General features: G+C 41.9%; 4 protein-coding genes across 5 annotated transcripts; 3 read left to right on the plus strand and 1 right to left on the minus strand.

Moving 5' to 3' along the window:
- The first annotated feature begins 12,761 nt into the window (after positions 1 to 12,761).
- LOC131013920 (uncharacterized) lies at positions 12,762 to 13,486 on the plus strand. Its single transcript, XM_057941845.1, is given in 2 exon segments — positions 12,762 to 13,078; positions 13,080 to 13,486. Coding segments are annotated over 2 exon segments (579 nt in total). The 5' UTR covers positions 12,762 to 12,784; the 3' UTR covers positions 13,365 to 13,486.
- A 6,802-nt stretch (positions 13,487 to 20,288) lies between these two features.
- Positions 20,289 to 21,829, plus strand: LOC131018580 (uncharacterized). The gene is made up of 5 exons (XM_057947293.1): positions 20,289 to 20,292; positions 20,334 to 20,599; positions 20,705 to 20,982; positions 21,166 to 21,651; positions 21,718 to 21,829. The coding sequence occupies exons 1-5, from the start codon at positions 20,289 to 20,291 to the stop codon at positions 21,827 to 21,829; spliced, it is 1,146 nt and encodes a 381-aa protein (XP_057803276.1).
- Positions 21,830 to 21,907: 78 nt separating this feature from the next.
- On the plus strand, positions 21,908 to 22,879 carry LOC131018581 (uncharacterized). The gene has a single exon (XM_057947295.1). The coding sequence runs from the start codon at positions 21,908 to 21,910 to the stop codon at positions 22,877 to 22,879; it is 972 nt and encodes a 323-aa protein (XP_057803278.1).
- A 10,896-nt stretch (positions 22,880 to 33,775) lies between these two features.
- On the minus strand, positions 33,776 to 38,879 carry LOC131013922 (IRK-interacting protein-like). 2 transcript variants are annotated; one of them, XM_057941846.1, is made up of 3 exons: positions 38,195 to 38,879; positions 35,228 to 35,872; positions 33,776 to 34,636 (listed from the first exon to the last, which is right to left on the minus strand). In XM_057941846.1, exons 1-3 carry the CDS (start codon positions 38,378 to 38,380, stop codon positions 33,845 to 33,847), a joined length of 1,623 nt encoding a protein of 540 aa, XP_057797829.1. In that variant the 5' UTR covers positions 38,381 to 38,879; the 3' UTR covers positions 33,776 to 33,844. The 2 variants fall into 2 exon arrangements, with proteins under 2 accessions (XP_057797829.1, XP_057797830.1); XM_057941847.1 differs by having other exon boundaries at positions 35,228 to 35,847; positions 38,195 to 38,333.
- Between the last annotated feature and the right edge of the window lie 33,210 nt (positions 38,880 to 72,089).

Genomic DNA, 72,089 nt, shown 5'->3' on the forward strand with positions numbered 1-72,089 from the left:
TAATTATCAGACGGAGTTATTATTTTTAGCTTTATGCTTTTGTATCGCGTGAGTAAATCGCGATGAGAATTATCGAGGCATTCAGTAACTATTATTTCCAAGTTATAACTGACTTAGCGAAGTCATGTTATTTATTTAATTGAAAAGCAGATGCAGTTATATTTTATTAGTGCCACTAGAAGTCTTGGAATTATTTCCAAGATTGCAGATTAAATCCACGGATTTAATTTAAGTTATTTTACAGTTTATCGAGATTAGCAGACAAGAAAGCAGATATTAAACGAATACAGAAACGCGATGTTTAGGAACTCGAACCAGTATTTTATTTACAGTTTACAGAGTGCAAATTAGTTCTCAGCTTGGAAATTCATAGGATATTACAAGTTGGGACTTACATGGCCCACTTCTCTAGTTTGGAACACAAAAGTCAAAGAGAGAGAAAGGTAAAAAGAAGAGTGCAGCGGAAACAGCCGACCACCCCTGCACTTCCATCTCATCCACCTTCAGCAAAACTCTTCCAGCCGCCTTCCATGGCTGCCCGGTTCCCTCAAGCTTCTACCTCCAGCCACCCTATGCCTGCTCATCCTCTTAGCATACTCAAGTATGCAGCATCATTTTTTCTATTAGTATCAGCCCAGCCAACAAATGCAGTCTTCACTCTCAACTCATTCACCCAAAAGAAAATCACAGAATAGCCCCAGCTCATTCAGCCGAAACTCTCAAGGTAAGACTTGGCTTCAATAACTTCATTCTCTTTGATTAGTTCACCTGCATTAAAGGAGAACCATCGTTCATTTCAGTTATTTCACACTTCTTTCAACTCCAACAACAAGCAACCAATTCAAACACATTCAAGGTAATTCACTATCTCAAATACCCATTCCAGAAAACATTCATACCAAGCATGATCATGATTAGTTTCACATGATATAAGACCCTCACAAGCATCTTGAACTTAGCAAGCACCAACTATTTACTCTTGTACAAGTGATAGTATTTACGAAGTTTCAAACGAGCATAACATGTTCCATATGCAAAACAAGGAAAGATTGCACCTTATCCAGTTCACGTTTTAGAATCGATAGATAAGGAAGCGAGTTTTGACTTAGCTTAGAGAGGAGTGGGCTGCTGCCCTGCTCTGAATCAGGAAGACAGCGCGACAACGGAGGCGTCGGAGCTGGAGAATCGATGAGGCCGACCGGAACCATGGCCGAGCAGGGACTCGTGCGCAGCAGCAGCGGACGCTCGACAATGGCGTTTTTTCCTTTTCTGAAAGCTAGGGCGTGACATCGAAGGGAAAAATGGAGACGGGAATTGGATGGAACCGCTACCAGGCGGCGGTCGCTCGCCGGAATCAGACAAGGATGCGGTCGCGGCGATGAATTCCAGAGTTAGGGCTCAACTGGGTTCTGCGTGGAGAGAGAGAGAGAGAGAGGACGTCGCCGGGGTTCGACGCGTCGGCAGACGACGGCTGAACAGCCGGAGAAGCGAAACCGGCCAGATTTAGCAGGAGGAGAAGAGGCCGATCGGCTGGTTTGAGAGAGAAGGAGAGCGTCGGCTCCGTGAGAAAGAGAGGGACCGAGAGCTTAGAGAGAGAGAGAGAGAGTTTGGGCTGTGATTTATTCTTTTATTTTGGGCTCCTATTTTATTTGATTTGGGCCTTTCTCTTTTGATTGTGAATTGGGCCTCACCCTTAATTCTTTTGGGCTCAGTTTTTAATTATACTCAGGCCATTTCCTTTATACATTGGTTGGGCCGGACTATTGCTCTATTTGGGCCGAATTATTTATTTATTGAACTAAGATTTATTCTTCCCAGCCCACATTAATTACTATATCTTTGGGACACTTTCGTTATTTTATTTAGACAAGCTGCAATACTTTATTTCAAGCCATTCTTGATTAATTAGTGGGCTACTTTATTGAACCTCTTAATTAATGAGCTTATTTCTTTTCCTCCAAAGTCCAAATGATTTAAAGTGGGTTGTTATGTTTATTTCATTGAGGCCATTTATTTTATTTAATTAATCGGCTACCTTATTTTGAGCCATTAATTAATTGAAGTTACATTAGTAATTATATTCTACTGTCAAGCCCGATAAATTCTTACGGGGTTACTTATGGGATGAACCGAGTTAGTTCCTTCTAATTATCGAATACAAGAACGAGATTATTATTTTACGATTTAGAATGTTCCGATGGGGAAGAAAGAGTTACACATTTATTCGACCGCGATAAACGAGAGTTAGCTAAATCTTTTAGCATTGATTAACAGTAGAAATTCCCGACTATCGCTCAGAGGATTAGTTCATGCATACCAGTTTCATGCATTGTTATTTATGCATTCTCATTCTGAGAATTTTTCCCGAGTAAGTATCTTATGTATTTTCTCGAAATCAAGGTCAAGGTCGGGAATAACCATCAATCAAGGAATCACCGAATCACCAAGATCTCAAATCAGGTGGGTTTATTTTCAGATATATCAAATCAGTTTAATGTTACTTTAAAGCAAGTTATTTCATTACAGAATCTATGAACAGAAAGTTATTTCAGTTATTGTCTTGCCATAAAATGTTTCAGTTTAGTATGATATCTATCTGATGAGGCGATGCCAGTTAAAGTAATCGAATTCGGGTCCTGAGCAGTTGATAGCTATCCTGCCAGGGCTAGTGTACACCCAGGGCCGTGAGTCATCTAACGGGTTGGCCGGTCAGGTGTCCGTGAGAGGTGGCCACCTCTCCGGCACACAAGCTTCAGATATGATAAAATACAAGAAGAACTTAGACTGATCAGTCGATCTTTAAGAATCTCAAAAGAATTTAGTAAGCTTGGGCTTATTTCATGAAAACTCCCTTGCTGTACTGTTAAGATGGCATGACAATTTATGTTTTCACTGCAAGTTTCTATAGGCATATGTATCCACTGAGTACTTTCGTACTCAGCCCTGCATGTATTTCTAAATGTGCAGGTTGAGCAGTAGCTGGTGGTGATGAAGTGACGAGCAGGAAATCCCTTTTGTCTGAAGTTATATGTATTAAAGAACTCTTGAGTACATGTCTTCATACATGTAATCAGAACCTTCTTTCGCTGCGTACTCAAGAGAACTTCATATTATTTTTTTTTGGCTAAGTCGGAGCTATCCGAACTTACTAGTTTGACTAAGTCATCACGACTCTAATTCCGTTGTAAATGTTCCCTTCGTTATTAATATTTTAGTATGTTTCTTCGTTGATTATTAGTTATTCGTTCATCCCCTTTTTATCTCGCTCCTTATCTCCAACCTTGGTCATGGTTTCCCGGCTTAATTATCCTTAATTAAGTCCGGTTGTGACAGAATGGTATCAGAGCAGTTCATTTGCTCTGAACTCAAGAGTTACCCAATTTTCTTAGTATGATCCCTAAAAATGAAAAGTCGGTAGACCAAAAGCTCAACACTTCATCATTGTCACCATGCTCAACAGAAAGAAAGGCAACAGAAAGTTTCAGATGTTAAAGTTTATACTTCACCTTTATGCAAGTGTTTATTTTACTTATGCCTTTTATGGAGAGGTTACTCAATGAACTTAGATGCGCTAAGGATGCATGATCACTTTTGTGAATAGAACAGTAGAAGCAAGTTAGCAAGAACACTTTTGCTTTTCTCTGTAGATTGGGGTGATGAGTAAGTTACAAGGGTTGTGAATCAAACGAGAATTCGACAAACAAGATACAATGTGGAATAAAGAAAGGTGTCACGTACAAGAGAGTGACACGGGCATAGATCTTCGTTCGGATTATTCACGCGAGGCGGAATGCCGAATCAACTATTGCCTTAATTAGTATGTCTTGAACACTTCTCATGACAGTGAGAGTGCTACACATAGTTAGCTAGTACTAAGTGATCATGATAGAGATTACATGATGAAGACTCAAGTCTAGCGTTAAACCTTACTATGTTACGATATGCAGTGGTTGGAATTGCGATGTCCTGAGTAGAATTGTTACCTTACAGCTTTAGATTTGGAACCTTACTGTTCATGCTACTTGTTACGTCATACGTGACTTGATTATACAACCTTTGTGTGTAGATGGCGAGAAGACGTTTCACCAGGCGACGACCATTACGCCGAGATGCGAGTCCGGAGGCTGTTCGGAACTCATATTTCACATACCGCCGATGCTACGGCGACGATTTGGGCCAGTTCTTGGCAGGTTTCCATCGACACTGGGTCGCTGCGAGAGACCACGGGATATCAGACTATGATGGGATTCAACGGTTGACTGAGTTGCTGCCATCGGAATGGCAAGGTTGGGCGAGGATGATCTCGACGCGTTTCGCCACTCGCTCTGGCATGACCTACGACCTACATTATGATTTTCCTGGATTTATGGCTGAGATCCAGACCCGCTTCACTCGTTGGGGAAGAGCCCCTCGAGGACCATACTTGTGCCCAGGGGATTCTGCACCGGTTGGAATACCTTCATCAGATGAGCTATCGGCGACACTTCCACAGCCGACCCCACCAGTAGCCCTCATCCCATGGCACCCTCAGAGGCACGACGCAGAAGCAGGCCCCTCTAGGCCTCAAGCCCAAAGAGATTTTCCTTTTGACATGGACTCAGTACCCTTAGCCCTGGGATCACCACGACCATCGAGGCGGATGAGTGATACAGAGATAACAGCCGCCATGGCTGACATCGAAAGAGTCTTAACCGATGCTAAGAATTATATCAACAAAGGCAAGGCCCCGGCCCAGGATAATCACTCAGCTTTACGTGCCACCTTGGATATGGTTCGCTTGAGATTCTCATCACCTATCGTCCCGCACCAGCCCAGGGACATTATGACCAGGATTCGCACAGGAGACGACCCGAACAGCAGGGTCACAGAGGAGTTAGCACTTGGCTACCATTGCTCAGGCTGTGGGCAGAAGAGACGGGAGTTGCACCCCTCTGGTGGAGGAGCAGAGGGGGATCCGGAGGAAGATCCGGAAGAGGACCCCAAGGAGGACATACCTGCCACACCAACTAGCGACCAGGCCCCGACTCAGGGATCGTACACTTGACCTTCGTAGATAGAACCTTATGTACCTAGTAGGTTGTTATGTAATTATCCCAGAAGCATATGTAGTACTGATGTTTTATATGCCTTATGATGGCGCAGTCTTTGTGTAATAGTAGTACAGAAACGCGAGATGTGGAGACGTTCCGTGAACTAAGTACTTTTGTGATGGCTTAGCCAGTTAGCCAGTACATCATGAGTTGTACTTGGATGAATCTAGATCCTTATGCAGATGTAAAGTCCTCACTGAGGCGATTTTCCTATGTTATAAAGTGACCTTACCGGTCTTTCGCGATGAGTTGCCCACCAATGTTTACTCTATATGTTTTGTCGATGTTTGATCATGAATAAAATATGAGAAGTTGGATAGAACGATAAGAATGATAGTATGCCTTGTGATGTTGCATTAACAACTTGTGTTTTGACTAAATAGAATGCCGCCAAAGCGAGGACGCCCAAGAGGAGGGGGAAGAATTCCCCGAAATGAAGAAAGAGGCCCAGAAGCAGGGCCAGAACCAGAAATAGTCCCACCACTTGTACAGCCGGAACGGCGAATTGAGGAATTATTCCTGCGACATAATCCACCCACCTTTAACGGAACAGGGAACCCGGCAGAAGCCGAGACTTGGATACGCGCTATTGAGCGCATCTTCAACTTTTTGCGTTGCACTGACCAAGAGCGCCTGGCTTGCATGTCTTTTCAGCTGACTGGGTCAGCCGACTTTTGGTGGGAAGCGAGAAAGAAAACGATGACGGAGGAACAATTGGAAAATTTGACTTGGGAGCAATTCAAGATGAGTATATATGACAAGTACATACCCAAGAGCTATCGTAAGAAAAAGGAAGCCGAATTTTACAATCTGAAGCAAGGAAGGATGTCGGTAAAACAATACGATAGAATGTTCTGTGATATGTCTAGGTATGCACCGAATCAGGTTGACACAGATGAGAAGATGGCTGAGAAGTTCTGTGCCGGTCTGAGGCACGAGATTAGGATGACTTTGGCAAGCCACGGAGGATTATCCTATACTGAGTCACTCAGTCGAGCGCTAGACATTGAGGCAGCAATGCCAGGAGAAAGACCAGCAACGGCAACTGCATCCGCACCGCCGCAGAACTAGAGTCATGATCAGAATTTCAAAGGAAAGAGAAAATGGGATAGCAATAACCCTGGCCAAGCCGAGAGGAGGCCATGGCAAGGACAAACCTTCCAGTCACCAGGTTATGGGAACCAAAATGCACAGAAACCGATGGGAGGTAACTAGAAAAGGGCTCCACCATGTCCCAAGTGTAACAAGAATCATGGGGGAGTTTGTAAGGCTGGCAGTGATGGCTGCTATATTTGCCACCAGAAGGGACACTACGCGAAGCAGTGCACGAACAAACAGTATGGAACAAGTTCAAAGTCGAACACACCTATTCAAGCTCCACACCTGCGAGCAATCCAAGCTCAACCCCAACCACACCTTGGGCAACCACAACAGAATCAACAGCCACGGCATTTGCAGCTGCAATACCAACGCCCACAACAGTATCAGCCTCAACAGCAACAACCGTTTCAGCAACAGCCTCGACAACAACAGCAGAGGCAGCATGGGCGACCTCATCATGCTAGAGCTTATGCGATGAGACAGAAACAGCCCGAGAACAACCAGGGAAACCTGGCAGGTATGGGCATGCTGCACAATACTCCTGTTGTACTCCTTTTTGATACGGGCGCATCGCATACTTTCATTGCAAGTGCATGTGTTGATGCATTAAGACTTAAGACGGGAAGAGTCAATCAGGAGTTGAGTATATCGTCACCAATAGGAGGGATGACGACAGTAGATCATGTGTGCTTGAACCTAGAACTGAACATAGGGTCACTCAAGATTGTGGTAAACAACTCGTGTGTTATACCGATGAGAGACGTGGATATAATCCTAGGAATGGATTGGCTAGCTGAGAACTACGCCACCATCTTGTGTAATGAAAGACGGATATCCTTTCGACCCCCAGGGAAGGAACCGACATATTTCCACGGGATCGGCATAGGAAGACGGAAAATGATCATCTCCGCCATACAAGCAACGAAAATGATGAAAAAGGGATACCCAACTTACCTCGTGTACCTACACGGAGAACCTGGAGCGGAGAAGAGCATAGACGATGTAGCAATTGTGCGGGAATTTCCAGACGTATTTCCAGAAATCTTACCTGGACCACCACCGGACAGACAAATCGAGTTCACCATTGATTTGGAGCCCGGGTCAGCTCCCATTTCAAAGGCACCATACCGGATGGCTCCAAAGGAGTTGGAAGAACTCAAGATACAACTTCAAGAACTTTTGGATATGGGATTCATTAGACCAAGTGTGTCACCTTGGGGCGCACCCGTGCTCTTCGTGAAGAAGAAGGATGGCACATTGCGAATGTGCATAGACTACAGGGAATTGAATAAAGTAACACTCAAGAACAAGTACCCCTTGCCAAGGATAGATGACCTCTTTGACCAGCTCAAGGGAGCAAGTGTATTTTCAAAGATTGATTTGCGGTCTGGTTATCATCAGTTGAAGATTCGTCCAGAAGACGTACCTAAGACAGCATTTCGAACTAGGTATGGTCACTATGAGTTTTTGGTGGTACCATTCGGGCTAACCAACGCACCAGCCGTGTTCATGGACCTCATGAATCGAGTTTTCCATCCATACTTAGACAAATTTGTCTTAGTATTCATAGACGACATCTTGATATACTCGAAGAACGAGAAGGACCATGAGGAACATCTGAGAATTGTCCTAGGGACGTTGAGGACGGAGCGCCTGTATGCCAAGTTCAGCAAGTGCGAATTTTGGCTCAGTGAAGTTATGTTCTTAGGACATATTGTGTCATCGGAAGGGATCAAAGTGGACCCTGAAAAAGTACAAGCCGTGAGAGAATGGAGATCGCCAACTAACCCCAATGAGATAAGGAGTTTCTTGGGATTAGCAGGATACTATCGAAGGTTCATAGAAGGATTTTCCAAAATCGCCAGACCGATGACGCAATTGCTCAGGAAGGGGATAAAGTATTCTTGGACAGAGGAGTGCGAGAAGAGTTTCCAAGAACTTAAGGAAAAGTTGACTACTGCACCAGTGTTAGCAGTCCCAACAGCCGATAAGGAATACGTGATCTACACGGACGCGTCCAAGAACGGACTTGGTTGCGTGCTAATGCAAGAAGGGAAGGTAATAGCATACGCATCACGGCAGTTAAGGCCACATGAACTGAATTACCCAACCCATGATCTGGAATTAGCCGCAGTAGTGCATGCACTGAAGATTTGGAGACACCACCTATATGGAGTCAGGTGTGAAATATTCACGGATCACAAAAGCCTGAAGTACTTTTTCGAGCAAAAGGACCTTAACATGAGACAAAGGAGGTGGCTCGAACTAGTGAAGGATTATGACTGCGGTATTAACTACCACCCGGGTAAGGCCAATGTAGTAGCTGATGCATTGAGCTGTAAGACTCAATCTAGGTTGGGATATCTCGTCACCCAAAAGAATGAGCTCGTCAAGGAGTTTGGAAAGATGAGCATAGAAGTGGTTAAACCACCGGGAACTATAGTAAGCGTTGTTGCAACGATACCCAACTTGAGGAAAATGATAATAGAAGCACAAAGAAAGGACGAGAAAATGGAAAAGCTTCGAGAAGCAATAAGGAAAGGAGACCTCAAGAACTATAGGGAAGCATCGGATAATGCTATCTTCTTTGAGGAAAGAATATGTATTCCCCACGACGAGGAGCTTAAAGATAAAATCATGAGTGAAGCTCACGATACCCCTTGTACTGCCCACCCAGGCAGCACTAAGATGTACCAAGATCTGAAGAAGTATTTTTGGTGGGAGGGCATGAAACGAGACATAGCATCATTTGTAGAGAGATGCCTAGCATGCCAGCAAGTGAAGGCTTTACACCAAAGGCCATATGGAAAGTTGCAACCTTTAGAAATTCCGAAATGGAAGTGGGAACACATTGCAATGGATTTTGTGACAGTCTGCCCAGAACAAAGAAAGGAAACACTGCAATTTGGGTAATAGTGGATCGACTCACGAAGTGTGCCCATTTTATACCGATACCGATCACATACGGAGCAGATAAGCTAGCCCAGTTGTATGTCAGGGAGATTGTACGCTTACATGGTGTACCCGTGTCAATCACATCAGATCGAGACTCGAAGTTCACATCTAGATTTTGGATGAGCTTACAGAAGGAGTTAGGCACGAGACTGAATTTTAGCACCGCCTTCCACCTACAGACAGACGGGCAGTCTGAAAGGACAATTCAGACCCTCGAAGATATGTTGATGACAGTGGTGTTAGACAGGGGTGGAAGTTGGGAAGCAGTACTGCCGTTGATTGAATTTGCCTATAATAACAGTTACCAGGCGACCATCGATATGGCACCATATGAGGCATTGTATGGAAGAAAATGTAGATCACCGCTTTATTGGGATGAAGTGGGTGAAATGAAGATTTTAGGACCGGATGCAGTCAGTGAGATGATTGAGATAGTTCGCCAGATCCGAGGCCGAATAAAGGAGGCGTAAGATAGACAGAAATCTTACGCTGATGCACGCCGAACCGAGTTACAATTTGAATTAGGAGACAAGGTCTTCCTGAAAGTATCTCCCTCCAAGGGGATAACTAGATTTGGTGTCAAAGGAAAGCTTAGGCCCTGGTTTGTAGGACCATATGAAATCCTGGAAAGGATAGGTCCAGTAGCCTACAGGTTGGCGTTACCGCCAAGCTTTGGAAACGTTCATAATGTTTTCCATGTGTCACAACTTAGGAAATATGTTTTTGATCCGAAGCATGTGATCCACCAAGAAGAGATGATTCTTAGCCCAGATTTGAGCGATGAAGAAAGACCCGAAGCCATTCTGGATCGAAAAGTGCAACAACTCAGAAATAAGGCAATCACATCGGTGAAAGTCTTATGGAGACACCACGGACAAGAAGAAGCTACGTGGGAACTTGAGGACAAGATGAAAGAGAAATACCCCGAATTGTTTTAGCAGAGTTTATCAAATTTCGGGACGAAATTTTGTTAAGAGGGGTAGTTTGTAGTGACCCGCTCTTTTAATTGTATTTTAAATACAGTATCGCGATAATAAAATCGCATCTTTTAGTGAACGGAATCCAGATGACAGTTTATTAGAATTCAGCTTATGATCCTGATTTAATTATCAGACGGAGTTATTATTTTTAGCTTTATGCTTTTGTATCGCGTGAGTAAATCGCGATGAGAATTATCGAGGCATTCAGTAACTATTATTTCCAAGTTATAACTGACTTAGCGAAGTCATGTTATTTATTTAATTGAAAAGCAGATGCAGTTATATTTTATTAGTGCCACTAGAAGTCTTGGAATTATTTCCAAGATTGCAGATTAAATCCACGGATTTAATTTAAGTTATTTTACAGTTTATCGAGATTAGCAGACAAGAAAGCAGATATTAAACGAATACAGAAACGCGATGTTTAGGAACTCGAACCAGTATTTTATTTACAGTTTACAGAGTGCAAATTAGTTCTCAGCTTGGAAATTCATAGGATATTACAAGTTGGGACTTACATGGCCCACTTCTCTAGTTTGGAACACAAAAGTCAAAGAGAGAGAAAGGTAAAAAGAAGAGTGCAGCGGAAACAGCCGACCACCCCTGCACTTCCATCTCATCCACCTTCAGCAAAACTCTTCCAGCCGCCTTCCATGGCTGCCCGGTTCCCTCAAGCTTCTACCTCCAGCCACCCTATGCCTGCTCATCCTCCTAGCATACTCAAGTATGCAGCATCATTTTTTCTATTAGTATCAGCCCAGCCAACAAATGCAGTCTTCACTCTCAACTCATTCACCCAAAAGAAAATCACAGAATAGCCCCAGCTCATTCAGCCGAAACTCTCAAGGTAAGACTTGGCTTCAATAACTTCATTCTCTTTGATTAGTTCACCTGCATTAAAGGAGAACCATCGTTCATTTCAGTTATTTCACACTTCTTTCAACTCCAACAGCAAGCAACCAATTCAAACACATTCAAGGTAATTCACTATCTCAAATACCCATTCCAGAAAACATTCATACCAAGCATGATCATGATTAGTTTCACATGATATAAGACCCTCACAAGCATCTTGAACTTAGCAAGCACCAACTATTTACTCTTGTACAAGTGATAGTATTTACGAAGTTTCAAACGAGCATAACATGTTCCATATGTGTTTAGCCCTATTTTGTGATGATTTTACGGGTCTTTTTGTTGTGCATTCGAGCATGCTTCGTGTCTTTTTGATCTATCCTTCACTTGCTCGATGTTATTTGGGTGTATTACTGATTGTGTGCAGGAATCGAGAGCAGCCGCGCGTTTTGGCAGCGTTTCGGAGCGTTTTTGGAGCAGAGCTCACGGCGGCCGCCGTCCTCGACACCACCCGTCGCCTCACGGCGCGCACCGTGAATTTCTATGGAAGATCAGCGAAGGGCGCTCACGGCGCCGCCGTCCCACGGCGGCCGCCGTCCCTGTGCGTGCGCCAGTTACGTTTTGGCCATTTAAAAGCCGATTTTTAAGGTTCTTTCACACGATTCCCGACCCCAGCAGCCTCCAGGCGATTTCCTCCTATTTTCCCTTAGTTTTAGAGTAGTTAAAAACATAATCAAACATCTTTAGCTTTGTGGATTGAAGAACAAGTTAGTTTTCTTTACATCGGATTGAAGTTTTGGATCGTTCTCGCTGTAAGAACTCTGTTTGTGTTTTCTTTAGAATTGAATGGTAGTTTATTTCCTCTGCATAGATTATTGTTGCTTCGTGTTTATTCAATGAATTGTTTGTTCGTTTATCCCGCCTAGATAATCGTTGTTCATGATCGTTGATTTAATTATCGTTTTCTAGATCGCTAGTTAGAACCCTAGGTTTATTAGTCTTCCTGCGTTCTTAATATGCTTCCTTTTTATTTCGCCTAGATAGATTTATATGCTTCCCGTTGATTCTGCACTAGATAATTTTACAAGCTTTATTTAATTACGCCTAGAATTAAAGAGAGAGTGTCAGACCCAATCTACCCGATTAGAGTGTTTAGGTTTTATTTCTGTTTCTTGTGAGTAGCACGATCGAAGCCCTGCTAAGTCTTCCTTGAGAGACGACTTGAGTCACCTTACCGCCCTAGGACGACCTCGTATAAATTCGAGTCCATCCGTTAGGTGTTTTTGGATGAGTCAATATGCAAAACAAGGAAAGATTGCACCTTATCCAGTTCACGTTTTAGAATCGATAGATAAGGAAGCGAGTTTTGACTTAGGGGGGTGTATTCGTTGTGGATTTCCACAGACTTTAAAAAGTCCATGGAATTTAAATTTCATGGAATTCACATAGATTCCAGACGACTTTCAAAGAATTCGTGGTTGGATTTCACCCCGATTTTCACTGATTTTCGAAGACTTTACGGGATAATTTTGGAATTGAATTCCATGAAACCAGCGCTCGCGGAGAACCAGCGCCCGACTAGAAGAGACCCAGCGCCCGCAGAGTCCCAGCACCCGCTGGAAACCCAGCGACCGCTGAGTTCCAGCGAGCGCTGGAAGTGTGGTAATTCAATGAAAATCAGTTCCAGCGAGCGCTGAGTCTACCTTTCCCATTTGTGGTGCTTTGCTGATTAGATAATATGTTTCACAAATAGTAGAAAATGAAGGTAAAGGAAATTAAATGTTGCTGCTCGATGTCAGAGCAATGTATATCTTGATTATGAAGGTTTCACATAAAAGTGGAAGAACTCACTCTCACACAATTAAAAGTCACCATAACGTCGGGGGGCTTCCCAAGAACATGAAACTGAAGCTCATCGAGCCTCTTAAACTTCTGTTTAAGGATGAGGTTCGTGAACTGGGAAAAATCATGGGGGTTCCAGAGGGCTTCTTGAAGCGCCATCCCTTCCCTGGCCCTGGCCTTGCAGTTCGTGTGCCTGGTGATGTTACGTTGGGAAACCATTTGGACATTCTCCGTAAGGCGGATGAGATTTTCATTCAATCAATCAATCAAAGATGCTGGGATTTATGATTCCATATGGCAAGCCTTTGCTGTTTTCTTGCCCGTACTAACTGTTGGTGTGCAAGGAGATCAAAGAACGTATAGTTATGCCATTGCGCTGAGAGCCGTCACCAGTCATGATGGAATGACTGCAGATTGGTATGACTTTGATCACAAGTTTCTTGTTGATCTATCCACAAAGATTTGCAACGAAGTTGCTGGTGTAAATCGAGTTCTTATGGACATTACTTCGAAGCCTCCATCGACTATTGAATCGGAATGAATGATCAAATCGAAATCTTCCAATTTTTTGTTGTTACCTGCAACTCAGTAGTGTTAGAACTTAGAAGTGTAATACACGGTTTTACCTTTGAATTTCGATGATGAAGATGTTGGTGATTGAATTATGTGGTATATTAGTGTGTTTCTTTGCACTTTCGAATGTTGTTTAAAAAAAAAAAATTCTATATCAACGATTGCTGAGTTCCAACGCTCACTGACTTCTTGGCCGCGGGCGCTGGAACTCAACGCTCGCTTAAAACTTCATGGATTTCAATTCTCGTGGTTCTTGGCCGGATTTCGTCGTGTGTATTTTTTGGATGAAATCCATGAAAGTCATTCTGGATTTTAAGTCAATGGAATAACGAATACACCTAGATTTGTATGGATTTTAAAAAGTCTTGAACGAATACACCCAGATTTATATGGACTTTTAAAAGTCTTGAACGAATACACTCAGATTTCTGCAGACTTTTAAAAGTCTTGAACGAATACACTCAGACTTTTAAAATCCATAGAAATCCATCAAATTCCACAACGAATACACCCCCCTTAGCTTAGAGAGGAATGGGCTGCTGCCCTGCTCTGAATCAGGAAGACAACGCGACAACGGAGGCGTCGGAGCTGGAGAATCGATGAGGCCGACCGGAACCATGGCCGAGCAGGGACTCATGCGCAGCAGCAGCGGACGCTCGACAATGGCGTTTTTCCCTTTTCTGAAAGCTAGGGCGTGACATCGAAGGGAAAAATGGAGACGGGAATTGGATGGAACCGCTACCAGGCGGCGGCCGCTCGCCGGAATCAGACAAGGATGTTGCCGCGGCGATGAATTCCAGAGTTAGGGCTCAACTGGGTTCTGCGTGGAGAGAGAGAGAGAGGACGTCGCCGGGGTTCAACGCGTCGACAGACGACGGCTGAACAGCCGGAGAAGCGAAACCGGCCAGATTTAGCCGGAGGAGAAGAGGCCGATCGACTGGTTTGAGAGAGAGGGAGAGCGTCGGCTCCGTGAGAAAGAGAGGGACCGAGAGCTTAGAGAGAGAGAGAGAGAGAGTTTGGGCTGTGATTTATTCTTTTATTTTGGGCTCCTATTTTATTTGATTTGGGCCTTTCTCTTTTGATTGTGAATTGGGCCTCACCCTTAATTCTTTTGGGCTCAGTCTTTAATTATAGTCAGGCCATTTCCTTTATACATTGGTTGGGCCGGACTATTGCTCTATTTGGGCCGAATTATTTATTTATTGAACTAAGATTTATTCTTCCCAGCCCACATTAATTACTATATCTTTGGGACACTTTCGTTATTTTATTTAGACAAGCTGCAGTACTTTATTTCAAGCCATTCTTGATTAATTAGTGGGCTACTTTATTGAACCTCTTAATTAATGAGCTTATTTCTATTTCCTCCAAAGTCCAAATGATTTAAAGTGGGTTGTTATGTTTATTTCATTGAGGCCATTTGTTTTATTTAATTAATCGGCTACCTTATTTTGAGCCATTAATTAATTGAAGTTACATTAGTAATTATATTCTACTGTCAAGCCCGATAAATTCTTACGGGGTTACTTATGGGATGAACCGAGTTAGTTCCTTCTAATTATCGAATACAAGAACGAGATTATTATTTTACGATTTAGAATGTTCCGATGGGGAAGAAAGAGTTACAGATTTATTCGACCGCGATAAACGAGAGTTAGCTAAATCTTTTAGCATTGATTAACAGTAGAAATTCCCGACTATCGCTCAGAGGATTAGTTCATGCATACCAGTTTCATGCATGGTTATTTATGCATTCTCATTCTGAGAATTTTTCCCGAGTAAGTATCTTATGTATTTTCTCGAAATCAAGGTCAAGGTCGGGAATAACCGTCAATCAAGGAATCACCGAATCACCAAGATCTCAAATCAGGTGGGTTTATTTTCAGATATATCAAATCAGTTTAATGTTACTTTAAAGCAAGTTATTTCATTACAGAATCTATGAACAGAAAGTTATTTCAGTTATTGTTTTGCCATAAAATGTTTCAGTTTAGTATGATATCTATCTGATGAGGCAATGCCAGTTAAAGTAATCGAATTCGGGTCCTGAGCAGTTGATAGCTATCCTGCCAGGGCTAGTGTACACCCAGGGCCGTGAGTCATCTAACGGGTTGGCCGGTCAGGTGTCCGTGAGAGGTGGCCACCTCTCCGGCACACAAGCTTCAGATATGATAAAATACATGAAGAACTTAGACTGATCAGTCGATCTTTAAGAATCTCAAAAGAATTTAGTAAGCTTGGGCTTATTTCATGAAAACTCCCTTGGTGTACTGTTAAGATGGCATGACAATTTATGTTTTCACTGCAAGTTTCTATAGGCATATGTATCCACTGAGTACTTTCGTACTCAGCCCTGCATGTATTTCTAAATGTGCAGGTTGAGCAGTAGCTGGTGGTGATGAAGTGACGAGCAGGAAATCCCTTTTGTCTAAAGTTATATGTATTAAAGAACTCTTGAGTACATGTCTTCATACATGTAATCAGAACCTTCTTCCGCTGCGTACTCAAGAGAACTTCATATTATTTTTTTTTGGCTAAGTCGGAGCTATCCGAACTTACTAGTTTGACTAAGTCATCACGACTCTAATTCCGTTGTAAATGTTCCCTTCGTTATTAATATTTTAGTATGTTTCTTCGTTGATTATTAGTTATTCGTTCATCCCCTTTTTATCTCGCTCCTTATCTCCAACCTTGGTCATGGTTTCCCGGCTTAATTATCCTTAATTAAGTCCGGTCGTGACATTTCTTGTTTTATCTTAAGCCTAGAATGGATTACACGAGAGCTTGTTCTCTGTAATCTTAGTTGGAAGAGTTCAAACCCCCTTTTCAATCAAGAGAAAAATGAGTTTGAGTGATCGTAGTTTAGTGCCAGAAAACTAAACTGTTAGGTCTTTTGGCACTCGGTAAGCCAAGTGGTTGTTGTTTAGTACCAGGAAACTAAACTAGGTAGGTTACCTTGGTACCGTCAAACCAAGAGGGAGTCCAGCTTAAAGGTTCTGGCTCCAATTACCTTAGCATTAGCTGATTGGACACGACAGTGTCTGGGCGTGCTAAGTGTTAAAACCAATTCAGTTGGATTGGTAGGTTTCCTGTGCACCTGTAAGCATTAGCCCAGAGAAGTTTGTCAGACAAATTATCTGGTTGTGGATGTAGGGGAGATGTCTCCGAACCACGTTAAAATTCTTCTGTTCTTTACATGCTTTCAGTGATTTTCTTATCTGTGCTTAACTGTTTTCAACTGAACTAGATTAACTGAAAAGTGAAACTAAGGATTTTACAAAAGATAAACTTCTTTTTAAAGGCTATTCGCACTAAGCTTATTTTCCGCTGCTGAGTTATTAATCCTACTGACTATCATTAGTCAGAAAGATTAATAACTCTGCTCTGTTTACAAACTAAGACTGAAGCCTTTTCTGGACATCAGTCAAGCCCAGCGCTCAACTGATGTCAATCCACTGAAGAATCTTCAGTTTTAGTCTACAACCTATTTCTAATTGAAATCTGGTTTAGTTTGTTTATGCCTTGCGAAAAATAGCCCACTGGTGTATTCTCCCCCCCATACAAATATTTTAAAAGAAAAAGACTAAGTTGTTTTGTGTATGTGAGTTGGCCTAGCGGTAGGTGGTTAATGTCCAAGGCCTGAGGTTCTGGGTTCGAGTCCACCGTGGTGCGATCTTTAAATTTCTTTATTTGCTTATGTAATTTATCAAAAAAAAAAAATAGTTGTTTTAATGATTTTTATAGTGCTTAAGAATTATTTAAACCTCCACAAGCGGTCTCAAGACAAAGTGATTGACAATATGAGTAAACGTCCACATAAAGGTAGCTTACTTCACATTTATTTTTCATAAATTTGTCAAGTTGAAATTTTTAAATAAACATTTCAATTCATTTAAGTAGTGGAAGTTGTGCAGTAAATGTCCACACAAACGTGGCTTACTCGTATAATTTCCACAAGTACTTTAGATAATGGAATTAAATAAGATAACCAAGAAATTAAATTAAAAGCGGCATGGTCTTAGTGAGTATGTCAATTTTGAGAATTTAATGTTCAAGGTTAAATTGTGTTTATTGCTTAGGTATCATATTAAATACAACTCTCCAACAGAGTCCCTTCTTAAATATGATAAGGACTAGTTAAGGTCCAACTATTGATTTCATTTATCAAAAAGTTAAGTTGACATGGATTAAAATTAAATGACTAGGTGAATAGTCTGGTTGAGGGGTTCATGTCTAAACATCCACACAAACGCTGGCTTACACATTAGATTCCTTGGGCAGTTGGAGGTTTCATCAATATTGTTTTATCAAAAGGTTTCAATATTGTTGTTACAAATTATGTGTTTTCGTGTTCTTACATGATTGTTTGTTTTATTTTTCGGGTATGACTATGTCTCCTATTATTTCTCTACTTTCACAAAAATCCTCTTACCGGTCCAAATTTTAATGAATAGAAACACAACATGACATATATTCTTATTCCTGAAGAGCACGACTTGTGCTAACTATGCATCATCCTCCCGACCTACTACTAAGTCAACTGATGAGAAAAAAAATATTTCATAAGAGTTGACACAAGTCAAACAATATTGCTAAATGATATATGATGACTACTGATTTATGCCTAATTGTTCTAATTTTAGGGGTTTGCATGTGCTTATTTTAAGTTAAATCTTCTGGAAATTGGTGCGTTTTATGGTCTATTTTATGCTTTGCAGAAGATTTAGGTTTTCGAGATGAATAGTGCAAATCTTGGAGAATTTGGGCTAAGAATCGTGTGTTTGTGCACACTCTAGCATGGAAGAGAGGCAAAGCCCCCGTGCCAGAACCGAGAAGGCCGCGCCAGAGCTAAAACCCCGCGCGGAAGTCAGGCCAGAGAAGTCAGGCCAGAGGAATCGAAATGCCAGAGGAGTCACCAGCCAGAGGAGTCACTAGTCAGAGAAGTCGCTAGCCAGAGGAGTCAAAAGTCATAGGAATCGAGAAGCCAGAGCAGAAGAATCACCTATTCCTCTGCCGAGAAGCGCCAGCATCAGAGAAGTAAAGTCCAGCGCTCGATAGCAGAGAACTCACCGTTCCTCTGGCGAATGCCAGAGAGGAAGCGATTCCGCTAGAGACCCATTCCTCTGGCGAATGCCAGAGCGGAAGGCATTTCGCTGGCGAGAGCCCCGAATTCCACCAGAGTAGGAGTGTTCCCAGAGCGCGCATTGCAACTGGAAGTTGCCTTATTTTGCACGATTCTATTGCCTTTAGAATTCTTCTTTGCATGGCAACTTCCATGGTGATCCATAGGGAATTGAAGTCTATAAATAGGGCCATACTTTTCATTGTAATAATCAATCCCTTGCCCTAGTTTTAGACGCCATCTTTGCAATCTGTTGGCATCCGAAGCTTAGGAATTTACTTACTTTCATAGTTTCAAGTTTTTATTGTTCTAAGTTAGATTTCAATTTCGTTTTTAGTTTAGTTTCTTGGATTGTGATTGCGTGACACGATTACACGTTCAAGGATTTTACGGTATTTCGTATTTAATTTAATTTATTTCTGTTTAATCATGTTTACGTTTTTCATTCATGTTTATGCTTTCTTCTTAATTATGCAATTTAAATTATGCACTTTAGTTTATGCCTAGATTAGAAGTCTTTACTTTTACAAGTATTTACTTTCATAAGTAGGTTTAATTTAAGTTCTTTAAAATCTTGTCTAGGGTTTAATAGTTCAATTCGCCTAGCTTAGTTTTACAATTCGGTTTTTACTTAAGTTTTTAATTCTAAGTTTCAGTTTAATAATCAATCTCTTTACTGCTTTCTTTATTGTTTTTCCTGCGATACTACTAAAAGCCCTTAAAGACTTTCCTTGAGAGATGACACTGGGTCAACTTACCATCACTAGGATGTCCTTGTTCTATTGCAAGTCAAACTAGAGGTGTTCTAGGTTGAGTCAAATTTTGGCGCCGTTGCCGGGGAAAGTTTTAGGCGTTTTAGTTGTGTCGTTTTATTTGCTTTATTTAATTTCCAGTTTTTACGTTTTTGTTTTTACTTTTCTTTTCTTTCCACCCGGTGCGTTTCACCCGTGTGTTAAGTGTTGTGTATGCAGGGACGCCGTAGTCTGAAAAGAAAATTAACGTCCCCGCTGGATAACACTCGAACACGTACTAGAGCCGACGCATTATACTCTGACTCTGATTCCGAGGATAGCGCTGCAAGCCTCGCCAATTCCAGCTCTGACTCCGATCTTGACGTTCCAGAGCAAACCGTAGTAGAGGAGGCATCCAGCTCTGACCAGCCAGAGCAGACCACAGCCACGGCAGAACACACTAAGGAGGAAAAGGCCAGCTCCGCCAATTTTCACACTGAGCAGGATTTACACGAGGAAAAAGAAGTCATGGCTCAACACATGGAGTACATGGGAGACTTCACCAAGCCGGTGATTGGAGATACAAACACGTCGGCAATCGTGCTCCCCGCTGCTGTGAGAAACTACAATCTCAAACCTAATGATTCGAATCTGCTGCCGGTGTTCCACGGGATGCCAAGCGAGGATGCGCTGCAATTCATCCGGGATTTTTGCACACAAGTGCAAACAATCCCTCTACTTACTCTTACGGAGGATCAACTCAAGCTCAAGTGCTTCCCTTATGCACTTAAAGACCGGGCGAGGACGTGGATGCTATCTCTGCCGCCCAACTCTATCACTACGTGGGGAGATGCTTGTGAAAAGTTCATGCTGAAATACTACCCAAGTCACAAGACACAGGAGCTGAGAACAAAAATAATGGAGTTCACCCAAGGAGCGGACGAGCCTTTACACGAAGCTTGGGAGAGATATGAAGAACTCCTCCGCCAATGTCCTCAACATCAATTCACTAATGTGATGTTGATGCAGTTTTTCTACGATGGGTTAGTAGAAACTGCTCAATTTATGGTGGATAGCACAGCAGGAGGAAACATAGCTCGGAAGACAGCGGCAGACCTGAAAGAGATCTTCAAGACATTGGCCGAAAGCTCCCAACAGAAATCTGTCCGTGGAAGAAGAGTTGATGCCAGCGCGGTGACAAATCAGTTTGAGCTGCAGAAGCAAGTAGCCGATCTTGTGAGACAAGTGGAGCATCTCAAGATGGGCAAGATGGAAAATTCTCCAGTTCAGAGTTCAACCTCGCCGAATCCAGCCATGCAGTACGTAGAGCCGTGTGGTATTTGTGGAGATGTCAGCCATGGAGCCCATGAGTGTCATCGAATGGGAGAATTTACTCCGGAAGGACAAGCTGAGGTCTATGCGGCACAAGGATTTCAGAGCTATAATCAAATGCAGAGCAGACCTGGATTCGTGCAACACTACAATCAAGGGCAAGGCTATAATCAAGGACAGAGCTATAACCAAGGGCAGAGCAGACCGCAGAAGTATAATCAAGGGCAGAACGTCAATAATGGATGGAGAGGTCAGCAGCCCTGCCCACCGCAACAAAATTTTCCCCAACAATATCCACCGAGGTATCAACAGCAAGGGAATTTTCAGCCTTCGCAGCAACATGCTCAGCCCCAGAAGTCATCACTTGAAGATACGTTGCAAGCTTTTATGGAGATTAGCAAGTAAAATATGGAGATGACTAAACAGAATATGGAGTCTCAAGCATCCACCATAAAAAGACTTGAGACCACCGTAGGGCAACTGTCGGGCACCTTGAACCAATTGCAGCAGCAACAGCAGCCCGGAAAATTCCATGGTCAACCCTTGCAAACTCATCAGGCTCAAGCTATCACTGTTCTCCGTAGTGGTAAATTGGTAGACAATCAAGTGGAGGTACCAGAGCCGACTCGCAGGCCAGAGCTGATCCGACCGCCAGTTCTAACAAAGCCGTTCACTCTGTCACGATCACCAGCTCTGACGAGTTTAGCCATGCCAAAGTCAGAGCTTCCGAAATCACCTCTGGCGAAGCCAGTCCTGCCGATTCCAGAGATGCCGAAGGCACCTCTGGCGAAGCTAGCTCTGCCGAGTCCAGAGATGCCGAAGTTACCTCTGGAGAAGTCAGTTCTGCAGAGTTCCACCGCACAAGGTTCAATTCTGCCAAGTTCCACTCTGACGAGCCCTTATGAAGAAAAAGGACCAGAGCAGAAGAAAAAGGAAGGAGAGAAGGAAGATCAGCCAAAAGACGGAGTGATGGAGGAAGGAAAAGAGGCCAAACTACACAAATCCACTACACCTTATCGGCCACCAATTCCTTTTTCGGGCAGATTGCGGAATGAAAAGATGGATAAACAGTTCGCCGACTTCTACAACATGTTTGCCAAGGTGAACGTGAATCTGCCCCTCCTGGATGTGATCAGAAAAGTCCCAGCGTATGTGAAGTTTTTTAAGGAGTTAGTCTCCAACAAGCGGAAGTTCGAGGACAATGAGAAGGTTCTGGTCTCAGAAATTGCGAACTCGATCATACAGTAGCCTCTGCCACCAAAGCAACGCGACCCAGGTAGCTTCGTGATTAAAATTGCTTTAGGAAATGGTAAGGAAGCTACGGGAATGTTAGATTTGGGTGCTGGAATTAACCTTATGCCTTACTCTATTTTCAAACAATTAGAGTTAGGTGATTTGAAACCCACCCGCATGTGTCTACAACTCGCCGATAGGTCCGTTAGATACCCCCGTGGGATCATAGAGGATGTTTTAGTGAATGTTGGGGGCTTGATTATTCCCGTAGATTTTGTGGTTCTCGACATTGGGGAGGTGCATGAAAATGGTGTAGAGCACACACTACTGTTAGGAAGACCGTTTATGGCAACCACTAACACCTTAATTGATGTTAAGGATGGAAATATTAAAATGACTGTGTTAGGGGAGTCAGTGTCTTTCTCTGTGCATGATAGTCGTGCTATGCCTTCTGCAAATTTTATCAACGAATGCTCCTTTATAGATCCTATTGATGGCTTGGTTGAGAAGGTATTTTTACAGGAGCAGGAGTGTGTGGAAGTCTGTGCTGGATCGACAGACATGGAAGAGCTAGCTCGGGAAGCTAAAGAGTTCAGCTCTCCACTGCCCAGCGCTGCCCCCTTCAGCTCTGCAACCATCAGCTCTCCACTGCCCAGCGCTGCACCCTTCAGCTCAGCTATGCCGAGCTCTGTGCTGCCCCGCTCTGCCCAGCCAGTTATGCCGAGCTCAGCCATGTCTAGTCCAGCTCTGCCGAGCTCAGTGCTGCACTGCCATACGGAGCTGCCCATTGATGAACAGATGAGAACCACGAGGCCAGCGCTGGAACTGAAGGAACTCCCAGCCAATCTCAAATACATGTTCTTAGAAGAGAAAAAGGAAAAGCCGAGGTTCAGATCGGTAGCGTTGTCCCTGAATAAAGAAGGCGTGTTGCCAAAGGATGTGTTTGACCCTGGCGCAGCCCATTCTAAGGAGAATTTCAGAGGAGACAGACATCGCATGAAATCCTACTATGGGCGGAGTATTCCGATGGTGGTGGAGTCTCACACTCTGCACGATCCTCACTAAAGATCAAACTGAAGTCGGGCTGGAGACTTTAACTCTAGCGCTTGGTGGGAGGCAACCCACCGTTGGTTTGTTTATGTTTTTCTTGTTTTGTTTTTCTTATTCTTTTCTTGTTTTTCGTTGTTTGTTTTGTGTTTTTCCTAAGCTTCGGTTGCTTTGCGGATACTATTATGCTGGAGGTTTTCATGTTTTCAGCGTTGCCGTCTCTACTCTGCACAGACCGCAAATTCTCCTTTTCACCACCTCGCACGATGCTTCAGTTTCTCAATGCCGATAATTAGGGACATTTTCTTAACTCTTCTAATTTCTTTTGTGCCCTGAGGACATGGCATGCCTTAAGTGTGGGGGGGTGTTTTATTGTGTTTATGCTTTCAATTGGGCGAAATTGATTTTTCTATGCTTAGTTTTTGGACTCGAATCTTGCTAGTTTGTATGAATTTGTGGAAGAGAATAAGGTTTTCGATGCAAATTTCGGGTTTGAGAATGAATGGTGGTTATTCTTGTTTTACTCTTGATATATGTTTCTTGTTTGTGCAAAGAATTTGAGTTTTTGTTGCAACATGATTGTAAGTTAGTAAAACGTGATTTGTCCGGTAGATGCTAGAAGGAGTGTTGTCATTGTGATTGCCTACGATCGTATCTGATTTGTGAAAATGTTGGACGAATTGCCAACTTTAAAATTGCCAGCTCTGAAACATCTGGCCTGTTCTGAAATGTGATAGCTCTGAGTCTCTGCTCCTCTAGTCTAACTATGAGCATGGAAAACCACGTGAAAAGACTTTGGATTACATCCAAATGATTTTTATTTCATGAATTATGGCTCAACTGTCGAAAATTTTAAGCACACAAAGTGTGAAAAATGGTGATATTGATTATAAAGGCGATCACATTAGGGAATTCACTTCTAGCGGAGAATTGGGTCTGATCGAATTACTTACATTACTCTTTTGTTGTTTCTTAAACTTTGAGTTACTTGCATGATCAAGAGATATGTGTTGATTGTAAAATTTTGAATTGACTTTGAGAATGTTTGGATGGAAATTAGCATTGTTGAAATCAATATCTTCCTAGGATTCATACGGATTTTGCTTGAGGACAAGCAAAAGGCTAAGTGTGGGGGGGTTGATTTATGCCTAATTGTTCTAATTTTAGGGGTTTGCATGTGCTTATTTTAAGTTAAATCTTCTGGAAATTGGTGCGTTTTATGGTCTATTTTATGCTTTGCAGAAGATTTAGGTTTTCGAGATGAAGAGTGCAAATCTTGGAGAATTTGGGCTAAGAATCGTGTGTTTGTGCACACTCTAGCATGGAAGAGAGGCAAAGCCCCCGTGCCAGAACCGAGAAGGCCGCGCCAGAGCTAAAACCCCGCGCGGAAGTCAGGCCAGAGAAGTCAGGCCAGAGGAATCGAAATGCCAGAGGAGTCACCAGCCAGAGGAGTCACTAGTCAGAGAAGTCGCTAGCCAGAGGAGTCAAAAGTCAGAGGAATCGAGAAGCCAGAGCAGAAGAATCACCTATTCCTCTGTCGAGAAGCGCCAGCATCAGAGAAGTAAAGTCCAGCGCTCGATAGCAGAGAACTCACCGTTCCTCTGGCGAATGCCAGAGAGGAAGCGATTCCACTCGAGACCCATTCCTCTGGCGAATGCCAGAGCGGAAGCCATTTCGCTGGCGAGAGCCCCGAATTCCACCAGAGTAGGAGTGTTCCCAGAGCGCGCATTGCAGCTGGAAGTTGCCTTATTTTGCACGATTCTATTGCCTTTAGAATTCTTCTTTGCATGGCAACTTCCATGGTGATCCATAGGGAATTGAAGTCTATAAATAGGGCCATACTTTTCATTGTAATAATCAATCCCTTGCCCTAGTTTTAGACGCCATCTTTGCAATCTGTTGGCATCCGAAGCTTAGGAATTTACTTACTTTCATAGTTTCAAGTTTTTATTGTTCTAAGTTAGATTTCAATTTCGTTTTTAGTTTAGTTTCTTGGATTGTGATTGCGTGACACGATTACACGTTCAAGGATTTTACGGTATTTCGTATTTAATTTAATTTATTTCTGTTTAATCATGTTTACGTTTTTCATTCATGTTTATGCTTTCTTCTTAATTATGCAATTTAAATTATGCACTTTAGTTTATGCCTAGATTAGAAGTCTTTACTTTTACAAGTATTTACTTTCATAAGTAGGTTTAATTTAAGTTCTTTAAAATCTTGTCTAGGGTTTAATAGTTCAATTCGCCTAGCTTAGTTTTACAATTCGGTTTTTACTTAAGTTTTTAATTCTAAGTTTTAGTTTAATAATCAATCTCTTTACTGCTTTCTTTATTGTTTTTCCTGCGATACTACTAAAAGCCCTTAAAGACTTTCCTTGAGAGATGACACTGGGTCAACTTACCATCACTAGGATGTCCTTGTTCTATTGCAAGTCAAACTAGAGGTGTTCTAGGTTGAGTCAACTACAATGTTGAAAACCTTGCAACTCTAACATCGGGGCATAGACGATGCAGCTAGCATTATGTTAAACCTCATAGAAGTGTTCGGTGAGTCGGATTGAGCTACTCGTGTCAACATTACGAGAGAAATTTTATCTTGTGGGATGAGCGAGGGTAGTTCAGTGCACGAGCATGTCATGCATATGACAAACCTATTTGAGAAGCTTGACTTGGTTGGTGGAAGTATCGACGGTGAGGTAAAGGTTGATATAATCATAAACTCTTTTTCCAAGTCTTTTGAGAACACTGTTATAAGCAAGAAAAATTACACTCTTAATAAGTTGCTTAATGCTCTAGTTACGGCCAAGGGAGTTTTAGGGAAAGGTGCACAAGTGCTTGTTAGTGCTGATGGGCCATCTTTTTCGTTGAAAGGCATGAAGAAGAAGAAGGGTCCATGGGGCAAGAAAGGCAAGCAGAACAGTGGGAGTAGTGGAGTGGGGGGGGGGAGGGTCCCATCGAAGGCATGAAAAAGCCAACAGAGAAAGGAAAATGCTTCAAGTGCGGCAAGACGGGGCATTAGAAGAAAGATTGTCCAGTGCTCAAGGCAAAGAGATAAGGTACATCACAAGTCCTAGTAACTGAGACGTGGTTAGCTGTGTTTTCTACTCATTCTTGGGTAGTGGATATGGAGGCAGCTAATCATGTTTGCTACACTTTGTCGGGCTTCAGGCCAACAAGGCAATTGAGAAGTAACGATGCCCCCAAACCTATCGCCATACTCTCTATAACCAAGGCCCACCGCCAGTCCTCCAGTAAAGATCGCCACACCAAGGTTAATGGCTGCGGCCGCCCCGTGCGGATGCCAACGTTCTATGCCGCCCGCGTATTCCAGCTCACTCGAGAACCCGGCCACCGCACCGACGGAGAGATCATAGAGTGGCTCATCCGCCAAGCCGAGCCTTCCATAATCGCCACCACGGGCATCGACACCGTCCCTACTGAGGCCATCTCCACCTTCTCCGGCTCCCTCCTACTGTCCCGCGATGCCGCCACGGTGGCGATTGGCGTGCTTATTGTGCCCCCTCCCTCGCCGAGCTGCAGGCTGGATCTATGCCAACCGATAGCGCTACCGCCGTCGCTATAGATGGAGTCAAAATTCATACCGAATGGGTATGGGCACATGCCGTTCATGGCACTACTGCTGCAGCCGGCGATGGTGGAAGAGGAAAAGCAAAGCGAGTTAGGCGGAGACCATGAACAGGTAGTGTTGTATAATTAGCCATTAATTGTCTATTAGTTAAGAGTGTTTTAGTATAGAAATAATCTGTCTAGGGAAGAAAAACAAGCCTTTTGATAACTCAAGTGAAAAGTCAAGAGTTTGGCTTGTCTATTTTGGTACAAAAATTACGAGTGAGAATGACATGTTGGCCTGAAGCTCGTGGGTCGGAGGTTCGGATTATTTGGGAACATCATGTCCATCTCGTCTTAATTTTGTTCTCCCGTGTTTTCTTCTTTGTTTCGATTTATTCGTACCTCTTGCTCTGCCCTACGTCTGTCTCCGTTGTTCCGCCGTGTGGTCCTCTCAATCTCAAGATCAAACAGTAATAGCTCTTCTGTAACACCCCAATTTTCATAAACTTTGCAATCTAAAATTTTAAGAACTAATAGATAAAATGAAACTTCTTGACTATCAAAAATTAATAATTTAAAAAAAATCAATTTGCCAAAACTAAAGTAGTAAAATAAAATAAAATGATAAACTAAAACTTAACAAGTTTAACTAAAATGTTCAATGTAAAATCCTTATCCTTAGTCATTCTCCACTTCCATGGCCACTTCGACTTTAGAACTGCAAAACTGAAAAGATAAGGGGTGAGCATATTGAAAATATACTCAGTGAGGAACCATGCACATATTCACATACGCTTAAACATACTAATAAAACACATTGTCATACACATATTCTAAATTCTGAGTATTTATGAATTTCTAATCATGTACTTGAACATGATATTCTGAATTTCTGATCATGTACTTGAACATGATATTCTGGATTTCTGATCATATACTTGAACATGATATTCTGAACATGTATCTAGACAAATAACTGAGCAAAGCATAATCAAACATGAACTAAAAGCACATTCAAACATACATGAATATAACAACAAGCATATAATTTCTCACCTTAAAGTCGTAGGCAGTTAAATAAAATCCGGAATGAGGGTCTTAATAGCACCGCACCTAATCACATAAAACGTAATTACTAACTTAAATCTAAAATTCTATAAATAAAATTGTACATCATATATATATATATACATATATATATACTTACTATTAAATAAAAAATATAAATAAAATATTAGAAGCTAATGCAAAGTTACGATTTTGGAACCACAATTTAAGCTTTTAGAATTTATAAAAGTAATAATAAAATACCAACTCATATATAAAATTTGTCCTTCCTAGCTGGAAGCAAATCGACAATTAAAGGAAAACAATAAAATCTATTTATTTACCAATCCAAAAGCTTATACAGAGATTGAAATATGATGGAAACTAGCTTTTATATAAACTTTGACTTTTTAAAAGAAGTTACAACATAATAACAATCAAATGGCTACTGTATTAAATCGCCGACCTAAAAAAACATTCAAAAATGCCAACTTAATATATATACCACCGCTGAGAACTTAAATTTTCGAAAGATGCACTTTTGGGAACAAAAACTGACAGATATTTGATGATTTCAAACTCAATTTCGAAAACGAGACTCAACTGAAACGATTTAAAAGGAAAAATGGGAAAACATAAATTCGATAGAAAATAAGATTGAAACCTTACCGATTCTACTGTAGGCTTTGGGTTATGCGTGTGTCTGTGTATTTTAGGGTAAATAATCGTGTCTCTATTTATATTAGTCTTGAAAGAGTTTGATAAGTATAAAGATTGTATCCTATGTATATCTTCTAATAAGATTAGGAATAAAAGAGTTCTAGTTTTAATAGGAATTGAAATAATAATAATAATAATAATAATAATAATAATAATAATAATAATAATAATAATAATAATAATAATAATAATAATAATAGTCTAGATAAAATTAATGGTGCATATCTATATATATCATGTAATTATCTAAAAATAATAAGCTATACAAGAAAATACTAATAATTAAACTTATATAATAATAAATCTAAATATTTGGGATGTTACATCTTCTTGGCCTACACTTCTCGTACGACGAATACACACATGGTAAGACAAAACTCACAAAAAAAATCACACAAAAGAAATTACTAGCGCTCTCAGTTCCACGCCAACGATGCCAATTTGACGAAGCCATCGTTTAGCTTCGCGCAAATAAAGTTATGTGCCCACAACTATACTAGCTAGCAGTAAGTCTAGGGTCGAATCCATAGGAAACTGAGTGTAATCTCTCCTGCAAGGGTGTCATTAAAAAGGGTTTAATTTTCTGGTTATCCTGGTCACAACTCTCTTCTGTGCAAAATGCGTAAACGGATTGAACGGAAAATAATAAAATAACTTGATCAAATAACAAAATGATACTGACTTGGGTTTGAGTCACTAAACATGAACGTTTCACTCGGTCATTGGTTCAAATATATTTACCACAGTCGTACATCAATTGGTTATAGGTAAAAGACAGCTATGCCCCCAATTGACACTGGTTACGCACGCAACAGCCCTATGCCCAATCTATCCTTTCAATTTATAACTCCAGAAATTATCAATTAATGAGATTAACTATCCTGGTCATAAATTGGCATTTCTCTTGATAGAGTTATGCCCAAGATGCATTTGGATTTAGATAGACCCAATTTAACCCTTACGTAAAATTAATCCACTAGTCACGACTTCAACACCAGTTGTACTCTTCGGAGGTCGAAATTGCTTTCGGGTTGTGCCCACAGGTTACTTGTGGTCAAAACGCCTTAATCAATTAATGATCAGTTAATTAATTAAGTTGCTCAAACCTTTTGAATCAAACCTAGTGTATCAGGAACATACTCATGCAGTTATTATGCTCATTTAGACCTCTCGAGTTTTAAGTATTCATTCTCAATTTATCTTACCCAAATCGGAATATAAACTTTGCTAGACATGAATGAAATAAACAAGGCAAAAGACATAACGGAAAACATAAAGTAAAACTGAATTGAAATTACTTAAAGTAAAATAGTATTCCCTCCGTCCCACTCTAATAGTCCTATTTTCCTTTTTGGGACGTCCTACTCCAATAGTCCTACTTCTATTTTTGGTAATGATTTTACACTACAAATAATGTGGTCCCACACACCTTTACACACTTTTACACTCAAAAAGCAAGTTTCTTAATCTATGTGCCCAGAAGAAAGAGGACTATTGGACCGGGACTGAGGGAGTACTTACGACCAAAAGTACCGCACAAAACATAAACTAAAAACTATCTACACCAATAGCCTAGGCAAAGCTTGTTGCTCCTACAAAAACACTTAGTGTAGCAAGTGTAGGTTCTTGATGCCAATTGAAAGTTGTTGCTCCTACAGAACGAAGTATGTTGAACTACTTGTTTGAACAATAAACCCAACAACTACTTATTAAAAACAGTAAAGCAACGGAAAAATAAAGTACACACAACGAAATAACTTTATACTACAATTTGTTTAATTGCAGTTGTGAATTCAATATAAAATCTCTTTTACAATGAATTATACGATCTATTTAATAAAAATCTCTTTTACTAAGTAGATCTGATAGGAAAATAAATATATCTTCTAATCTTATCGTAAATGCTAGCAACAAGCTAGACTTACTGAAGCTAATATACACGTTACTAACTGCTGAAATAGAAATTTTATTGAAAAAAGAAAAATTCAAACTTTGAAAGCACAGGCGCAGACAAAGGGACGAGCCTCAAGAAAGAGAGCTAAAACAAAAACAAACAAACAACTAGAAAGCAACAAAAGTTAACAAAATGGGAAGGGGCGGAAAGTCAACCTCAGAAGCTTCGGCCGAACCATTGCCCCTAGGATAACCGGTCCCCAAAACCCGAAACAGAAACCCAAACAAAAACCACAAAAAAAAAAAACAAACAGCCAGACCAGCTAAAGCAAGGAAATGCCTTAAGCAGCTGGAGCAAGGACGTTCCAAAGCAGACGCCCAAAAACACACAAAGACCACTAGAAGAGCCACAGAAGCCGAAACCCGAAACACTAGCACCTAAGCCCAAAGCACCCCTGAAACCTGCAAAACCAAAGGAGAACATAGAAGAAGCCGAGCGAAATAGAAAGAAACACAGAGAGCTAACGAACGAGCCCGACCACAACCCACAAAAGCCAACAAAGGAGAGCAACCTTTCCAAACATGACCAAAGCAAGCCCCAAACAACCACCTCAAGATCAGAGAAAGAACACAAGTGGTGCCATCAACCAAACCTGTCTCATACCAGACCAAGTCTCTCAAGAAACTAGAATTCCCAAGAAGTGTGCAAAGCTAAAGCTTTGAGATGCAACAACAGGATTATACAATTCAATCCGATCATACCCAATTCTTCGCTAGGAGTGAATTTCCTAATGCAATTACCATTATAATCAAATCTCCTCCTTTTTATAAATAAGATCAAATGCTTTGCTTTCAACAGTTAGGCCAACTTCACACGATTAGAACTTTTGGGCGTAACCAAAATCGTCACGCGTGATTTCCCATGCTAATAATGAAAAGGCCATCAAAGGAGCAGAGACCCAAAGCTATTAAAACTCAAACATCAACCAACCAATTCAAACCAGAGAAAAGCTATTAGGTCTATTGCAATGAAAACACTCATCCTAGCATATACCGGACAAATCACGTCGTAAATTGCTCATCAAGATGTTGTAGCCAAAACATTAAACCCCTTACACGACTCGAGAACTGTAGGTAAGAGAGGGACAAGGACGACCACCAAAGACAGACACAAACCAGAACCACTAATGAACCATCACTAAACAAGAGGAAGTCGCAAGAGCAAGAAAGGTCAAAATAGAAGGGAAAGCAACCACACACAAACGAAACAGGAAAGAAACCCCACCCCTAAGCAAAACAAGAAGAGAAGGGGACATGAACTTCCCTGTGAAAAGCAGCACCCTCAAAGGACGAATTGAACATAAGGAATGAGCCGCATGTCGTCACGCACTAGCTGAAGAATATCAGGGATCGCAAAGGACCAAAAACCCTCCTCAGCAACCGAAGAGGCCAAGAAAACAACAACACGATTCCCTTCCCAAGAAGAGATAAACGCCCCCACATGGAAGAGACGCCTAAGAAATGATCTGAACATAAGGAAGACCCCGCCGATCATCCCGAACCAGCTGTAGAATATCAGGAATAGCAAAAGGCTAGAAACCCTCCTCAGACACCAAAGAAGCCAAGAAATCCGCAACATGGTTCCCCTCACGAAAGATATGAGAAATCGTGATGTGTAAGCTCATGTTTTAAACTCATGAGTCTTCCAATCAAGGTGAGTTAAAACTAGATGTTGGTTTGTATGTTGGAACAACAATCCAGCTCTTTGATACTTGTGTTTTTGCTTCTCTAAACTGGTACCGAATGCAATGACATTCCTCCCTATCTATAGATTTCTAGAAGCTTGAAAATCAAGGATAGAAGGCCGAGAACATGCTTGAGAAAACGTGGCTGAAAACGTGGAGCTTGTGTGAAAACTTGAAGCAAAAGAACACTTGGTTAACAAGTAATTACTCAATCTTCCTATAATCAAGCATTGACTAAGTCTGGGTTGTTTTCTTTTATCTTTCAGTCGATAATCTTGATGATTAAAAGCAAACTATTATCCACAATTAATAAATAAATAAAGAAGACAAAACTTGGAGAAATTCAAAAATAGAGTTAAAAAATATTAATTCTAACAAATTATTATATATTGTGAAATTTATTATAATTATTTAATTTTACCAATTTATTAATGCAAGAGTTCATGGATTAATATATGCAATGTATACACTTTGGACTCTGCTAATCTTTCAAAATAGATATGGTTAAATCAGAAGAATATTTGGAGTGATTGTCTTACTCCCACCATGTCTGTGTTTCTGTGGCGTCTGCTTTTTGATCGTTTGCCCGTCGATTGTCGTCTCCAGTCGCGAGGCATCTCATTTGCTTCCATGTGTCTCTGTTGTGTGTCTCCTTAGTCTGAGTCTTGTTTGCATGTGTTCCTGTGGAGTGAGACTGCTTGGATTATGTTGGCCCATTTTGACTCTTAGTTTCCTTCTGTGCACACACCTTCTCACATGAGCACCGATATTGCACGTAGATTAGGTCACTGGCGGCGTGTCTTTCCCAGGGAGGACAAGTGGCATATTTCCTTTCTGATTCCTTGTTTGATTATGTGGTTCCTTTGGACGGAACAGAATAACCGTAAGCATAGAGCTGTTCCGTTACGTGCCTCTCACGTGATTTGGCAGGTTTCTCATCATCTTCGTCTTCTTGTTGTGGTGGTGACTCTCACTGACATTCACTGGCGATGATGCGCTCCACTGGTTGATTTCATGCCTCCAGCTTCTCCTGCGAGGAGGACCCTTCGATCCACTATGGTGCGTTGGATCCCTCCACATTCTCCGTGGGTGAAGCTGAGCACTAATGGTTCTAATGATTCCGAGATGCAGCAAGGTGCCGGTGGAAGAGTGGTTCGTGATCACACGGGGGCTCTCCTTATTGCTTTTTGCTCCCCTTATACTGTCTCTCCGTGAGTTATTTGCCTTGCTCGAGGATTTGAGATTGGCTGTCACTTATTCTGATCATATCTGGGTTGAGGTAGATGCTGCAGCGGTTGTGTTGCTCATGTCTGCGAGGCGTCATTGTCTTGATAGTATCCGCCATACTGTTGCCTCGATTTGGCAACTCATTCTACACCAGCAGGTCCGTTTTACTCACATTCATCGGGAGGGAAACCGGCTTGCTGATTTTATGGGGCGTTAAGGGCATCAAGCTCAGGTGTTATCTACTCTGCTCCTAGGCATTTTCTTGCTCTTATTAGGATAGACCAACTTGATTATCCTAATTTCTAATTATGTTTCCATGATGATAGGTAGTCCGTTGTGGCTTGCTTCTGTTTTGATGTTGTTTGCTTTGCCTTCTGGGTGGAGCCTTTGTTTGGCTAATTCTTTGGTTATTTCTAGCATGTCTCTCGTCTTTTCCTCTGTTATCTCCTTTGGGTACTGTTACTTTTGGACAATACTATGTATGAGATACTGGTGGATATTTATTTGCAAGTTGGGGGTCTGCCCAACCCCTCACCCTTCGAGTGGTTAAAAAAAAATCGAGAAGAATATTTATAATGTGAAAAAAAAGAGAAATTAATTGAATATTGAATAAGTTGGATAAATCCCCCATCGCGCGGTCGACCTTGAGTGTTTGTGGTCTATGCTAGTTTAATTTGGTCTAATCCATGAATAGGATCTGAACCAAGTTTAATCAATCAGTGTGAAAAACTTATTTGAAGAAATTACTGTGACAATAATACACACAAGCAACTTAGAAATTAGACAAGTGGTTTATATGTACAAAGAACCTTACATCTAAGCACTTGATGATGCATATAGAATCCAGGCATGACCATTATCTGGACCCTGGTCGGCCCCGGCGCCCTCTGCCTGCTCGCAAAGACATCCTCCATGAAACGCGGCTCGAACGCCTTTCCTTCCTCGACTCTCAGAATACCCAACGGTGGGCTGAAGGAGAAAGCGAGCAGATGGAGCAGCCAGATGCACTTGGCCGCGACGAAGAACGCCTGGAGGAGCTGCTCCGGCCACGGCCTCGTCCACCCGAGAGCCACGATGATGCCGCTCATCTTCTGATCACAGAACCTGCTGAACTCATCGCTGTAATACTTGGTCCCTTTCCTCAGAACCTCGTTCCAGCTCAGGTTCCTCAGCGCAACGAATAGGTGGAAGCGTGCTTGGCATTCGTTGTGGCGGTCGAGCAGCTTGGGTGTCCCGTTTTTCTGGAACACGCAGTTCTCGAAGTCCTGGTAGAGTGAAGCGTTGATGATGGCCTCCAAATGATGGAGAACTGCTTTGGAGTGTTTTGTGTCGAGGGAGAGGTTGTGAGGTTGGAGCAGCGAGTTGAGATTGTCGAGCAGAGTGTGATCCGTTTCTTCAATCTGCGCTACGAGGGTCTTGCAGAACTGCTTCACGGAGAGCCTCGCTTCCGACACCATCTGCAAGAAGCCCTCCACCATTGCTTCTTCACTCACAGGCATTGAGCTCTCTGTGTTTGCATTCCCTCTCTTTGGAAGGCTTACAGATTTCTCAGCAGCCAAAGAGGCCTTCACCTGCTCGACAATGAAGTTTAGTTAATTTAATTGGACTTGGAGTCGCCACCAAAGATAAATAGGGAATCAGTGGAGGAGCCACAATGGATCAATAGTTCAAATGGATTTAATTGAGAACAATTTCTTGTGTTTTTTTATTACATAAGTTCTTAGCACCTCTTGAGAGTTGATTGTAAAAGATTTATATTGCTAATAAATTAAGATATTACATAGGATTTTAAAAATATAAATAAATAGAAGAGAAATATTATAATGTGATCGTGTATAATTTTTTTTAACATTGTGACATAATTAAACATTATTAACATTGTGACCAAATTTTTATTTTGGGTTGTTCTACTTCAAATGACCCAACTCAAATTTAGAAATAAAATTAGACATTCAACACTACATTTGAATTGTCCCACCACCAATTTACATCTTTATAACACAATTCTTAATCTCCGTGCTTAATTCTTTTGGGTCATTTGAAGCGGGACGGAGGAAGTAATTTATTTTATTTCTTTCTAAACTTTTAGTCACGACTCTTTAAATTTATGTTTAATTGACCCCCTGAATATTAAGTATTATGGGAAAAAAAAGAAAAGAAACCTGCACAGCTTGTCTCAAGGCCTTCTTCATGTCCTCGCAGTAGGCCTCCAGGTAGTGGAGCTTCTGGGCGAGTTCCCTGAGCGATTTCTTCATCTCGGCGGCCTCAAGCAGGGCCGCGTCTCTGCTCTGGTGTGCCTCGGTCAGCTCCTTCCTCAATGCATCCATGGTCAGCACTCCCAAGTCGCTGAGCATTTGGGATACCTCCTCGGCCGGCGATGAGTTTCCCTTCTTCTTTAGCTTCGGAAAGAGCCACGACAGGCTCAGCCCTTTGTGCCTCGGGTTCGAGTGGAGCGAGGAGTGCGAGTCCGTCAATGGCACCACCATGTTGGACTTCCTGCTGCTCTTCATCGCATCGTCGGCAGCTGCCGGCTTGCAAGATGACACCGATTCCATGTCTCCTAAACTAGTCCTCCTCGATTTGGAGTAATCTGGTACACCACCAATGTTGTTGGAACAAGAACCTACCACGGAGTTTTCGTCGTCTGCTCCATCTCTATACCCTTTCCTTGAAGAAGCATTTGCACTTCTGTAATCTGATGGCATGGTTTGACTGTGGTTTCTGGCATCCAAATTGTAATCCTTCCAGTTTTGAGGATTTTCCGGCAGAGCTTGCCGATACCCTGTCAATGGTTCCTCCTCGTAACTCTGTTAAAAGTTTTCCAATAAGCAATGCTCAAGTTCAAGATTATTAGTATTTATACCGGTTAATCGAGCCTATAAATACGTAACTTTTCATCAAATTTTGATCTTGTGCTTGAATTATAAATTGTATCTCCAAATACATGAACTTTCAATTATTCTAATTTACACGTACAACAACGGAGATGACGTGCATTCACATGTAAAAATAAATTATTTTAATAAATACTTTATGAGCGTAAATTTATACCTCCTCCGTCATTTTAAAAAGTATTCATTTTTAAATGACACGAGTTTTAATAAAGTAGTTGAATGTGTTTGAGTGGAGTAAGAGTCTCACTTTATTGTGAGTAAAAAAATTATCAAAAATAGATTGAATACATTTTATGAGAACGGACGAAAATGATAAATTTGATACATTTTATGAGAATGGAGGGAGTATTTTATTTCATTTTATAGTACTTCCTCCATCCCACCGAAAGTGGTGCGTATTCCTTTTTGGGCTGTCCCATCGAAAGTGGTGCATTTCCTTTTTTGATAATAATTTTAAACTACAAACAATGTGGCCCCACACACATTTACACACCTTTACACTACAATCTTATTCTTTTTAAATCCAGTGCCCAAAAGAAGTGCACTATTTTCGGTGGGACGGAGGGAGTAACATTTATTAAATTTTTATTACGTGTATAATGTATTAAATTACACAATTGACCATAAATTAAGTATATATAAGAGATATAATAGGCAAATCAAATTTTGTAAAATAAGGCTCTTTCATAATAGGTATAAAATTTGTCAATTGCACTAAATTAATGTTGAACATAGTTCGATTAAATGATCGATATACTAAAGTACATATTTGAATGTCTTGCATCACTTCAACTAGTCATAGTGGCATTAAAATGATACTATTAATTCATCGGATAATATGTTGAAAATCAAAATGATTGAAAATTTGTGTAATTGAAGAATAAATTTTTAATTAACGTATAAAATCATCATGTAAAAACAAAACACTCTTAGAAAACAGACATTATAGATGACATCGTACACATAACTTTATTTGCAAAAATATATTTATATTGGTTCTGGTTCATGTGGTGGTATCAATGCGATAAGACAATATTACTAGAACGCACATAAGTACCACTCTGCACATAAGCTTTCTCAAAAAAAAAAAAAAAAAAAAAAACATTGCACATAATTAGCATTTTATTTTAAATTATTATGTATGTGCATGTATCATCTATAAGTAACAGTTTAAAAAAAAAACAGTTATACATGATTGCTATAATCCGTCAGAAAAACTGTTACATATGTGATGTGCGTATCATTCATGTTTCGTCTTTAGGATTATTCATAAAGATTGCTAGTGAGCTACAATAGGACTTACAATAGTAATTGAAATTAATATGATATTATTATTTTGTATATTTTTTATATTAATTTCTTTTCTTGATCGAGATTTTGAGGAAAATTAGCATATATGCAAGTTGTGTGCAGATCTGGACACAAACAGCTGAAGAATACGCCAAATGAAGAAATGAGAAAGTAGTAAAAGCCAGGCTACATCTGACAACATTTTCAATAATTTAGTAGAAGCAGAGTTTAACATAGAAACCTTTATCTACAAGCATGGGTTTATTAATTTAGCCGCCTTGCTTAGCTATGAAGGGCAGCTAGAATAGTGTTGTATTTTACAACTTTGAAGCAACAAGCTTCAGCTCACTATCTTTACAACAAATAATTAAATATGAAAATTTCGGAATCTCGATGTCTTAACACGTCAGAATATAATCAACACAACTAGCAAGTAATTAGCTTCCAAATCTCGACACTGTACACTCTATTCTATGGTGATCATATATGATTAAAAAAAAAAATCAAGAGCTGACTATGGTGATTAATTCATATTGTAGAAATAATCAAGGGTTTATAGTATTCCAAAGTTTCAATACATTTGAATAAACAATATAAATAGCCTATAATATCTTTATATATCTAGGGCCTCTAGGGGCGTTTATTTTTAATATATAAAAATAATATAAGTTAAGTCGTTATTTATTAAGATAAATTGGAACTTTGGAATACTCGAAATCCCTTAATAATTAACTACTATTATTTGAACTAATTTAACCTGATTTATGTCTTATTTGAAAAAAAAAAATAATAATAAAAATAAAAATACTCAACCATATATATCATCAATCATAAAAAGTAAACACAGATTAAAAAGTATCTTTACTAAACGCCCCTTAAAATGCTGAGGCAGTAGAATCTTGAAGCCATCACATATTGAATGAGTGAAAAAAGTGGAAAGCTTACTGGGGTAAAAACTGGATAATCTTGGGCAGAAAAGTAGGTGGCATGGCGGGAGAGAGGGGAAGCAGAGTGCAACATTGAAGCATGAAGAGCCCTGAGCTCCACGGCTTTTGCCATGGCGGCTTCAATATCTCGCCTGCCGACAATCCCATTTTCACCGTTGGCTTCGTGGTGGTCGATTGCCGCCATTAATGGAGCAAAAAACAAGAGGATGGAATATGCATATGTGCAACACAGAAATAAAGTAGATATGTGTTGTTAGTTGTTACATTGTGGGGATGGGAGAATTTATTCACTGGGAAGAAAACAACAAATTAAAGGGATGAGGCTTTAAGGAATCCAACGGCCATGATTTCGTATCCTGTGGGGATTCTGGAGAGCCAAGTAAATATCAGAGAGAGAGAGAGAGAGAGAGAGAGAGAGAGAGAGAGAGAGAGAGGTTAAATGGAATGATGATTTGTCTTTGCTCATAGTGAAGTGTAATGGAAGGAGTGCATGTGAACCTTGAGAGAGAGAGCGACAGAGGGACTTTTTTGATTTTTTTTTTTGAGGGCCACTTAATTATTCGATTTTTTTTAATGGGTAGAGACTAGAAAGAGGGAAGTCTCTTGTCTTTGCTCGTAGTAGAGTGTGATGAAAGGACTGCATGTGAACCTAGAGAGAGAGAGAGAGTTTGTTGTGTAGTTTTCACTCTTTTGTGATGGGGATGGCATGAGAAAGTGGTCTACCACCAAAATTCCCAAACTTTTCTTCAGCTTTAATGATTTAGCTGTAGAGGTTTGTATTGTTGGAATGAATTTCCGCACAGCTAATTATTTGTATATTGAAATTCTTCAATATGTTTATATTAGATTGAAATTTTATCAACCACCTCAAGTAATTTATAGTAGCTTTTATTTGACCGGCCACTAAGTATTTTACTTATGTTAAATTACCTTAAAATGAATTTATCTGCATTTGGGAACCTAAATTGAAATTGCTCGATTTGTATTGGGGTCGAGGGAGTTTGTAGTTGCATACTCTAGTTAGAAATCAAACTTCAAAATTCATTTTGAAGGCATTATAATTTAGTCTCAATGGACAATAGTAACCAATTTCATATAGTTTGATTTATATAGCCATGCACAAAGATAAAAAGATAAGTACTCCCTCTGTCCCATTAAAGTTGCCCATATTCTTTTCGGCACGGAGATTAAGAAGGAAATTGTTATGTATTAATTAAGTGTGGTCCAATAAAATTAAAGAGTTAATTAGATATGGTCCACATACTACTTCTCACTGCACCTTCTAGCTGCCAGCAACGGTGACGGCGGCGCCGGCGCCGGACGGTCGTCCCAAAAACCAAAAACCCCTTGTTCACATAGCCAAAAATCAAAAACCAGAAAACCAATCCAATTTTCCTCAATTTTCTCAATCCAATTTTCAGCGAAAACCCAAAAAATCAATTCAAACCATAATGGCTGTGTTCATTTTGTTTCAGAGAGAAGAAGAGGGAGGTTGAGGGAGATGACCGGCGGCCTCACCACCGCCGGCAGACAACCAAGACGCTGGCAATTGGAGCCCTAGGCCCCCACATCTGGGCGACGACGACAGCGACGCCGGCGCCGGCGTTTGCGCCTGCCCCTCGCCCAAATCGACGCACAGGCGAGCCCTAGTCCCCAAATCGGCGCACAAGATGCGACAACCTCACCCAAATCAGCGCACAGGCGAGCCCTAGCCCCCAAATCAGTGCACGACCTCATGCATTTGGGCGGCGAGCTTCGAACCCCCAAATCGCCCAAGGATGCGACGATGAGAGGGGGGGAGAGAGAGATCATGAGATCTATAACGAGAGAGAAAGGGAGAGAACATAGGCGAGTGAGAGGGGGCGAGGCGGCGGCCGGCGCTGCCGTTGTCCGCCGGAGAAGAAGAGAGAATGGGGAGGGCGAAGGAAAAGAAGAGATAAGAGAGAAGAAGACTTCAGCGATGTTTGTGTGTACGTTTGTGTGTGTCTGTGCGTGTGTTTAAGGATTTAGGTTTAATTAGAAAACTTAATTAAATTAACTAATTAAGTTTAATTAACTAGTAAATAGTTCTATTTTAGGAAAGTGGCCAACAATAGTGGGACAACCAAAAAGGAAATGTGGCAAACTTTAATGGGACGGAGGGAGTAGTTAAAATCTTATAAAAAGACTAAAATACCCTTAAGAATCAAAGTGAAATAGCAACTTCTCTTTTCCCTCACTCTTCCCTTTCTCTAAAATAACCTCACTTTCTATCTCTCTCTCGGTTCTTCATTGTTTTTTTAGTTCATTCACCGGTTTGATATTCTTCTCTCTGATTCAGGTACAATGATTTTAATAGACAATGAATGCTAATGTAAGAAAGATTGGGGAAGGAAAACATCAAAAAGTGATGAAAACACATTTTTTCTTTTCTCTTTTCTTTCTAGGATTTTTGAAAAACCCACGAATATTAGGAAAAAAATGGCGATTTTCTAAGTGTGTATGCTAAATTCATAGAAAATATCTAAATTGTATATAAAAAAAATAAAAATAAATAAATTGGTGAGCTGTACACAAATGCATGCAGTACACAGTTATGTTCTTAAGATCAACATCATGATTTGTTGTTTTATAATGATAAACTTTAGTTTTTTCACATGTAAGACTACAAGTATGAAAAATATAAAACAAATGTGTGGTTGGGAGGACACAGTTGAGAGCTATTAATGTATTCTTAACTACACAGTTGTGTTCCACAGCGACATAGTGAACAAAAACAACTGTGCACAATATATACACGGTTGTTTGAGTTTGTGCATAGTTGAACAAAATCAAACGCGTACATATTGTGCAGAGTTCGAGGTTTTTTAGGACAATAACTTAGATTGATTTGGAAATTAGGACAATAACTTTTGAACTTGTAAAAATAGGACACTAATTTTTTTTAGACTAAAATAGGACACTAATTAATAAGTGTTGCATCCGCATGACATTTTTCGATCAATTATTGGCCGAGAAAATGTCCTATTTTTACGACGCTTATTAATTAGTGTCCTATTGTACTCTAAAAAAATTAGTGTCCTATTTTTATAAGTCCGAAAGTTTTTGTTCTAATTTCCAAATCAACATAAGTTATTGTCCTAAAAAATCCCTTGACTCTATTGTGCACAATTGAGCTCCATTATGTTCCTAACTGCACAGTTGTGTTTCACAATGACTCAGTCAATAAATATATTTTTTTAAAATTTGTTACACCCAAAGAAATAAAAAACACACTCACACTCTAGCCTTCTAGGTGACTCGAACCCCCGACCTATTGGTTAGAAGAGAAGCGTCTTACCAACAGACTGCACTTCATCGTCGACACAGTGAATAAGTACTTATTTATTATTAATTAGTTGTTAGGTCCGGAGGGTCTCGAATAGGTGTATTGGGGGGGGGGAATACACATATGGGCTATTTTTCTCCTCTAAAACAGAGGGATCTCAAGATAAAGATCAAAACGAAACTTTACAAGAAAACAAGACACATGTTAACAGAAAGGAGTTTTGACCAAACAGGGTTGACGACTGATACTGAAATACTCTTCAGTAAGGAGTTATCAGTTAAGTCACTGGAACTTAACTGATGCACGCTAAGGCTTCAGTCGAGTTTGCTAAAACAGAGATGTTACAAGTCTTCCTGACTATCAGAGGATAGATCAGTCAGACTGATAACATACGCAGCGGAAATAACTTTATTTCGTAATAGCCTCGGTTGAGCACGTTGTTAGTCTTAGGTTTCTCTTTGCAGTTAATCATAATTCAGTTTATCAAAAGTAAGAACACAAGTAAGAATGTAAAACTGAAAGCTGTAAATAACACAGAGACTTTTACGTGGTTCGGAAAACACTTTCTACATCCACGGTCGGTTGATCAGACCAACAATCCACTCCGCAAGTGCTTAACTGGTGCACTGCAAACCGAACCGTGTGCTTGTCGGGTGCACACAACCGTACCACTGAAGATTCCACTCTTCAGTACCAACACTTCACTCGCGTTGGATTTCTCACTCCTAGCACGACCTTGCACTAGGATCTCACGGAGTCAGAGTACCTTCCTGAACTCCTTTTCACTCAAACACTCGATTCTATCTCGAAGGGAGGTTTGAAATCCTGCCAACTAAACTTCAAAGAACAAGTTCTTTGGAGCTAGTTTGACCTAGGCTTCTGGGTGAACAGAGGTTTGCCTAAGGTCTAAGAGAATGTGTGTAATCAGCAGTGACTGATTTTTGGCTTTGGAATTCTCTTCTTCGATTCAAGCTTTGGGGAGGTTAAGCTTTTGGCTGAGAAACTATTTTGGCAGAGTTTCAGCTTATGTTGTTGAATCGGTGAAGATTGAAGTGATCCTCGAGCGCTATTTATAGGAGAGGTCTTGAATAGATCCGTTGGCGGAGAACGTCTTCAAGATTTCTTCTGTTGGAGAGCTTTTCGAATTTGGGCTGAGGCTTCAATCTTCGAGGTTCCTTGTTTGGTGAGAACGGCTATGTTGAAAAGCAGGAGATGTGACGTCTCTAATAAAGTAACCACCAAATAGGAATGACCTCTGCAGAAAGGGATGATCCTGAGATCTCTGCATTTAATGCGGCTGTACTTTTTGAGTACGTGGCTTCCTTTGAACGTTGGAGGTTCAGTCCGAGGAAGAATGTTTAACTGATACTTGACTTTAGTATCAGTCCGCTGAATCCACATGACACACATTAAGTAATCAGTTCCGAACTGATTCTTCAACTGATACTTCAGTTGGTATCTTCAGTCTTCAGTCTTCAATCCTTCGTCCTTCAGTATCCAGTCTTCAGAACTGCTAACTAAACTAGAAACGAACTCTAACACTTGAGTTCAAAAGGTTCTAGTGTATTACAATAAGGTCCTATGGATTTTGGTATCATCAAAACAAGGATTATGATATTTCAATAAAGTTCCCGACATTAGTTTCTTATTAATTAACTTATTTCTTTATTTATTATAAATTAAACATTTACTATATACACAGTTGATTAAAATACATACAGAATTGATTAGGTTTCTGTACGGTTGAACAAAATCAATCGTGCAAATGTGTGCACAATTGAATTATTTATACACACACTTGGCATATTATTTATTAATTGACTTAATTAATATTTTATTTATTAATTTAAATAATTAAATAAAAATTAAATTATTGATTATTTATTTATTATTAAATTGAGTTTTTATATATAAAAAAGAAAAAAGTAACCAAAAGCCCTTGAAAGCACAAGAGAGTAGACTAAGGGTCCGAGCCTAAAAAAAGAGCTCCCCTTTAATGCAATAAGCAACAAAGATGTCTGGCACCGCCAAGAGTACCACAACACATACTAAAAAAAACAAGAAAAATATAGCACTTCAAAAAATGTGAAAAGAGATACCTATCCACAAAGACGTCTATCAATAAAAAACATTAGAAGTGTTGTAGATGTCATCCAAATCCACTTCATCTGCCCAATGTTTGTTGACAATATAATTCATAGCACAGAATTTGTCGTTGTTGCTATGAGAAACCACATAATCCCTCAGCTTATGACCCGCCTCCACCCATTTCCTAAGGCGACATTTTATGCTATCTTCGGGCACGAGAGACGAAGCATGTTGCACGACCCCGTCTGCACGTTCCATACCATTTGGGGGACAACCCCGTCCGCGCTTTGGCGGCGCTTGCGAAGTTTCAACTAAAAGTTGCATTCCCTGACTAACCTATTCATCCAGCCTGCTAATGAATCAGAAAATGGAAGACACAAATGTATTAACAAATAAATCACATAAATTCAATCAACTATTTACAAACCCTAGAATTAGCTAAACGAAACTAGCCAGACATAATGAAATAAAACATAAACATAATTAAAAAGAACACAATTGGAAGAACCGAATTATATAAAAACTAAATAAGAACGATTGTAGCGGCTTGAATCTTCAATCTTGATCCAAGCCTTGAAAACAGGAAAGCAATAAAATTCTAGAGGTATAAAACTGAAAAATTAAGTCTGGGAACCCTGAATAGGTAAAAAGAAGACCTATATATAGCACCAGGGTAAACTATAGAATTTGAACTCGAAAAGAACTTGAAAAATACGCAAAAACATAAAAACACGGACGAACGACGACCCCGCGGCAGGCAGGCAGCGGTCGCCGCCTTCTTCACTAACTTTCTTCATACGGCGGCGGGCACACGGCGGGCGCCGCCCGATCGCTGGCCACGCCGATTTCTCGGCGGGCTGTGCGGCGGTCGCCGATTGCTCGCCGAATGATGCTTAAAATTTCTTCGACCGCCAGCCGACGATCGGCTGCTCTGTTTCTTCCTTTTTTCGAGCTCTTCAAGCTCGTTTCCTCGATTTTCGCATCCGAAACACTTGTAACTTGATATTTTGATCTTCAACATCCATATGTAGCTTTCAAAACACTCAAATCTAGAGCAAAACAACCAAAACCATACCTAAATGCAATATCACAAAAGAATATGAAACTTAAACCAATTGATATCACAATCAAGCATAATTCTAGCACTTTGAACACTTAAACACTCCTAAAAACAATGCAAAATGAGTGTTTATCAACTCCCCCAAACTTAAATCATTGTTCGTCCTCGAATAATGGGAAGAATAATCTCATTAAACACGAATGGGCAGAAATTTGGATCATAGAGGTATCAGAAAAACATAGAAAGTTAGAACTCTCAAATCTCCAACAAGTAAACACAAAGTTCACCAATTAAACACAACTTAAAGCAAAATCAACCTTGAATTTTAAACAATTGAATCTCACTATGTATGTGTATCACTCAACTCTCAATTGGTAGAATGGGACGTGTATACCCTCATCAAATTCAATGCAATGTAGATCTCTTACCATAAGCTTGCCAGTCGTCTACAATCTCAATCGCTAAAAGTGTGCCAAGACTAAGATCAAATAGGTCTTTGTTTTTGGGTTATAATGTATGGACATTGGTTAAGGTAGGGAAATATAGGCTAAGTGACTCAAAATAATTTAAGAACACCAACTACTAGAAAAATAGGCTATTACTATACTAAATTTATTACACTTTATAAAAGGTGTCATTATAAATACCCAATCAATACATTAGCCTTTTACTACATTTATATCAAATTCTAATACTACATCTTGAAATAAATGTCAGGATAGGACTCATTTTCTGATAGTTTTATTAAATGTCATATAATTTTTTTATTATACATTATATATATATATATAATTTACTTATAAATACAAAATATATATATATATAGACGTATACATATAATACTAGCTTTTTACACATGTTTTTTGCTTTAATTTTAAAGATGACTTTTGAACTTATTGAAAAATATTAAACTATTTAGAATCAATCAACTTAGATACAAAAATTCCAAAGAGAAGTGATACATTAACATTAATTAATCTCTTTAAAAAAATTGATAATTAAAGTAAGAAAAAAAAATGTTAATTAAAATAAAAGACGGCTAAACAAATAATAGCCACAAATCACTCCTCTACATAATATTCTAATTAAAACAAGAAGGAAAAAAAAACGCTAATTAAAATTAAAGCACGAGCTTTTACTCTTGTTTCAATTCACTCTTTTATTAGTTAACCCAATATATGAAAATCATAGTATATTTTTATATACATAATAATATATCTTAAATTTTTACATAAGAAAAAGTTTGGAATTGAACACGGCAGAACTAAAATAGTTGGCGGTTAAGGAGTTGAAGAAAACCCCTATCTTCTTCTTCCTCCTAATCGAAACCCCTAATTTTCAAGAAGCAAACAATAGAAGGGCAAGCCATCTACTTTTCTTTGTTCAAGTAAGTACACAAGAACATCTGAACTATGCGTATGCTAGCTGTATGTTTATGAGATTTTATTTGTTTCAGGTTCGTCGGCGAATTTCTTGGCCACAACAGAGGATTTCACGTTTCAGTTATCTTCAATTAAACAAGGTCTGCACCACGGCGAAATATACTCTCTGGTAAAAAAAAAATAGTCCATCGTTTTCACTCTGATTCATCTATTGCAAATATTACAAATAAATTAAGTGGTGTAACTATCCTTTTCCAGAGAATAGAAGATGCAACAAGATAGATATATACTCCCTCCGTCCCCAAAATAAGTTCCTCTTTGGGGACGACACGGGTTTTAAGGAAAATGGTAAAATGTATTGATAGTGGAAAAAAATATGTTATAATTAGTATTGGGAGTGATGAAAAGGTGAAAAAGTGTTATAATTAGTATCGTGAGTGGTGAAAAAGTGAAAAGTAAGAATAAATAAAGTATTATTAGTGGTGGGGTCGTTGTCCAAAAATATAAAGAAAGAAAAAGGAACTTATTTGGGGGACGTCCCAAAATGGAAAAAGATGAACTTATTTCAGGGACGGAGGGAGTAGTTGTTTAAATATTCTGCATATGGCAGTGTCGCCCAAATTTATGGAATACTTGGAGGTCTGAAAACGTTAGCTCTCATTCTAATTCATATGTGCACTGAATTATGTTCTAATTTCCATCTGTTACTGCTTTTCTTATGGCCCAAAAAATAATTTTTTAATTTCATTTTAAGGTTTCAACTATTTTAGATACATCCCATTTTGATTTGACTCAAGCACCTGATGCCTAGTGTTTTTTATTTGTTTTTTTTGAAATTGTTAGTATTATATCTTCATTGTGCAAATGGACTTTCAAACAACAAATTCTTCTCCAACTAAAAACTAAGCCAAAATAAATAATAAGAGAATTTGATGGATAATTGCCATAGCAGTTTTTTTGCAGATTTCTTAATTGATGTCATTATCTGACTCCTCCTTCTCTTCCATTGTCTTTTCCACTTTCTCTTCTTTCTTTGCCTCAGCAGCTGCATTAGGTGCACCGCCACCAGAATGTGCGGAGACAACAACTGTGCCACTCCAGCAGGTACGAAAGTCAATTTCTCCCTTTCAGCTCAACTCAGTTATATCCCGATGCATAGTTTATCCTAGTTCAGTTTTAGATAAAGGATGGGAATTTTCTATTTAAAATATTTTAAAGAGCTTTCCCAAACAAGATGTATTCATAGCGTTGATCCAAGTACAGAAGTTGGAGGACAAATGTTAGGATTGAATCGGTGTAAAGTAAATGTGAAAGTTGTGGTTGAACCTAAGGACCTATTAATCAGGCCTTACGACAATTTTCAAGAGCTTTCCCAAACAGTTGGTCATATGATTGCTTGGCCATGTTCTTTGGTAAAATTTATCAATGATTTAAGTAACATATAATGACCACTTATACTATATTTTTGTTCTTATTATGTACTTACCTTATTCATGCAGGTCACACCTACTCAATATTGACACCCATTGAATATTGATAATTGCTCGGTTTATATTTACATGACATGTACTCTAAATTTTATTGACTATCTGTATTGTTTGTATAATCATTCTTGGCATATGTCAAATATATTAAATGGAGTGGATACTTATAGCATCTGTGAGTCATTTGGTATTTGTGCTGGAATATACTCTTTTATTGTTCATACCATGGTTTGTTTCTTATTCTTTGCTTTGTTATTTATGAACTTCACGTCATATTTTATTTCAATTTTCATGCCATATTTATGCATTGGTTTGTTTGTGATTTTTTGTTGGAAAAGATAGAACTTTTGAAATTAGAATTTGCTTCTTATGTGTAGGAACTATTGAACATCTCATTGCTTCTTTTTTGATAATAATGTTGTGAAATAGAATTAGTACATAGTCCTTTATTAAAGGTGGATCGAATCTATTTTATAGTAGAAATTGCTATTGACTTGCATTTCCCAAATATTTTTATGTGAGATGTGTCATTTTTTCCTTGTTATGTCACATTCCATTGACTATCTACAATTGTAAGCGGTAGGTTGTTGGGATGAAAATGCTTGCTATATAATGTCCAAATATGTTTCTCACGTAAAAGATACTCCCACCGTCCACGAAATAAACTCTCAGTTGGGGTTCGGCACGGAGACTAAGAAAGCTGAAAAAAGGTGGTGTAAAAGACTAAAAGAGTAGTGCTTATGTATTGTGATTACTTTTACTAATCTTTAACTAGCAATTTGATAATAATAATAATAACAACAATACAATAATAAATAATAGAAGAAGAAGAGAAGAAGGGGAAGACGAAGAAGAAGAAGAAGAAGAAGAAGAAGAAGAAGAAGAAGAAGAACAAGAAGAAGAAGAAGAAGAAGACGAAGGAGAAGAAGAAAAGAGAAGAAGCAGAAGAAGAAGAGAAGAAGAAGAACAAGAAGAAGAAGAAGAAAAAGAAGAAGAACAAGAACAAACAAGAAGAACAAGAAGAAGAAGAAGAAGAACAAGAAAAACAAGAAGAAGAAGAAGAAGAAGAGAAGAAGAAGAAGAAACAAGAACAAGAAGAAGAAGAAGAAGAAGAAGAAGAAGAAGAAGAAAGAAGAAGAAAAACAAGAAGAAGAAGAAGAAGAAGAAAAGAAGAAGAAGAAGAAGAAGAAGAAGAAGAAGAGAAGAAGAAGAAGAGAAGAGAAGAAGAAGAAGAAGAACAACAACAATAATAACAAAACAAAACAACAACAACAACAATAATAATAAGAATAAAAAATAAATAAGAATAATAATAAAATAATAATAATAATAATAATAATAATAATAATAATAATAATAATAATAATAATAATAATAATAATAATAATAATAATAATAATAATAATAATAATAATAATAATAATTAGTTTAGGGGAGACTAATTACATAAGTAATGGTGGAATAAAGTGGCCCAATAGATAAAAGTGTAGTAAATTTAAAAGCAAGGGAGGGTATAATTGTCCAAAAAGCAGAGTAGGAGTTTATTTCGTCGACAAATATTTAAGGGCAAGTAGGAGTTTATTTCGTGGACGGAGGGAGTATATTGTTATTTATTATCTTATGACTCTTTATTGAATATATTTTGGTTTGATTTACGTGCAGCCTAGACGGATTTAGAGTGTTGCAAAGCTTGGTAATACAATGGAAAAGAAAATCTGGAGTAGATAAAGACATAGAAGTGTTTAGATCAATATTCTCCTACAATTTGCCATGGATTATTTAAATCAAAGTTCTTACGGTGAACTCTTAGACTTCTTTTTATACTTGTGAAGTTATAGTAGAAGATACTCAACGCTTTATATTGTTTGGTATATGCGTTCAATTTACATTAATGGGGCGTGAGACCATTTAACAGTTTGGATATCTTATGTTCAATTTATGTATATTTTGAATGGATTGTTCATTACTTTTTGTTGCGTGATTATTAATAGTTTAATATGAATTTGATACTTTTATGTTTTATCAATACAATATTTAAATTTTAGTATTAAGCATTATATCCAAAAAAAATTTATAAAAATAATAGTATATTAGAAGTGAAAATGTAATTATATTTATTTGAAGGAAGAAAATATAAATTTAAAATATTTGAAAGATATAAATATAATTTAAAAATATTTGAAGGAGAAAAATATAAATAATAGATATTTGTAGGTAAAAATGTAAATAATAGACATTTATAGGGAAAATGCACAATTATAAATATTTATGAGGGGCATTTTATAATTTTTTTGTCCTGATAAATTAGTGTAGTATTAGACAACATTTAGACACACTTTTTAGTGACATGATACGTCATTTTTCATGATGTTTTTAACTGTACTAATAGAAGTTCTATCGTTACACTTAACCTATTATTACATTTACTAATATGACATCTGCACCAAGTGCCATTACAGCTAAAGTGTCACAAAAATATATTTCTGATAACATTTTCAAGTGCAATAATAGTCCAAATCAAGTATGGAATAAATTCCATCTTCCACCCAACTATGCCACCATAATCATACAACTCAAGGGATTTAATCATCACAAAACATAACTAAACACTCTTTTATGCTCTCCATTTATTTCCAACACACAAAGTCGATTTTCTAACAAATTTCTCAATAAACACTCGACTTTATATTTTTTTCTTTTTTTTCTTTTTTCAACATTTGTTTCTTTCTTTTCTTTTCACAACTTTTATAGAGCTTATAAGAGTAAATAGTAACACAATATCGTCCCTTCTTTTCAATCAACCCACTACAACTCACCACATAAGGATTCCCATAAACTTCATCACCTCCTATCATCCGGCTAGACAATAAAAGCTAAATAGGCTCAAAGTGGATAACGAAGCATAAATTTTTCAAGGACATTGTTTGGGAAAAATTGTGGGTAACAAAAGATGGCCTAAAATCATCTCATAATCCTGGGCACAACAGCAACCTTGACACAGAAACCATGGCAAGTTCTAGAAGATCACCACATGCATGACAAAACTCACAACAAAGAATAAACTGTGTATGATAAACAATTTTGGCTCAAATCCTCACAGGTTTATTCAACGTCCCAAAGTCAAGGCCAAAATCACCCTAAAGTTATGCAAATTAGTTCAAATTATGCTCAACTTATCAAAGAAGATTGAATTCCAAGAAATTTTATCACAGAATTTATCATAAGCCTCTCACCAAAAATCTAATGGAGTAATAAACAACTAAAAAGCATCGCAGCAAAGCACCAACCAAACAAAACAGAACAAAACAAGCAAACTAAAGCACAAACCAGACTCCAACACTCTATGAAACCAGACCAACACTAGCAAAGCAAACTAAGACAAACGAATAAAAGCGAATAAAAATAAGAAAAATAATGCAAAATATAACCAATCTCCATCCCCCTCCCCCAAACTTATTAAAGAGCAAAAGCTCAAAAATAAATTTGGAGGGAAAAATAGATAAAGGTTATGTGATGCATACTTACAGAAAGCAATTAGGAGGCCGGTAGATCACGGAACCACCAGTACTTGCGTAAAAGCTACTCCTGCATAGCCATCTGGCGCTCTAGCTCAGCTCGCTGATACGCCTCAAACTATTGTTGGCGGCCGAACTGCTCACATGTATAAGCCTCAAACTCTGCCTGGCGTCGGTCGGCCTCTTGCTGCGCCATCCTCATAGCCATCACGTCGCCACGAACGACGGTGAACTGGGCATCCAAACGACCCATCCTCTTAGTTAAAGCTGCCATATCGTAGTATTCTCCTGCGCCGGCAGCAGCGCCCTGATGTCCATGAGGGGGAGACACCGCCTCTTCCTCCTCGTCTACCTCAACCTCTACTTGTGGTTGCACCCCATGTCCGCCTCTTCCTGGGCCTGCCAGTGCACGATGAGTAGGAGTGTCTAACTTCTAGTTGATCATGTCATAACGACCATTTACCGTAGTGAGCGCAGTGTTGGGCAGGGGAAAGTGATCCCCATCCCTCTGAACAAATTGGAAAGGCGGATGAACTCGGGAAATCACTCGCATATCAAACATCCAGCGGGCATGTATTAGTGTTTCACCCCTCATAATCGGCCAATCCCTCACCTCATGACAGAAATGTAGAGCAATGGGAGTGAGCATCCCTCCGATTGTAATAATGCCCTTGGTGGCTTTGGCGGCCTTGTATACTTGCTGAACCAAATGTCGGCGAAGCTGATGTGGGTTCTTGTGAGCATGGCATAGATGATGTAAAGATCCAACTGACTAACATTACTGTTCTCCTTGCGAGCGAGAATAGTATGGGCGATGATGTGGTGAACTGCCCGAAAGACAGGGTTTCTGATGCTAGCTGCCTTGGATGTGCCTGACGAGTATTCACCAGCTTCGGGTTGCACCAAATCCCGCCACAGCTTCTTCGGTCTAAATCCAACAAGATGTGTGAAAGTACAGTTAGTAGATGGTGCTCATATCCACATCATGCTCCCAATTGTTGTTGAGCTGGAAGGCTATAGAGTCGGGATACGTCGCCGACATTCAATCTCACATCAAACGTGCTCATCATCTCGAGTATAACTCTCTCGATCGTAGGCCATCCTCCTTCTAGAATTCGGCTCCTCCCAATGTTAGCAAACAACCGTTGGACATCTCCATAGACCCCCATCTCTTGAAGCACTACCGGGTCAGCATAACGTGTGGGCTCTATCTTCCAATGCCACAATGCCGAGAACTTTGGTCGATCTAAATTCGACATAAGTACCACGCCGTGATACTCTGGCTGATCGGGTGCCAATGGAGCACTTCTCGACCCCGAGGATCCAGTGCTCCCCTTTCGTTTCTTTGGTGCCATTGTTCCTACAAAAAAAATTCAATCAATTCCAAAGCACCACCTAAAACCAACAAACCAACAAAGATATAGCAATGAAGTCCCTAACTTAGCCAAAACCTCCATCAAAAACCATCCCCCTAATCCAAAACTCAATCCTTTAATCCAAACACTCCAAGCTAACTCTACACATATGAATAAACAAAACAAAACCCATCATGAGTAAAGCCTACATCCCAACACAAATTCAAGCTAAATTCTCTAATAAAGTAATATGCTAGCATCAATAACAAACATAAGAAAGATGAACAAGGAAACCAACTAGTGCCTGGCATGCTTCAATCCACAACTAAACTTCACAAAATAAAGTACTACACTAACTACTCCAATATCATAAAATCAAGCTAAATCACTTAGAACAAATAGCAAAATCTTAGCAAAACTAGCAAGAATAACAATAAAAACAAAGGATAGAAGTGAGTTACCTTGAATCTTTAGCAAAAACAAGTGAAGAAGCACAAATCCAACACAAAAACCTCCAAACTTGAATGTAGATGATTAAGTGGATGAACACTCAAATTATTCGGATGGAATGGAAGATTATGATGTGGTAAGAGATGTGTGGAAGGAATTTGGTGAATTTGAAGTGAGTTGGGAGTAATTTGATGAAGAAAAATTTTAATTTTCGTGGGTTTTGGAGTGAGAGAGAGAAGAGAGGTGAAAGAGTGGAGAAAAGGGGGAAAACCCCACTTAAAAAGACACTTACCGCACACACGGCGACCGCGCGGTGACCCGGCGGCGGTCGGCCGGCGGTCGCCGGCTCCTTTGCAAAAATAAGCTTGACCTTGACGGTCAGGCGGCGGTCGCCGGCCCTGCGAATTTTTTTTTTCACACAGGCGATGGTAAAGCTACCAGGATCTTTCTGCTTCAATGGTAGCTTTTTCTGTAGTACCGCGATGCACTTCTCTGATAAATTGATCGTCTCATATTTCCCCAACTTTTTCTTGTTGGAGACTGCATCCTTGAGGAACTTAGCATACCCCGGCATATCTCTCAACGCATCAAGTAATGGAATATTGATTTGTAACTTTGAAAATATCTCCATAAACTTGCCCATCTTCTCATCCAACTTCGGCTTTATCTCCACAAACTAGCCACCAAATTATATCTACCGCAGATTAATCGGAGTCCGACGAGGCAGCAAGGGCCTGCCATTGTCAGCATCGTCCTGGCTTCAACCGAATAGAACATTTGCCCTTCTCCCTATCATAAGCTAAGTCTTTTAAATCCTATGGATGTATTTATTCAATTCCTAATTTGAGAGCCATGGTTCAGCCTAATTTGATGGGAAGTGCCTCCATTTGCTAGCGTTTTTCAATTTATTTTCATGTGATTACTTTGCCTATAATCTCATTTTCGTTCGATTTATCGTGCAAGGAATATTGATCAAAGCTCAAGTGTTCAAGGGAACTACTAGTGAAACCTGGGAAAATTTACAGCACAGCAATAATGGTTGACAACGCTGGAAAACCTGCTTCGGTAGAAAATGAGCTTTAGTGGCAATTCAGCCACGCTGCGAAAGGGGAAAGCCTTAAGTGGAATGTGGGTCTTCTCAGCGCAGCCAGGTCAGTTATCTCAGCTACCTCAGGGCAGCTACTTCAGCGCAGCTATCTCAGAGCAGCTATCCAAGCTATCTCAGCTACCTCAGGGCAGCTACCTCAGCGCAACTATCTCAGAGCAGCTATCCCAGTCATCTCAGCTACCTCAGGGCAACTACCTCAGCGCAGCTATCTCAGAGCAGCTATCTCAGCTATCTCAATAGTTTTCAGCGCAGAATGTCCGAGCCGTTGTCAGTTCAGAATGTCTATGCTCCGCGCAGGAATACCGTAAGCCGCAAAAGTTAGACAGGGTTCTTTGATTGTCTATGCTCCGTGCAGGAATATCGTAAGCCGCGAAAGTTAGACAGGGGTGTACCATCTTGAGGGCCTCTCTGCGGGGGTGTACCATCTTTGTACCATCTTAAGGGCCGCTCTGCGGGGGTGTACCATCTTGAGGGCCGCTCTGCGGGGGTGTACCATCTTGAGGGCCGCTCTGCGGGGGTGTACCATCTTAAGGGTCGCTCTGCAGGGGTGTACCATCTTGAGGGCCGCTCTGCGGGGGTCCGGGGAGTATCACAAATGTTTCATAAAGTCTTCTCCGCGCGGTCTTGTCAGCGCAGTAAGTGCAGCGCAGTCAGTGTGGGGTTGTCAGCGCAGTCAGTGCAGCGCAGTCAGCACAGTCTTCTCAGCGCAGCTATCTCAGTTATCTCAGCGCAGATCACTTGAGTCTTCTCAGCACAGGTTATCTAAGCCCTTATCATCTTTAATGATGCTCGACGAATCAAAAGGGAAAATTATTATCTTTTTTATCTTAGTTCATTTACAACGCTGAAATACTTTGTCACCATTGTTTTGTAAAGATTGACAATTTTTATCTAATAAGTTGCAAGGAATTATATATGCTTAGTTGACTTGGGATAACATCACAGCGCTGACTCTACACCACGCACCACTGGTTGAACCCAAAAATGACAAAGTTCAACCAAGACTAGGGGGAGTAGCTGATGAGGACTGTAATACTCATCAGCGCTGTGCTTAGTGATTTATGCTTAATTGTGCTAAATTTTGGGGTTTGTATGAGCTTAATTTTAAGATAATCTTCTGGAAATTGGTGCGTTTTATGGTTTATTTTATGCTTTGCAGGAGATTTAGGTTTTATAGATGGAAGAGTGCAATTGTGGATGAAATTGGCATTTTTTTTAGGTGTTTTGGTGTGCAGAGCTGAAGGCCCGCGCCAGAGCTGAGAAACATCCAGAGCAGAGCTGACTTTTCAGCTCTGAACGCCAGAGCTGAATTTCCAGAGTCAACACTCCAGAGCTGACTTTTCAGCTCTGGACTTCAGAGTAAACACTCCAGAGCTGACTTTTCAGCTCTGGACTTAAAAGTCAACTATGCCAGAGCTGACTTTTCAGCTCTGGACTTTTCAGCTCTGCACTACTCGCCAGAGCTGACTTCCAGCTCTGTCATGCCGTTCCAGAGCCAATTTCGCCAGAGTTGAGGAGTTTTCTAGAGCGCGCGTTCAGCTGGAAGTTGCCTTATTTTACAAGATTTTGTTGCCTTTAGAATTCTACTTTGCATGGCAACTTCCATGGTGATCAAGAAGGATTTGAAGTCTATAAATAAGGCTTAGTTATTCATTGTAAAAATCAATCCTTCTGCCTCCAGGCGTGTAGTTAGATATTCCCCTTTGGTGAAACATAAGAGGGTGGATATCTAACTAATCGGTGAATTATGAATGGATCGTGAGTTATACCTAGTTGCGATTGACCGGCGAAGTTAAAGGAAGTAATCGGAATGCGAGAGAAAAGCTGCTATTGTATTGAGTGTAGAAGATAGCGTAAGTACAAATGAGCACGCATGCCATTATTTATAGATTTCATATGGAGGGTAAGACAGTAAAATCAACACCGGAGCATGCGTCTTACGTGGTCGGGGGCATAATGGTAAAGTTGCCTCTACGCGGGAGATTTCCCCGCGTTTCGGTGATTCCGCTGGCGAAAACCATTCCTCTGGCGAGAACGATTCCTCTGGCTGGTGTGATTCCTCTGGCGAATGTGATTCCTCTGGCGAGGGTGATTCCTCTGGCGAGGGTGATTCCTCTGGCGAGTGTGATTCCTCTAGCGAGGGTGATTCCTCTGGCGAGTGTGATTCCTCTGGCGAGTGTGATTCCTCTGGCGAGAGCCGTCTCGCTGCTCCCCATGATTCCCCTGGTACCGCCATTTCTCTGCTCTGCACATATTACTCCTCATCAACCACTCCCCCCTCTGGTCTGACTAGTTTACTCTGGAACGGTGTCACTAGTCAGAGTATTCGTCTGCGCGGATGACGTCATCAGCATTAAATGCCTGCCCTTTCTACAGTGCTTTTCCGTATCCCCAGGTTACCTTTTTCAGCCCTCACATCCTTTCGCCTCCCCGCAGAAATCCTTGACCGTTGATTGCTTTTTTAGGGCCACGTGTCGTTTGTCCCGTATGTTGGTAGTTGCCCGTGTACCTTTTACTTAGTCGATTCGAATTTTTACTTTCCACTATTCATCTTCTTCAAGTTTTCCGAATTCCTTCATCTACGATTTCCGGCGATCCTCTCCCTGTTCCAACGTATTTCCTGCGATCCTTCCATTCCAATCTTTACCGTCGATCTTTCTTTGACTTAGGTAACTCGCGTATTCTCCTCTCCCGATATTTGTGTTTAGTATAAAGTGGTTTTGGGATTTGTTGGTGCTCTGATTGAGCGTGAAAACCCTAGGATTTTTAGATTTTTTTGATAATGGCTTCCTCCTCCACCCCTGGTGCCCAGCCTGACTTTTCCCCTCCCCTTCTCCCTCTCCTGTACCCTCCCCGGTTGATTCTCCCCCTCCTTCGAACCCTAGTTCTCCCCGGACTTCTCCATCGGCTTCTGGATCTTCTTTCCCTACTTCCGAAACCCCTAAAACCTCCAAGAGCAAGAAGAAAATCCCTAAATCACCCAAATCTATACCTGAATCCCGATTGAGCATGGCGAGCATGCACAAGATGTTTGACCTCTGTAGACGACCTCTGGGTTTAAAATTCGAACCCCAATCCAAGGCTCTGATGCCCGCTTTTGACAAATTGAACATGAATATGGTGGTTATCTGGCGAGCCCAGATAGATGCCGGTCTGAGGCTTCCCCCTCCTCCGCTTATAATAAACGTAGCCAACCACTTCAAAATCCCCTTTTATCAAATAGCTCCCTCCGCCATTCGGAGGTTGTATTGTTTTCACATTCTTTGCACCGCTCATGGTGTTAAAGATACCTTTAAATTGTTTACCCAGACCCAATCCCTAAGATTGCAGGGGGCCCCCTGTATAGCTTTGCCGCGCGTAAGACATATCCCGCCCTTTTCCTGAATTCCCTGAGTTCTTATGATAAGGACTTTCTTCACTCCTACTGCTATGTGAAGACTACTTCCGGTACTTGGCACCAGTATGGCGCCCAAGAGCTGCGATGGCATACCTCCCGCACCAAATACCAGTCGGTCTCCCAAGGAAACCCCTCTGCTCACGACCTGGGAGTGCTGAATACCCTTAATGCCCTCCACACCCAAGAACCATTCCCCTGCAAAGATCTAACTAAAAATTTCTCGGCTTTGGCAGCCAATGGCCTGTTTCCCCTATACCCTCCTGGATCCATAGGTAAAATAGGCATTAGTATCGTATGTGAAAATTATTTGTTACCTTGTTTTTGGTGATAAGATTGTGTTTGTTTGCAGGGATGTCGTGGAGGAACAAATGTAGGTCTGATCTTTCCGCCGACCGTCCTTCTGGCGCAGAGGACCAAGGCTCTGGGCAGCCTACGGATACCGGGGTGGACATCTCCGGGCTGATTCCTGTGGTCCCAGATGAGACTATTCCCGCGCAACACTTCCCCCCTGGCAAGGGGAAGGACATGGATGTACTTCTTTCATTCATCCCAGACAACCAAAAGACAAAGGGTTCTGGTTCGGGCCAGAGTGGAGGACCATCCATCATCCCAGTGGTGGTTATTGAGGATGCCGAGGACGCTGAGGATGATGTGCCCCTTATTCGATCACTCCGCAACATTCCCACTCCCGGGTCCCGAGTGGTCCCAAGGAAAAGGAAGTCTGCCGCGGAAGACCTTGCAGAGAAGCAGTCGCAAGGCGCGCCTCGAAAAAGGCAGCAAGCTCGTGGACCCAGAAGTTGGGCTGGCAAGTGAAGCGGAGGCTGCCTCCGTGGGTGCTAAAAGGGGTAAGATAGTGGCCGTGCCCGAGGAAGAATCGGAGGGACCCTGGCCTCAAACCAGTCTCGTCCCTAAAGGGGCGTGACTTCGTTAACACCCTTCTCTCCCGGATCCATCCCAAGGATAGGGAGTCCACGCAGAAGATGGCGAAAGCTGCGTTGGCGAATTCCCTTAGCCGCCTGGTGCTTCAGGTACCCTGCATCCATTAACAAGTTTGCATTTTTATATTTCTGACCTTTTGATTTCCCTGCTGTAACTATTTCCTAGTCAATTCCCTGCAGCTGGAATCCCAGGTCGGGGCAGTGGTCCATTGCATCGATGATTACGGTGCATTGGAGAAGGATTTGGAGGCAGAGAGGAAACGGACAGGGGAACGCGACGAGCAAGTTGCTGGTACTGTGCAGCAGTTCAGCAAGGCAGAGGCGGAATTGGCTGAGCTGCGGGCCAAGCTTGCACAGGCAGAAGTGGAGAAGGCCTCCTTGGCCTCTGAACTGGCGAGGGTGACGAAGGAGAGTCATGAGAGCTTTGCCAGATTCAAGGCGAGGTATGATGATGACTACAAGGAGGCCAGGCGTGGCTGGAGGAAAACCTGTGTGGAGGCTCAGAACCGTGGCTATGTCTTGGGGGCGCGGGACCATCGTCTGGAGTATTTCTTGTCTCCGCAAGGCCAGCACTTCCTGGGGATGATGTTGGAGGGCACCTTGGCGGCCTTCAAGCAAACCCCTGACTATCTGGAGGGCTTCGGGTCCATCTTTGCTTATGTGATAAAACAGTCCGCCAAAAAGGCATTGGAGATGGCGGGGGTGGCCCCGGAGCAAATTGCTGCACTAGACCTGCCGGCCTTGATGGATAACATAAAGGATAAGGATCTAAACCGGTTGCTGGGGATCACTGAGGATTCTCCGAAGAAACCGGAGTGGTGGTATCCAGTATTGGAGAAGGCCCTTCCCTATTTTGCCTTTGGGGTCGGATCTGACTCATTGCCTGCCGCTCCGGTGTACACGCCTGCCTTCTGTGCCCCCCTGCTGGGTTTCGTGAACCGGCTGCGAGGTCCAGCTGCTAGCAGCACCCGGGGATTTTCTCAATACAGCCTGGAGCCTCCTCTGCCCTCTGGTTTCAAGGCCTCGGCCTTCGAGGATTCTGCTTCCTCCTCTGCCGCGGTAGATCAGCTTTTTGCCCTATACAGAAATGAAACATCATATGTGCAAGAAGCTGTAAAGCTGCTGGATGTGGAAGCCCGTCTCCCTAGAGTGAGGGGTACTGACACGCTGCCGGTGCTTGAGGTGAGCGGTTCCTCTGGTGGAGCTTCTACTGCCCCCAAGTCTTCTGATATCCCTGCCCTTGTCCCGGATCCCTCTGCTGCTGCTGCCTCCAAGCCCTCTGATACTGCTCCAGACTCCTCGGTCCCTCCTCCCTGATGGCCCTAATCTCCCTATTTGACTTGATGGATATTTTTGTAACTTTTTGATTTGTAAAAACTTAGTACCTGTCTGTGGCTTTTGACAGATAGTCTGCTTCTTTGGCATTTGTGAATGAAATTTCTTCACCGCTTGTTTCGCCTTTAGATTTCTGTGCTGGTCCTGCTTTCTTTCGTGCTTTATGTCATTTTGTTGTTTGTTGATGTTGAGCTTGCATTCCTGGATCTCCCATTATGATGTATGCTTTTGTAAAGTATGGTATGATTTTCTGTTTTTGTTGAAGTCTTTGTGATTCCTCTGCTGGGAACGTCCTTGGTTTGGCCCGTGATGCTTGTTCCAAGCGTTTTTCTGATCTTCCTCTCTGGGATTTCTCTGACTCCTGTTTTGAGGATTTCACCGACTCATCTGGCGAGGATTTCGCTGACTCCTCTGACGAGGATTTTGTTGACTCCTCTGTCGAGGATTTGGCTGACTCCTCTGGCGAGGATTTCGTTGACTCCTCTGTCGAGGATTCGGCTGACTCCTCTGGCGAGGATTTTGTTGACTCCTCTGTTGAGGATTTCGCCGACTCCTTTGACGAGGATTTCGCTGACTCCTCTGGCGAGAGTTTCGCTGCTGCTTCCCATCCAAGCATTCCTTTGCTGCTTCCCATCCAAGTTTGAACACTCTGCGCGGAGCATGGAAGACCCGGGGGGTGCAACCAACTTTCGCGGCTTACGATTAAATAGTAACCCTCTACGCGGAGCATGGAGGACCCGGGGGGTGCAACCAACTTTCGCGGCTTACGATTAAATAGTAACCCTCTGCGCGGAGCATGGAGGACCCGAGGGGTGCAACCAACTTTCACGACTTACGATTAAATAGTAACCCTCTGCGCGGAGCATGGAGGGCCCGGATGGTGCAACCAACTTTCGCGGCTTACGATTAAATAGTAACCCTCTGCGCGGAGCATGGAGGACCCGGGGGGTGCAACCAACTTTCGCGGCTTACGATTAAATAGTAACCCTCTGCGCGGAGCATGGAGGACCCGGGGGGTGCAACCAACTTTCGCGGCTTACGATTAAGAGAACACCCTGCACGGAGCATGGGAGACCCGGGGGGTGCAACCAACTTTCGTGGCTTACGGTTAAGTGCAACCTCTGCGCGGAGCATGGATGACCCGGGGGGGGTGCAACCAATTTTCGCGGCTTACGATTAAATAGTAACCCTCTGCGCGGAGCATGGAGGACCCGGGGGGTGCAACCAACTTTCGCGGCTTACGATTAAGAGAACACCCTGCACGGAGCATGGGAGACCCGGGGGGTGCAACCAACTTTCGTGGCTTACGGTTAAGTGCAACCTCTGCGCGGAGCATGGAGGACCCGGGGGGTGCAACCAACTTTCGCGGCTTACGATTAAGTGCAACCTCTACGCAGAGCATGGAGGGCCCGAGTGGCGCAACCAACTTTCACGGCTTACGATTAAATGCAACCTCTGCGCGGAGCATGGAGGGCCCGGGTGGCGCAACCAACTTTCGCGGCTTACGATTAAGAGAACACCCTGCACGGGGCATGGAAGACCCGGGGGGTGCAACCAACTTTCGTGGCTTACGGTTAAGTGCAACCTCTGCGTGGAGCATGGAGGACCCGGGGGGTGCAACCAACTTTCGCGGCTTACGATTAAGTGCAATCTCTGCGCGGAGCATGGAGGGCCCGGGTGGCGCAACCAACTTTCGCAGCTTACGATTAAGAGAACACCCTGCACGGGGCATGGAAGACCCGGGGGGTGCAACCAACTTTCGTGGCTTACGGTTAAGTGCAACCTCTGCGTGGAGCATGGAGGACCCGGGGGGTGCAACCAACTTTCGCGGCTTACGATTAAGTGCAATCTCTGCGCGGAGCATGGAGGGCCCGAGTGGCGCAACCAACTTTCGCGGCTTACGATTAAGAGAACACCCTGCACGGAGCATGGAAGACCCGGGGGGTGCAACCAACTTTCGTGGCTTACGGTTAAATGCAACCTCTGCGCGGAGCATGGAGGACCCGGGGGGTGCAACCAACTTTCGCGGCTTACGATTAAGTGCAACCTCTGCGCGGAGCATGGAGGGCCCGGGTGGCGCAACCAACTTTCGCAGCTTACGATTAAGTGCCACCTTCTGCTCTGCCGGCCGCATGATCCCTCTGTTTTGGTGGGAGTATGATCCCTCTGCTCTGGTGGGAGTATGATCCCTCTGCTCTGGTGGGAGCATGATCCCTCTGCTCTTCCCCTTGTTCAAGCGTTGTCCCTGGCTGTTTGTTTTTCCTTTGACTTGCTAAGAAGCAATTCCGCGTTCCATTTCTCTGCGCGGAGCATGGAAGACCCTGGGGGTGCAACCAACTTTCGCGGCTTACGATAGCAATGATTTCTCTACTTTTCCCTTGATTTGCTGAGAAGCAATTTTGAATTTGTAAATTGGGGACTACGGGTATACACCCTACTCCCGCCTCTGGTGACATGTGCAATGCCTCTGCATGAACATGTTAAATAAAATATGCAATTTTGAAAAAACGATAATGAAAAATACACGAGACAACACCGGGGAATTCCCTAGAACCACGTATCCAATTTTATTGATATCATGGCCCCGAACCTCGTTAAAACCCCTGTGGGGAAAAAGAGTATTCGGTCTACAATTTCATCATTACTGCTGAGTAGCAGTTATACATAGAATTTTTTGAGAGTATTGATATTCCATGGCCTGGGGAGAGCTCTGCCGTCTGGATCCGACAGTGTGTACGCTCCGCCACCCAAGACCTCTGTGATGATGAACGGGCCTTCCCAATTGGCTTCGAACTTGCCCACTGCCTTTAATGCATCCGCTCGTTTAAGGACCAGGTCGCCTTTGGATAATTTCCTCACTCTGACCCTCTTGTCATATCCTGCCTTGATGATGCTTTTGTACTTTGCCGCTCTGACCCGGGCCTCATCCCTTTGTGCTTCCACCAAATCTAGCTCTGCTCGGTGGAGTTCGGCATTGTGCTCAGTATTGTAGGTTGTAATCCGATATGACTCCAACCTTGCCTCCGCTGGTATCACCGCGTTAGATCCATACACCAGAGTGAATGGTGCTTCGCCAGTGGCTGTCTTTGGGCTAGTGCGGTAAGCCCAAAGTACAGTGTCCAACTCCTCAACCCACTTGCCTCTGCTTTGATTCAGCCTCTTCTTAATCCCTTCGCATATTGTCCTGTTAGCCAACTCCACTTGACCGTTCGCTTGTAGATGAGCCACCGAGACGAATCGTTGGGTGATATCCATCCGGTCACAGAAATCCGCAATCCGCTGCCCAGTAAACTGGGTTCCATTGTCCGACACGATGATCCTGGGAACGCCAAATCTGCAGCATATATTCCGCCAAATAAATCATTCCACTGTCACCTTGTCGATCTTCCCTACAGCCTCGGCCTTGACCCATTTAGAGAAATAATCTACTGCCACTATGAGGAAACATTTGCCCCCTGGTGCCGTGGGCAACTTCCCGACAATATCTATGCCCCACTTGTCGAAGAGGCATGCAGCGTACATAACGCCCATAGTTTCCCCCGGGACGTTGATTCTCCCGGCATGTCTTTGGCAAGCTTCACATTTGCGTACGAACTCCCTGGCGGCATTGTTGATGTTAGGCCAATAGAACCCTGTCCGAATGATTTTGCGTACGAGATCCCGGAATCCCGTGTGACCACCACAACAACCTGCATGAATTTCTTTCAAAGCAAAATTAGAATCCTCTGGAGATAAGCATTTTAACAAAGGTTGGGTGAAAGATCATTTGTAGAGTTGATCGTTGATTAAACAGTAACTCTCGTAGCGAGCCCTCTGATTGGATTCTCTGTTTAACCGCTCCCCTGTCTTAAGAAAGTGAATAATTGGAGCCCGCCAGTCGTCCCTGATTTCCACTGAGAAAACCTGTGAAGTCCCCATTTCTCTGGTATCACAGAGTAAAATAATCTCGTCATTCCATGTTTGTTCCACTGCACTGGCCATGCGCGCCAGTAAGTCCGCATTTATGTTCTCTTCCCGGGAAATCTGCTCGATCTTAAACTCCATGAACTTTTGTTTCATTTCGTTGATTTTGTAGTGGTATGCCTTCATTCGCTGATCTTTGACATGATAGGCCCCCGACAATTGTTGGGCTACTAACTGTGAATCCGTTCTGATGATAACACATTCAACCTTGAGCTCCGACAGAATATGCGCCCCTCTGACCACAACCTCATACTCAGCCTCATTGTTCGACATTCGGCAGGTGAATTTAATAGCGAATTGATATATCCCATAACCTGGTGAGACGATGTACACCCCGATTCCGCATCCCTCCTTTGTTACTGACCCATCCACGAAAGCAACCCAAAACTCTGGCATAGGACGGCGAGTTGTTTCTTGTATGAAATCCGCTAGAGCTTGTGCTTTGATCACCGTTCTCGGCTCATACTCCATGTCATACTCCCCCAACTCCACGGCCCACTTGACCATTCTTCCCGACAAATCCGGTCGCCCCAACACTTGTCTAAAAGGTAGAGCAGTGCGCACCACTACCCGATGCGATAAGAAATAAGGCCTCAACTTTCTTGCCGTGACCATGACCGCCAGAGCAGCCTTCTCTATTTCTGTGTAGTTCAGCTCGGGACCCAGGATGATTCTGCTGACAAAGTAAATTGGCCTCTGGTGACTTCCCTCTTCTCTGATAAGCACAGAGCTGACTGATTCCTTCCCCACTGCTATGTACAGATACAATATCTCTCCCGGGACGGGTTGGTTAGATTGCCAGATATACTTTGAGATCCTCAAATGCCGCTCGACATTCCGCTGTCTATAAGAATTTAGTTCCCTTCCTCAAGATTTTGAAGAACGGCATGCTGCGCTCTGCCGATCGTGAGATAAACCTGCTCAGGGCAGTGATACGCCCATTCAGAGTCTGCACTTCTTTGATCCCTCTGGGTGGTGTCATTTCCATAATAGCCTTGACTTTTTCCGTGTTGACTTCCATCCCTGCGGGAGTAACTTTGTAGCCTAAGAATTTCCCTGTGGTGACTCCAAAGGTGCATTTCGCTGGATTCAACATGAGCCGGTGTTTTCTGATCACTGTGAAGATCTCCTCTAGATCAGAGACATGGTCCTCCACCCTGACACTCCGCACGAGCATGTCATCCACATAAACCGATATATTCTTAGAGAGCTGTTCCTTGAAGATTTTTTCCATCATTCGCTGGTATGTGGCCCCCGCATTCTTCAAGCCAAATGGCATACTCCTCCAGCCATAAACCCCACAACAAACGGCGACGGCCGTTTTGGCAATATCCCCTCTGTTCATTTTTACATGGTGGTATCCCTGATATGCGTCCATCATAGACAATAAAGCGCACCCCGAAGTGGAATCCACCAACTGGTCAATCCTCGACAGAGGATAGTGGTCCTTTGGGCAGGCGGCGTTCAAATCTCTGAAGTCCACACACATCTGCCAAGTATTTGTTTTCTTTGCCACCATCACGACATTCGAAATCCATTCTGGGTATTGAACCTCCTCGATATGCCCTGCCTCCAACAGCCCTTGCACTTGCTCCCTGATTGCCGCGTCCTTCTTAGCCCCAAAATTCCTCATTTTCTGCTTCACTGGCTTAACCTTAGGATCCATGTTAAGGCAGTGCTCTGCCAGCCCTCTGTCTATTCCATTTAAATCAGTGGTGTTAAATGCTAACACATCCGCGTTTCTCCGCAGGCAGCTAATGAGCTCCTCGCTGACTTGATCGCTCATCGAAGACCCAATTTTGGTCTGGAAACCCTCCTTCCCTGGAAATAATTCAATCATGTTGCAAACATTACTGGTGGAAACCAGAGCGGTCTTCTCTGTGCTGTCCCTGTCTTTCAATAGGCCCGCCAATTCCTGTCGTTCCTCTGCCGGGGCATGTACTTCGCCCACTTTCCCTTTCTTCCGCGTATCCGGTCTCTCTGTTATTATTTCTCTCTTCTGCCCAGACGAGTGCGATAGCATTTTGACATGGCATTCCTTTGACACCCTCTGATCTCCCCATACTTCTCCCACTCTCCCGTCCCCGAGGGGGAATTTCATTTTCAGGTGAAACATGGATATAACCGCCCTGAAGACCGTCAAAGCAGGGCGTCCCAGTATTACATTGTAGGAAGGGCTGGGCATATCCACTACCAGGAACCGTGTCATCCTATTTTTGCAAGCGTTCGCTCTGCCCAGTGTGACTGGCAACTCCACAAAGCCCAAAGGCATGACAATTTCCCCACCAAATCCAAACAAAGGAGAGGTCGTTGGCTCGATATTAGCTTCAATTCCCATTTTCTGGAGGCATTCGAGATACAAGATGTTCACTGCACTCCCCGAATCCACGAACACGCGATGGACCCTGCACATCGCTATATCTGCCGTAAAGACCAATGCATCGTCATGTGGATACATGAGGGTTCTAAGATCCTCGGCCCCGAAACTGATCGCTGGCTCCTGCGCCGCACTTGTAATTCCCATTACTTGGTTAGGGTAGTACCCTGATTTCACAGCGCGCACAACTTGCTTTTTGGCTCTATTGGACGTTGGCATCCCATTCTCCCCGCAGATCATATGCACCTCCCTCGGGTGTGGGAAAGAAGGTTCCCGTCCCTGCGCTGGCTCCCTCCTGTTGTCACGGTTATCCTCCTGCCATTGGTCCCGATTATTTCTTTGATCCCTCTGATCCCGATGATCCCTCTGATCCCTGTGATCCCTCTGATCATTTCCCTGGTTCCGTCTCTGGCCCTCGTTTCCTCTGGCAATGAATTGATCGAGGTTTCCCTGACGCACTAGTAGTTCCAACTGGTGCTTAAGATGTCCACAAAATTTGGTATAATGTCCGTAGGTGTTGTGATACTCGCATAGCTTGTTGTTGGGCCCCTCCTGTGGTGGCCCATCCCGGTAAGTTCCTGGTGCCCGAAAAAACGGTTGGCCCTTTATCAAGTGGAAAATCTCCTCTTGTGGTTTGTTCAGGGGCGTATACTCAGTGAATCGTGTGACTTCATTCACTGTACGCTGTTGTCGGGGTGGCATCTCTCCCTGGGGTGGCAGTACCCTTGGAGGCAACCCTCTGAATGGTGCCCTATCCTGATGTCGCTGTCTTTCTGGTGCTTCCTCGGCTCTTTTGGTCTTGTGCTTATCATTTTCCGCTTTCCGGGCCATCCTGGCAACGTCCAACTGTAAGTACCCCGGTAGTCGAGACATGATGTCGTCGAAGTCCTTAGCCGGCCTAATTTGTAGTTCGTCGAAGAATAGGCCCGGCTTTAGTCCTCTGACATAAGCGCAATTCTTAATTTGAGATTCCGCCTCTGGCACCTCCAGAGCGGCTAGGTTGAATCTGGCAGTATATTCCCTCAGTGTTTCATTCTGGTCTTGTTTGATATCCATCAGAGAAAGAGCTGATTTCCCTACTCTTCGCGAGCTCGTGAACTGCCTCAGAAAGCGTGCTTGTAATTCTTCAAACGAATGGATAGAATTTGGGGCCAGCGTCCCAAACCACAACTGGGCCGGGCCAGTCAGCGTAGTGGAAAAAATCCGGCACTTGATGCCCTCAGTATACATGTGCAAGGTAACCAATCCCTCAAACCGGTTGAGATGTACTTCCGGGTCAGTGGTGCCGTCATAGTTCAGAGAAATGGGTTTATAGCTTCGCGACAGGGTATCCGCTAGGATGTCATCGGAGAATGGACTGCGATTGTTGATGGGGTGGAACCTTGACGTTTTAGCCCTCTTGTCCTCCTTATCTCTCCCATGTTCCCGTCTTTCCCTCGAGGAGTCGTGAGCGTGGGGGCGCTTGTGACCCTTGCGCGCTGGCCTGCCAGAGGAATATTCCAGCTCCCGCTCCTCTGACTTTTCTGTATAACGTGATTTCTTTGATCGATGCGATCTCTCTGCCCTATGAGACTTTTCTGATCTCTGGGCTCGGTCGTCTCTCTGGGACTTCTCCCTTAGTGAATTCTCCAGGTCCTCAAGCTGGTGTTTCAGTTGCGACACTTGGTTTTTTAGTCGTGCATTCTCCCTCGGCCTTTCCTCCTCGAACACGAGCGAGACGGATTGACTATCAGACTCATCAACCCCCTCCCGTCTAACAACACTATTAAGCCTGACTCGACTCCCCTCTGGCCTTTTCTCCAATTCCTTGTCAGCAGGAACCCTCTGTATCTCCCTCGGCAGCGGGGCCTGTGCCTCAGTGAGTTGGTTGTTCATCTCCTGAACCGTAGGAGGCGGGGCTTCAGTCCCCTGTGGAATGAGTGCTCCGATCAGCGGAGCCGTGGTGGGAACGGCAGACAGCAGCGGGGTGCCCAGTGCTTGGCGCACGGCAGTATAGTTGAGCAGAGCCATCATCTGCTCTGCTAGCCCGAAGTTCCGCGGTCCACCACCAGACGTGGGGACCAAGCTTGGTGCGTCAGAACCCGGTGTCATCAGAGCAAATCTCTGGACACCAACATTTTGCCCTGTCGGCGGAGTGGCTGAGACAGCGTGAAAACCCGGCGGCGAAGTGAAGATGGTGCTGGTGGGCAGCCCATTAAACAGCGAGGCGGGCACCTCAGTAGTGTGGGCAGCAGAGCCAGACCCCACATTGTCGAACTCCTTCTCCAGAATACGGCGAGTTTCAGAGGAGCCCATAGTACCTGCACATAAACAATGTGAGAAAAATCCAGATAACAAATGAATCGATCCTCCCTTAATGATTGAAATTCTCGAGATAAGAAATCCATAACACCGGTGCGGAGACCGTTAAAGAATTCCCCCTCAAGATATCCCTATACGCTGGGAAATAAACCCAGGGCATAGATCAAAATAACAGAGTGCGAATGACAGAGATGTCCCCTTTGAACGCATATTAAGATCCAGCGGAAGAAACAAATTATCAGCAGAGCCACATTAAGAAGAAACTCGAAGCCTGATACAAGCACAGTAACAACCAAGAAATTCGTTAGCGAAATACGTTAGGCATGATAGAAAATGAGGATTATGCGAGGAAACATAAAAATCATAACCCATAAATATCACGAACGTGTATTAAAATAGCTATGAAACCCAAAAACAGCAGAATCAACATATCAGCCGATCAGATTGTTAGGAACACATGTTGGACATGCTGCAAAGCGAAGATTATACGAGAAAACACGAAAATCACCCATAAATATCACGTTTATACGTAAAATACCCGTAACTTAACAGCTAAAAACCCAGGATAACAGAAACAGAGTGTTAATCAACCAATCACTGGTGCAAAATGTTAGATCCGTAATGAAAACAGGCATTAAACGAAAAATCAGCATAGCCACACACAATTGTCGGACTGATCCGTAAGATAATAAAAAATAATCACAGATCTCCCAATTTACGGCCTCCACCACCTTTCCCCATGCACAAAAAATGCAATTAAACACAGATTTCCCGGATCGGCAAGTAGATCGGCGTAAAAACATAAAAATCGAGCTAGAATGGCTTGGGCACTCCGAACAACGATGCAATCGGGACTTGCGCATGCAAATCCGATGGGGATTCCAGATCTGCATGCGCGGGGGTGGAATTCTCACATCTTAGCTCATTGTTCCCACAGACGGCGCCAGATGGTGAAACATAAGAGGGTGGATATCTAACTAATCGGTGAATTATGAATGGATCGTGAGTTATACCTAGTTGCGATTGACCGGAGAAGATAAAGGAAGTAATCGGAATGCGAGAGAAAAGCTGATGTTGTATTGAGTGTAGAAGATAGCGTGATCACTATTATTATAGCAACAAAAACTGTAACTAAACAGTATAATTGTAGCACAAAAACAACAAGCAGAGTATCGTATCCACAGGGACTATTATGACGAATCACCTTAAGTAATCCTAAATAGACTCTAGTAATATTCAGGCAAACGAAAGAAGGAAGGTTTAATTAACCTTAAACTAAAACGCAAATAACAATAATTAAAATCACGTAGGAAATATCAAGTATAAAAGACAACTGATCCTAGGGTAGTAAATTCATTAACTAAATCTATGCAATAAATCTATTAATCCTATGTACCAATTTAATCCAGTTATGATGGGAGATCACTTAATTAATCAATTACTCTCGCTAGAGCAGCAATGATCGTAGATTAATAAATTCTCTATCTCCGCTAGGTCTCAAGAAAATCTACTAACTCTCAATAAGAATAGCTCCCTATGATCCACCTATCTCTGCTAGGTCTCAAGGTTAAAATCATATCATACATTCCTGAATCCGCTAAACAGTTATCTCCGCTAGGTCTCAAACCGAATAGCTAAACATGCAAACTATTGGCCAAATAATTCACAAGAAAACAAGCACCAGGAATTATGAATCATAAACTGGAAGACACAAAGGTATTAACAAATAAATCACATAAATTCAATCAACTATTTACAAACCCTAGAATCAGCTAAAGAAAACTAGCCAGACATAACAAAATAAAACATAAACATAATTAAATTGAACGCAATTGTAAGAATTGTATAAAAACCGAATAAAAACTGAAGTAGCGACTTAAATCTTCAATCTTGATCCAAGCCTTGAAAACTAGAAAGCAATAAAATTCTAAAGCTAAAAAAAACTGAAAATATGAATGCTAGGGTTCGGGGTATGTATTTCAATAGGTCAAAAGAGGACCTATTTATAGTTTTCAGATTTCCTTCGGATCACCATGGAAGTTGCCATTCAAAGTAGAATCCTAAAGGAAACAGAATCGTGTAAAATAAGGCAACTCTCCTGCTGGATGCGCGCTCCGAAAAATACTCCCACTCTTGCCGAATTCGCAGCTCTCGCCAGAGGAATGGATGTCACCAGGGTAACGGGTCACACCAGAGGAATGACGATTTCTCTGCTATCGCCAGAGGAATGGGTGACTTCTCTGGCCTCGCCTTTGATTCCTCTGCTATCGCAAGAGGAACGGTATCGCCAGAGGAATGGGTGATTTCTCTGGCCTCGCCTTTGATTCCTCTGCTATCATTTCGCTGCTGGGGTCTTTGATTTCTCTGACGCCAAAGGATTGGTGATTTCTCTGACTTCCAGAGAAATGGTGATTTCTCTGCTCTGGAGACTATAACACCTAGAAAACGCCAAATTCATCCAAAATTCTCCAAAATTGCATTCTTCCATCTCGAAAACCTAAATCTCCTGCCAAGCATAAAATACACCATAAAACGCACCAATTTCCAGAAGATTATCTTAAAACACGCACATTCAAACCCTTAAAAATAGAGTAAATTAAGCATAAATCATAGCGTAAGTACAAATGAGCACGCATGCCATTATTTATAGATTTCATATGGAGGGTAAGACAGTAAAATCAACACCGGAGCATGCGTTTTGCGTGGTCGGGGGCATAATGGTAAAGTCGCCTCTACGCGGGAGATTTCCCCGCATTTCGGTGATTCCGCTGGCGAAAACCATTCCTCTGACGAGAACGATTCCTCTGGCTGGTGTGATTCCTCTGGCGAATGTGATTCCTCTGGCGAGGATGATTCCTCTGGCGAGGGTGATTCCTCTGGCAAGTGTGATTGCCTCTGGCGAGTGTGATTCCTCTGGCGAGGGTGATTCCTCTGGCCAGTGTGATTCCTCTGGCGAGTGTGATTCCTCTGGCGAGGGTGATTCCTCTGGCGAGTGTGATTCCTCTGGCGAGAGCCGTCTCGCTGCTCCCCATGATTCCCCTGGTACCGTCATTTCTCTGCTCTGCACATATTACTCCTCATCACCATTGCCCTAATCTTTAGTTTCCGGTAGACAGCCAAAGCTTAGGTTTATTGCTTTTCTAGTGTTAGTTTTGATTATTATTCTAGTTAAATTAATTTATAGTTCTTTTAATTCATGTTTTAGATTAGTTCCCGTTTAGAGTTGTAATTACGTGACAGATTACTTCTCGAGATGATTTACGATATTTCTTTAATCAAGTTTATTTATTTGCTTTTACTTATGCTTTCTTTAAATTCTGCGAATTTACTTATGCGTTTTTATGATGCTTTTCTTTAAATTATGGAATTTAGTTTCTGCCTAGTTAGATTAGATTAGAAGATTTTAATTAAAGTTATTTAAATTCAATTTGCCTAGTTAATTCTTTACTTTAAGTTCGTTTAAATCTTGCCTAGGGTTTAATAGTTTCACGCCTAGATAATTTTAAGATTAAGTTTTTAGTTAAGTTTAAATTACAAGCATTAGTTAATAATTCTTTTTCATGCCTAGATAATTCTTTAGTTTAAGTTTCTAGTTAAGTTTATTTTCCCAGCTTTAGATAATTTTACAGCTTTCAATCCTTAGTTTATAGCTTTCTTGTGACATAATTTATTGCCCTTAAAGATCTTCCTTGAGAGATGACACTGGTTAACTTACCATCACTAGGATGTCCTTGTTCTATTGCAAGTCAAACTAGAGGTGTTCTAGGTTGAGTCAAATTTTGGCGCCGTTGCCGGGGAAGGTTTTAGGCGTTTAATTGTGGCACTTTTCTTTT

This window comes from Salvia miltiorrhiza, chromosome 3, assembly GCF_028751815.1.
Source record: "Salvia miltiorrhiza cultivar Shanhuang (shh) chromosome 3, IMPLAD_Smil_shh, whole genome shotgun sequence".
Taxonomy (NCBI): domain Eukaryota; kingdom Viridiplantae; phylum Streptophyta; class Magnoliopsida; order Lamiales; family Lamiaceae; genus Salvia; species Salvia miltiorrhiza.

Excerpts from the sequence above, each read along its gene's own strand:
- LOC131018580 (XM_057947293.1), top strand. Across the intron at positions 20,600-20,704 it reads CGTGTGGTATTTGTGGAGAT|AGCAGACCTGGATTCGTGCA; the intron begins GTCAGCCATGGA and ends AATCAAATGCAG. Across the intron at positions 20,983-21,165 it reads GCTTTTATGGAGATTAGCAA|TGGTAAATTGGTAGACAATC; the intron begins GTAAAATATGGA and ends TGTTCTCCGTAG.
- LOC131013922 (XM_057941846.1), bottom strand. The coding sequence starts at position 38,380 with ATGGCGGCAATCGACCACCACGAAGCCAACGGTGAAAATGGGATTGTC. Across the intron at positions 35,873-38,194 it reads ATTATCCAGTTTTTACCCCA|AGTTACGAGGAGGAACCATT; the intron begins GTAAGCTTTCCA and ends AACTTTTAACAG. Across the intron at positions 34,637-35,227 it reads CCTTGAGACAAGCTGTGCAG|GTGAAGGCCTCTTTGGCTGC; the intron begins GTTTCTTTTCTT and ends ATTGTCGAGCAG.
- LOC131018581 (XM_057947295.1), top strand. The coding sequence starts at position 21,908 with ATGTTAGATTTGGGTGCTGGAATTAACCTTATGCCTTACTCTATTTTC.